We start from the raw sequence: 72,089 nt of genomic DNA on the forward strand, positions 1-72,089 counted from the left end.
GGTACTTGTGATTCATGTTCATGTCTGTAGCTTTATGACTTGAAACAATCGCCATTGACGAGACAAGGCCCAGAAGTGTAATATTTAGCATGTAACCTTATAATGTAATTATTTTCCCAGTTTGTTCAAAGCAAGCCCCTGGGATTAAATTTGGTCGTTATTATAATGTTTATGTAAATAGTGAAAACTTCTAAATTCTTCTCTAAAAAGAAAACGAAAAGACGTGTTTTATTCGCATGTCACATTTTACGGTGGTTCTCTACAGAGTTTGTTCAAATCCAACCTCTGGTGTCGAAATAAGCATTACATGTATGACCCTTTTTACCTTATATTTAAATAGTGAAAGTTAAAAAATCTTTGATATCGCTTGGTGAAGATGATTGATATTTGGTATTTAGCATCATAGTGTGATTCTCTAATAAATTTTGTTTTCATGCAACTGTGGTGCAAACTGACCTGCCCTGGTGATTACTTGTGATACCCCTTCCATAGAGATACAGTACGTAGTAAAAACTTGGAAAATCACCAAAGAAACTGAACGGCAATGCTACTAGGTACTTGTTATCTAATACCAAAACCAAAATTGTTCTTTTTTACTAAGTTTGTTCAACTCATGAACTAAGAGTCACGATTTGAGCCGCTTTACTAGTTTAAATGCTATCTCTTCCGAGTTTGAACAAGTTATCTGTCAGATGAAAAGCATGGGCATCAAGAGTGCAAGTGTTTCCTTATGCGACTTTAAAGAAACTTTTTGAACACAATAGAAGTCGCGTTGTTTGTCTACCTTTATCAAACTTGCTCTTTACATTTTGTCTAACGATATGCCGGCCAAGTTCGAAAATGGTTTCGGAAACACAAATGTTGCTGAGCAGCCTTTCGCCTTTTTGTTGTAATATGTTATCAGCTATTTCGGTTTGCAGTGTCAGATTACATACGATGTGTCCGCAGAGTAACCTTTTTATGGTATTATCGTTAAATTAAAGAACCTGTCGAAAGCTCCCCTAACTTTCCATATAAATATTCATGAAGTAAAGAACGGTCATATATCGTATTGTAAGTCTCTATGAAACGTTGTCAATCATACATAAATATATGACAATTTTTTAACGGGGCTTCTGTGATAAAAACTTACACGGGGATATAAATAAACTAAAAGCCGTACATAGTCTTGTTTATTTTTGTACTGATTGACTTTTGATCGCCAATTTTATGTACAAATAAGAATGTGCCAGATTGTGGATCTGACGTCAATCATGGCTGCTTTTATATTCATCTTGAACTTAAGTTGAACTAACATTGAATATACTTTGCAGCATCAAACACAAATTGCACAAACAAATACGCGTACATGTAATGCAGTTTTAAACGGTCTATGCAATTCGGAAATGCACACCAGACAGTAAACTATTAAAATCAATAGGCACGATATATGCTTGATTACCGTATTGGAACGTCATGGAAGCAGTATTTGTTTCATATATTAAAAAAATAAATTCCTGATAAATTCTTGCTACAATCCGAAAGCTATTTATTAAAGGCAAGTGATCAGTTGCTTATACTATATAGAACAATACATACTACAAACAACATAAGACTTCAAATCAAAGGGTCACCACCTTGGAATGGTTAATGAATTGCCAGTTAAATTTATGGAACTGGACTGTGACATCAAACATCTGTAGGATAAGCGTAACACCATGTTGTGTCATCCGGAACTAACATTGTCGTGTAAAACCTTGACAGCTCTTTGTGAGATATTGTAACACCTGTTTTTTCGAGATAAGTTATATTTAGTAACAGATATTTTGCGATTATTTCCTTATTTCATGATACTTTCCAACAATAAGGTAGTTCGCAGTACGTTACCAACAAGTTACTGATTTAATTATTTTGTATGAATGTACGCGACAAACCTTTGACAGATTAATTAATCTTTCATGAATGTGGTCAAAAGTTCAGCAAACATATTTTGCGTGTGACACATTTTCAATTAACACTATTTTTTATTTTTTGAAAGATGTCAAGTGTAATTTGGTCAATTTTGCCATCATCCAAACGAGTGTTAACTATTTGTTAGTTGCAAAATTTAAATAACATTTAGTTTTTCTAAGTTCGCGTGTGAACTTTATGCTAACAACATTGAACAAATCCTTATTTCTTTAGAATAACTTAACATTATTTTTTGCACTTTCAAAAATAGCACAGCTGTGGTGTTTCTTGTTTTATTATCTAAACTTTTTATTATAGTCGTCTTTATTATCACATATAGGATACTATACCGGATAGTATACAGGGTGCAGGATCACGTGACTTTGTGGGGTTTCCCCTTTCAACTTTGATGGATTTAACACGACGTTTAGTGGTGCTTCATTTCAAATAACTTTTTAAACTATTTCTCTTAAGAATTTCAACTAGTGCATAAAAGACAGGTTTTTATGCTGCGTTTGGCATGTTTTTACATCAGAATTACTTTATTCAATAAGCCTGTGTTTTTGTTCAAAATTCGATTTGTACTACACGGTTATGTTTCACGGAACGTGAAATTTTTTCAACGATATCGGACGTATTCAATGATTTATTCTTATTCCTTAAGACATCGGCATAAACTGCAAGAAAAACTGTCTTTTATGCACTAAAGATTTTTGCAAATGTGTTTCAATAACTTTTTATATGTGCAAAAATAAAGTTATTAACGGTGTAATTACATTCTGTCCAGCCCTTGTGTAAATCCCTGAACCCCCTTATAAGTTTATGTTCAGGTAATGTAATCGTAGCATGTTGTCTTAGAAATATTACAACTTGAAAGTGAAGCTGCAACAGTTAAATGTCCATACAGTAAATTTTGTATCAATATATAACCCACTATCAAAAACAGGTAAGTAATCTCATAGCACTGCAAGAGCGGCGTTGAACAAATCAAACCAATTTTATTATATTTTAACTACCCACTAATTAAACATTCACCATTAGCAACAGAGTTTCTACTTTTCTAGTAACACTAAAATAAATTTCCGGTCAATTGTGTCTTGTTCGCACGATTTATAAAATAACAAGCAAAATGTATTCACACAATATTTAACAAATATTTAGGGAAGGGAGGAACACTATGAGAATAAAACAAACCATCGCACTATCAAGTCTCTTTAAAAATGAAAAATAGGAATACCAGTGCATTACCGCTCCTAGCGAGAACGTTTTCACAGCACCATAATTAATGTTCAAGTGATCATAATAATCAATTAATGTGTGTTGTTTTATGAAAGCCAGTCGTATTACCCTTCAAAACCGCATTTGTTATAAAAGATCTGTAAAAACAAGGAGCACTCGGCCGAATGCTAGGTTTTATTTGATGAGACTCGATGATTGATTAAATCAGGGTCGTACAACGACGTTTAGCAATTAGAATAGCCACAGAAGGAATTAATTTACGATATGTCAATCTGTTAATTGTAAAAAAAATCGCAGGACAAATAAGGGCATGCTGATCTCAATGTTAATAGCAAGAAGACCTGACCTAATTAGCAAAATGCTCGATACAGTTTCAAGTATACTCGTTAAACGTTTTATTGACGTTTGAAACAATTCAACATTGAATGCTGAGAAACTTATGATGATCATCCGTTCAATAAGAATGTAAAACGCTGACTTTTGTTATAGGAATGTCTTCTTGTCACGATTTTAGGCTTAATCTTGAATATGTGTTATGTTATGTATGTGATCCAACTCTGAGGTTAGTGATTGACAATTATTGTTAGTCTTCTATGTATAAACAACCTGCTGCATTACTTCGCATCAGCTCTTTATAACTGTTTTAAAGAGGCATTTTAGTCACTTGTCACCATTTTAGTTCATTTTAAGATATGTTGATGATACGTCCTTTTCATTCCGCGTTACAGTTTGCAGTAATGCAAATGCAACTTGCAAACCGTGTTTCTATATTTTAATATTTAAAGAGTCAACTACACAAATAAGCATTTATACACAGTATAAGCTCAAGTTCTTTAATGTGCTTGTCCTCGACAACATAAGTGTCGATATGAAACTGCCGAGTGATTGCATTTTCAGTTATAATGCCGTTCTCAAACATGTTCATTTTATGAATATTAAAATATTTAATTGAACAACAATTGAATAATAATTCCACTTATAATACATGTCACGTCTTCACGATGTATTTAAATAAAATTGCATTACGATAAGTAATTCTAGTAAACCAGCATTAAAATGTACAGTATAAGGCATACCAACATTGTATTGTTCTTAATTTTTGTTCGTATATGTCCTTTTAAAGTTTCTGTTTTTAACCATTTGAATTCGTTTGTACGCCTATAAATAATTACACCCTGTTATACTGCTGCTTCCTGAATTGCAAACTATGATCTAGATTGCGGACTGCACAGGCCAATCTGGTACGACACTTTACTCACCATTCTCCTAGCAGAGTTGTCGTTCGTGCCTCAACATACATATGGATGTAATGAACCGCAGTGTAAGAGAGTGTAAGAGAGTGTTTACTCACATACCTTGAATCCGGTTTTATCAAGCACTCTTCAAATAATCGAGATCCGATTTACAGAAAATTCCGACCAGCATGAGAAAACCCCAAACAGTGCCATTTTGTTTTGTTAGGATCTGATAAAAGCTGTGTAGCTTGTAGAATGTGAGACCATCAATATAAACTAGCTTCATTTTATGTACCAGAAAATAATGTACCTAATTTCTGAGAGGCTGAATGCATGAGCGGAAAGTTTCGTCACTTTTCGGACGACACTTTTTGTCTTAACTGAATTTAAAACTTAGAACACAAATCTGTTTATAGCGGGAAGTGTTGTTCCCGATTAGCCAGTGCGGATTGATTTTAATTTAAAACAAAAACGTGTTTAAAGTGTCGTCCCTAATTAGCCTGTGCGGATTGCATATACTAATCTGGGATTCTTACAAGCGTATCTAGGACGACACTTTACGCATATGCAATTAACCCAATGTAACAGGAAATCCTGACCCTCATTGCAAGAAGGATCCTCATTTCATGCAGCTATTACAGCTACACCACCGCAGTCACTTCACTGTGGACAAGGCTGTAGTGGACTGGCACTTTAAATACCTCATAGAGGTCACAGAGCAAGGTCAGATTGAGACCATCTGATTTGATGTGCTGTCTTGGGGCCGTGTGAATGGATTTGATGTTACTCACCATATGATCGGGTTGGATGCTGCAAGAGTGTAAATTATTGGACCATGCGATGGATTGATTGCTAAGATATTGTGTTCTTGGATTGGATGCCAAAAGATCCATTTTAGATATAGATCTAAACCAGATTCCAGCTTCTCACAACTCAAATCACACATCAGATTAAAATAATTGAAAAAATAATTATAAGTCACACGCATATGTTCACTGGTATATTTATGTGAAATCGACCTTAAATCTCGTTCCACAATCAATTTATTATTAAATGAAATAGTTCAACAAGTAATTTTTGTATCGAATATCAATCTGAGCATTATCTTCATCCAAGTTTTTAAAGCAATTATTCTATGTTATCAAGTTTAGCTCGACCCAGTTTCATAAGACGACACCAGCAGAACTCTTTTCACAACTTGCTTATAATCGTAGCTATTAGTATGTGAAGTGCGCATAGTCTAATAAGGGATAATATTTTCTGCGTGGACTAGATTTTTTTAAAGATGCGTCCTTTACACGACACATTCTATGAAAGCTGAAAATGCCGCCCATAAGGGTTGTTCTAACTGCAGAAAGCCTTATTTTCCCAGAACGCTGCTCAAAATTTAAATTTCTGAACGAGATTCTATAAATCAGATCAAATCACGGTGGAGAATTTATTTATAATTTTACTGATATATTTTCCTGTTTGTTTCTTATCTGTGTCATTGCTAGTATTGTTTGCTTTTGTTATTGAATGGAAATTTAATTTACTCATGTGTTCTCATATTGTTTGTGATTTTCTTTAAGAACTTATATTAGTGTTTACACATTGTTGGATTGTTTGTGTTTATGTAGACTTGAATCAGAGACACTGTATTGGTATGCATGTGTTCTATTATCAGAGACACTGTATTGGTATGCATGTGTTCTATTATCAGAGACACTGTATTGGTATGCATGTGTTCTATTATCAGAGACACTGTATAGGTATGCATGTGTTCTATTATCAGAGACACTGTATTGGTATGCATGTGTTCTATTATCAGAGACACTGTATTGGCATGCATGTGTTCTATTATCAGAGACACTGTATTGGTATGCATGTGTTCTATTATCAGAGACACTGTATTGGTATGCATGTGTTCTATTATCAGAGACACTGTATTGGTATGCATGTGTTCTATTATCAGAGACACTGTATTGGTATGCATGTGTTCTATTATCAGAGACACTGTATTGGTATGCATGTGCTCTATTATTTAACAAATGCGCAACATGTTTGCTATGCTCAGATAAAGATGTACCGTTTATGCAGAAATATTGAAACTCTTGTATCTCAGTGTCTTACGGGCTTGTTGTTTTGTTAGTTTCTAACACAATTATTGCACAACGGAATTATATGAACAAATACAACCATAATAGTTTTATTGTCTTGGTAATACCTTATGATGTAACATTAACAAGAAGCAATAGAATTACTAATTTATACAAACGATGAAATGAACAAGTAATAGCTAAATCCCGACTTGTTGACAAGACTTGGAAACAAACCAGCAAAACATAATTACACGATATTTTACAGTGTTTGAAGGAAACAAAAAATGATTATCTAACTAGTCATCGAGTCATTTAGCTAGATCAATATATATATATATATATATATATATATATATATATATATATATATATATATATATATATATATATATATATATATATATATATATATATATATATATATATATATATATATATATATATAGATAGATAGATAGATATATATATACAATTGCATTTCCACGTAGTCATATACCGTTTTGAAAGCGCTCTCATACATATAAAAGTGATCACGATTATCAATTAATGTGTGCTATAGTGGTTTTCTTTTTCTAATTTGTAAAAGCCATATTTGTTATAGTGTAATACAACGTTAAAAAGGATTTCTGTAAAAGGAGCGAACGGGGAGAACAATATGTTTTATTAGAGGAGACACCGTGATGGATCAAACCAGAGTCGTTAAACAACAACTTATTTCGCACATGAACAACATTTCATTGTTAAATAGCTCATGGGCCCGATTTTAGACTTAACCGTGAATGCCTGTTATATAACTATTGTTAGCCAACTTTTAGCTTCATGATTGACAATCATAGTCAGTTTTCCAGTATATGATATATACACGTTTTGCAATACTTACTAGCAGCTCGTAACAACAGGTTTAATACGGCATTTTTGTCAATTGTCACCGGTCTATTTCATTTTAAGATATGTTGATAGATGTGTTTTTTTTCGCAGTTACGGTTGCAGCATTCAAAAAGCAACCACACGAATATACCCGGTATAATAATATGTAAAATGCCTCATACAAAAATAAATGTTTGGACAAGTATATGCTCAAATTCGTCATCGTGATTGTTCTCGACAACATAAATGACGCTTTGATTCTGATTACTGAAAGCATTTTGAGTGATAAAACACATCCGTTCGTGTGATGCTGTCAATGACATTCCAAAACATGTTTATCTTATAGATATTTCAATATTAAATTAAATGATTGCATTTACAATAAATGTCATGTCCTCATGATGAATTAAATTCAAATTTTATAACGATGAGCAATACTAATCAACTAAAGATATAAGTGCATCATTTAAGGTAAGATATCTCTGTAGTGTTCTTAATTATTTCTTTGTATGTGCATGAACATTATGGATGTATTGCATAATTTTGATTTGGTATTTTGGTGTTTTTATAAATGCTCATAGAACGTGTGTGTTTTACACCCTTTAATTCTTATTCTTCCTGAAATACATTACGATAATCTAGAATTTGTACTATATGATGTTAAGTTCTGACATTTCTTTAGCAAGAATAGATTTACTGGTCGAGCACTAGCAGCCGACGAAACCCGTCAACCGAAAAATGTATATAATTTAATAAAAACTGTAAAATATTGCAACATGAGAATGTGAGAAATGAGATTACAATTTATCTCAGAAACACATTCCAACGTGATCTGTTAATTTCCAGCTGATTCTAATAAGTATTTATTTAAAAAAAAAAACCGTTTACTCGCTTTTTGTTACATTTGTAATGGCATAATTGGCGGAGGATTACCGCTAAGGAGCGTGCATGCGTACAAATTCAACACGTGAGGGGCATTTTATGAGATCCGCGTTTCTTTGTAATTAAATGAAGCATAGAACACATACGGCTGCTTATAAATATCTTTTTTTTATTGAAATATTCGTGTTCAATCCGCTGTTATAGCACGTGATATTTATACATTGCACTTCTATACAAAATCTTCGCATTGCTTGGCATTTTTGTTTATTGAATAAATAAAATGGTTACGGACGTGCATACGATTAACAAACACTCACTTTACTTATTTGTAGTACATCTGAAACATTAAGAAGGATATATGCATTATTTATATTGGCAAGGCCAAAATAAGTTCTCGTCTTCGGTTATCTGTCGTCCATCTTTAAATACAACAAGAAATATCTTTAAAAAAAGATATACGGCGTTGATAGTTCAATGAATGAGATTAAGGATAGCGAATGTCTTTTTTTCTGTGCAGTTCTTAGCTGCATCACATGCAGTACGGGATGTTACGCGGAGTTTACGCGGCTTATTTTACATTATTACATATTGCTGGTCATAAACCTATAGATACAAAACAGAAAACCAAAAGAAGAATGGAAGTAAAATTAAAACATACGAGTCAACCGGCCACACGAGAAGTATCCGTATTTATAGGCGCGTTCTTCGAACAAACCTGATGCGGCGTCTCACCAGGGTCTGCGCTGTTAGCTTAAAGGATTTTCTGTAATAAATAATATAAATATAGAAATAAATATAACAGACATCCCTAATTTTGGAAATAAATCGATCCTGTTAGAAGGATGTTAAGTATAAGACTAAGTGATTCTGTGTAAGAATTTAGATGTACAACGTTACAAACAAGCTACTGGTCCTGATTTTATGATGCAACATTAAAACAGCAAAACAGGCTACTGGTTATATACCTTAAGGTACGTTAAGATACATTTGGATATCATACTGTGCAAAAGTACAATATTCGTTCACAAACCATGGTTTTCATAAGGCGTTTCTGGTCTGCCAAAAAGCTACGTGAACTTGATTCAACACAATCTGGATCCTAGACAGGGTGATACGATAGCCACAGAGACACGATCTTTTGCAAAACGACCAGAGTTCCTTAAACCATTCTTATTGCCCATACTGATTCTACCATATTAATGTTGTTCTTGATAATTTTACTTGAAACAGTATTTTATATATTACTTTAAACGAACAATAATATGATAGTGGAAAGATAAAATAAATTAACATTAACATCCACAATAATTCAAATGTTTCAATGAAAAATACACGCAACGACACGGTTTTATTTAAAGCGCATGGCCTATACAGACAACATTCAGTATGCACTGCAAAATACGCTTTAATCTACAACGTGTGTTTATGTCCATAATTTTCCGTAATGTACATAATTACTATTTTCATTTCATTCTCATTAAAAATAATGACAAGGATACAGTTTTTCACATAATCATTTAAATTTTAACCCATTGACCTCAAAATTGCCATTAGGTATATACATATTGACCGCAAAAAAACGTATTGTTGTCATGTCGACTTTTTTTATTGTGGAAAGCAGCTACGCTTTTCATAGATGTAATAATAATCTGTCAATGTCTTACGGGCTAGTTATTTTTGTCAGTCCATGTACTGCTTTTACGTAGAAGAACGTAAGGTAATTTACGGCATTAGATCATAACCACATGTGACCATTTTTGTTTATACTTTATATGCCATTATTCAATTATGGCGACAATTTATCAAATGAAACATTCCTTTTTTATCAAGATGGGTTGTTGTTTTGTTTTTGGTATAAACAATTTATTGAATTCAACCACGAAAGTCAATTAAAATATATGTATATTGAAATCTTAATGAACTACTTAAAAATGTATATAAAGTTATAAAACGTGTTTGTTATCAGACGTGAACAACGTCAAACTCCAGGTGCACGAGCAGAAGATTATTGTTATCATAACTATAAAGTCCTATATTTGAGACGAGTGAAAAATTTCCATACATTAATTTAAAGGACAACAACACATGAAAAAGATAACAAAACATAGTAAAGCCGTAAACATAGTAAATCGTCTTACAAACGTCAATGCAAACATAGCATTGGGGACTTAAACTATGTATTACGGCTCCAACGCCTCATTCCTGGCCCTTTTTATGTATAAAAAGGCGTTAATATTTGTAAATAAATGTTCGCACCAAAACATCACGATTCAAATCTAATTACCATTTAAACACGACGAAATGACACATTAAAAGCTATCAACTTCTTTTCATTCCATTTTATAAGCTTAAGAGATAAAGTTAAACATTTTTGCCATAGTTATGCAATACCATGATAATCTGTATTTCTGGTTGCAAAAAAGCATAAAAGTAACTATGTTGATGTGTATCCATTAAATGTAATAAAACGTTATTTTGCTAAGCTTCGAAAGCACTCCCAGTAGACAGTGTGAACGACCATTGGCCTCTCGAAGGAGACGAAGACGGTGTCTTGTACATACCTATCATTAAACTTTGGCATAAGGCTGAGCTAGTGAATTTCAAACAACAGCACACACATTAATTCTTGCTAACGTGAAATTCCCGGTAGATTTTAATATGGACGAAATACAAATAAAAACAAAGATCTATGAATACACATGACCATGCATTCCAGGTACTTGTGATTCATGTTCACGTCTATAGTTTTATGACTTGAAACAATCGTCATTGACAAGACAAGGTCAAGAAGTGTAATATTTAGCATGTAACCTCATAATGTAATTATTTTCCCAGTTTGTTCAAAGCATGCCCCTAGGATTAAATTTGGTCGTCATTTCAATGTTTATGTAAATAGGGAAAACTTCAAAATTCTTCTCTAAAAAGAAAACAAAAAGACGTATTGTATTCGCATGTCACATTTTACGGTGGTCCTCTAACAATTTTGTGCAAAGCATACCCCTGGTGTCGAAATTGGCCTTACATGTATGAACCTTTTTACCTTTTATGTAAATAGTGAAAGTTAAAGAAATATTTGGCACAGCTCGGTCAAGATGATTGATATTTGGTATTTAACATCACAGTGTGGTTCTCTAATAAGTTGTTTGCATGCAACTGTGGTATAAACTGGCCCGTCCTGGAGGTTACTTGTGATACGTATGCCACAGAGATACAGTATGTACCGCAAACTTGGAAAATCACCTCAGAAACTGAAAGGCACTGATATTAGGTACTTGCAATCTTATACCAAAACCAAAAGCGTTCTCCTTACCAAGTTTGTTCAACTCATCAACTAAGAGTCACGATTTGTGCCGCATTACTAGTTTGCATGAGTTTAAATGCTATCTCTTCGGAGTGTGAAAAAGTTTGCTGTCAGTTGAAAAGCATTGACATCAAGAGTGCAAGTATTTCCCTGTACGGCTTTAGATAAACTTTTTTGACTTTTTGTCTAACCTTTATGAAACTTGCTCAATACATTTTTTCTAACGATATGCAGACCAGTTCGAAAATGGTTTCGGAAACACATACGTTGCTGAGCAGCCTTTCGCCTTTTTGTTGTAATATGTTATCAGCGTTTTCGGTTTGCAGTGTCAGATGACATACGATATGTCCGCAGAGTAACATATTTATGGTATAATCGTTAAATTAAAGAACCTGTCGAAAACTCCCCTAACTTTCCATAGAAATATTAATGAAGTAAATAACGGTCCTATATCGTATTGTAGGTCTCTGTGAAACGTTGCCAATCATATATAAATATATGACAATTTTTAACGAGGTTCCTGTGATAAAAAATAAATGAAGACATAAATAAACTAAGCACCGTACAGTCTTGTTTATTTTTGTACTGATTGACTTTAGATAGTCATTTTATGTACACATTAGAATGTGCCAGATTGTGGATCTGACGTTAATCATGGCTGCTTTTATATTCATTTTGAACTTAAGTTGAACTAACATTGAATAATCTTCGCAACATCAAATACAAATTGCACGAACACATACGCGTACATGTATTGCAGTTTTAAACGGTCCATGCTATTCAGAAATGCACACCTGACAGTAAACTATCAAAATCAATAGGCACGATATATGCTTGATTACCGAATTGGAACGTCATCCCAGCCAGCAAACCTATATCCGGCCGATATCGTAAACGATGTTGGGCCGCAATCGGCTTGCCCATCGGCAAAATTATTTATCGGCCCGTCGTCGGCCCGATATCGGCAAAATGGCTTATCGGCCTGCCGTCGGCCCGTCGTCGGTTATATGTAACTCCCTCAATAATACCCCAAATACAGCACTTTGCCATGTATATAACAAACAACACTGATTTATCTTATAAACATTTACTTTGAAAAGGCATTATGTCATAATAATATTAAAACAACTATTTTATTTATTCACATACATGATTATTTTTTTTTAAATGAAGTTTTTCTTTACCATATAAGGTTTATGGTTTCTTACAAATTCTACCAAGAAGACCAATAACCCAAGTGGACAAAGTTTTACATCAGTGTTTACAAATAAAAAACATATGAACACACATATATCATACATTTGCGCTTACAATTTAAATATTGCAACTAAAATCTTAACCAAATAAAATCTAAATTATCCTCAGAATGTACAATGGACAAACAATTGAAAGTGGAGTATTACAATTAGATAATTTTAATGACAGTGTAGGATATCAATTGTATTTCATATTTAACATACATTTCAATGCAATCACAGATAAATAGTTTTCTTAAATTATATTTTATTTCAAAGAGTCTTAATAGAAATACATAGATGAAGAAATGTTACTTATTCTGTACCATAATACTTAAGGGGTAAAACATTATACAGAACATGTATCATATTATACTTTATAGCAATTACATGTTTATAAACTGATGTTAACGCCTTATTTTAGACTACCTATTCTATACAATTGACAGTGGTAAAGAAAAAATATGATAATATCCAATAAATAAAATAATCGCAACCATGTAAATGTAGTCTATTAACTCCACGTTTAGACTGTCCTTAAAGGGATCTTTTCACGCTTTGGTAAATTGACAAAATTGAAAAAAGTTGTTTCAGATTCGCAAATTTTCGTTTTAGTTATGATATTTGTGAGGAAACAGTAATACTGAACATTTACCATGGTCTAATATAGCCATTATATGCATCTTTTGACGATTTTAAAACCTAAAAATTATAAAGCGTTGCAACGCGAAACGATTGAATAATTTGGAGAGTTCTGTTTTTGTCGTTAAATTTTGTGAAACTACGAAGATTGCTTATATAAGGTATAAAATACGTCATGAATATGTACTCGGCGGAATAGCTCAGTAGGCTAAAGCGTTTTTACTTCAGGGCTCTGACAGGACTCCAGGGGTCACTGGTTCGAAACCTGATCCGGGCAATGTTCTTTTCCTTTTTTTTATTTTATTCTTGATTTTTTACTGGAGCTTTTACGATCCAATGTTTACATTTATCGATATAAAGCATTTAATGAATAAGTTAAAAAATGCCAAAATCTGTGAAAAGGCCCCTTTAACAAAACAATCAACAGTCTTGAAGCTTACTACACTGCAATTCAGAAGATAAGATTAGAACATAGATTATATAACATCCTTCTTGATACAGGTGTTTAAGAATAATTGACAGAAAGTATGTTTTTACAGTTTTAAAATCGCAATTAATCCATAAAGTCCACATTGGGTCCCACTTTATAATGTGTAAGTAACAACATTATGTATGCTGTACCTAACAAATACAATTACAGTAACAAGAAGATATATGCGGTAAAAAACACATCAGAATACATTAAGTTGATGGTACAAAGGAATAATGTGATTGAACCTGAAGAGTGATAAATATAACAGCCCATGTTTTTTTATTAAAGTAACATTACTACTCAAAATCAACGACAATTTCGTACAATATTTCTTAAAATAAACTTAACCAATTAAAAATTAGTGTTCCTTATGGCAATTGCCGAAATTTCAACGCCAGATGTGATCAAATCAAATAGATATTTGTAGATACACAATGCTCGTTGTTTTTCTATTTTAATTTCCCGCAATGATATCTAGTCATACGACACATGAACACTAACATGGTGTTCGTGTGTCGTATGAATAGATATATTCGCAGGAAATTCAAATAGAATTAATTGTGGTCACAAATAAATAAAAACGATCATTTTGTATCTACAAAAATCTATGTAATCATACCACATCTTGCGTTGAAATTGTGGCTATACCTATATGAAACACTGAATGTTTAGGTGTTACTTTTATTTGACGAAATACTTTACGAAATTTTCGTTGATTTTGAGTGTTATAGAGACTTTTATAGCCCATTAATTGATGTAATTAGCTCGATAAATGTGTACATATTTGGTCTTTGTCTGTAATACAATTGAATATATTTAAAAAAAAATTGATATCAGTTCCATATATACCGGTTATTTACATTCAAGAATAAAATTAAACTCATTTTCGAGTTTACAACAAATAAATACATTTTCTTTGATCTAATGGAATAGACACAGGTCTAGCCATCTACCTGTCTCAATATTTAATCTATATGATAAAATGATGGGTGATAAGTTGGTTCCTTTTTCCTAGTTCCTTATTCCTTTTTCGAATAAGGAATAAGGAACTGTTCCTTATTCCTTATTCACGCGTAACATATTTGTTATAGGGTTTTAAAGAACAATAATGCAAACATTTCTGAAATAAATCAACACAAAATAACTCGAATACATTTACTTTATGTATTACGTTACATATCCATGTTTCTTTTCGCGCTTGCATAGGATTTCTTTAAACCGAACCGATATTTTCTAATTCGAATACTAATTTCACATCAACAAAACCGAAAGCATATACTATTATTTTACATGTATGAGATAAAAAAAATCAATCTTTCATAATTCATAATCCAGTTCCTTATTCGAGGCTGAATACGGAAAAAGGAACCAGTTCCTTATTCCTTATTCAAGCCGAATAAGGAACTGACATTTTCTTACTTAAACATCAATGAAATTGATCCAAAACTTACCACATATAAATGAACATATTATTTATATATTGATTGTATATGTAAAATTCTAATTGCAATACATTTCTACTAAGTTTTAAATTATGATTATCCAGTTCCTTATTCAGTGTGAATAAGGAATAAGGAACTAGTTCCTTATTCCTTATTCAAATCGAATAAGGAACTGGAATTTTCTTTTCATAAATTATAAGTCAACATCAACCAACGAGACGAATAACTCAACGAAAATTATTGTAAATGTATGTCGGGTGTAACACATATTTATCGCAGTACATTTCTGCTTTGTTTTATTTAATAATATCATAGTTCCTTATTCGGTTTGAATAAGGAATAAGGAACTGGTTCCTTATTCCTTATTCAAATCGAATAAGGAACGGATATTTTCTTACTGAACAAATAAAATAAATGAATTAAGAGACGCATAAATCAAGGACAATCACTGTATATGTAGGTTGGGAAAACAAAATATGTAATTATTACAGTACATTTCTTTTGAGTATTCTTGTGTAATGATAACCTAGTGCTGTTTTCGCGGCTGAATAAGGAAAGCGTAACCAGTTGCAATATCTAAAAATATCACTTATAACCACCGAGAACAGTACCATTTTGTCGGTTCTCACGACTTTTAGTCGTGCGCCAATTTTTAAGGTGGCCGGATGTAACGTAGGCATCATAGAGCGAGGAAACGCGCTTTCGGAGATAGAGAATCTTTTGAAATAAAACTACCAAATTACAGCTATGTAAGTGTTGGTGTTTAATTGAAAAAAGCAACAACGAAATACAGAGGAATTTCTATGAAACTTTCCAGTCTAATAGAGGCACCGTGGCCGCTGCTTCCGGTTCAGTCTCGCTTTATTGTGACATCAGTGACGTCGCATTGATGACAACTCTGTCCGGAACATTGGCATTCGTCTTGTGCCGAGGTTGAAAGTCGCCGAATGTACCGTCGGTCTGCATGAGCGAAAAAACGCGTATTCGCACTAAAAATATATCAGAAGAAAACACACTTTTACAGCTAGGATGCACGCTTTTTCGTTTCAATTATAAATAAAATAAAATATTGAGGCATTTCGATGAAACTTTTCAGTCTTATAGAGGCACATGGACCGCTGCTTCCGGTGCAGTCTTTCTTTTATGGAGACGTGTTGAAATCATTTTGTATTTTTAATCATATCCCTTCGTAACAGTTTTCGTATGAAAACGGAACAATGCATCTAAAACATGTTTAGTTTTCAGCTATTATATAGTCTTGACCAAAGTTCAGGGTCAGATAAGACTTCAAGAACTGTACCAGAGATATAAGTAACAAATCTTACACAAACAATCGCCAATAATAACGAATATAAAGCTGTGCTATTCTAAAATGATTCGAATTAAAGTATCCGGAAGTATGGCCTCTGAATAAGGAATTGGGCGTAAAGTTAGTTCCTTATTCGGAAGCCTGTATTTCGGACGATAACTTTCGGATATGTTATATTTTAGATGGTGTGTGGGTTATTAAAGCTTGAATATGTTATATGGACGTATTCTGTCAGATTTCTTTTCATATTCCATGTGACGATACACGCTGAAAACAAGTATTATGAAGACGATAACATGGAAATAGTATTGCCTTACTCAAACATAAATTGAAATTAACCATATAATATTAAATGTCGATGAAAATCATGGTTAATGTAGGTTTGAAGTTAAAAAATTTAATGCAATATGTTTCTGTCTAGTATTATTTAATAATAACACAGTTCCTTATTCAATGCGAAAAAGGAATAAGGAACTGGTTCCTTATTCCTTATTCAAATCGAATAAGGAACTGGCATTTTCATACTTACTAAACTATTAAAATGAACCAAAGAGACCAGCAAATCAATGGAAATCATTGTTAATGTAGGTTGGGTATAAACAAACATTAATTGCAGTACATCTCTTATGAGTTTCATTTAATGATAACCTAGTTCCTTATTCTGATTGAAAAAGGAATAAGCAACTGGTTCCTTATTCCTTATTCAAATCGAATAAAGAACTGCCATTTCCTTACACACACATACAAATAAAATGAACCAAAGAGACCAATATATCAATGAAAATCATTTTAAATGTAGGTTGGGTACTAAAATATGTATTGTAGTACATTTCTAAATAGTTTTTTTGCGTCATGATAACCATTTTTTTTGTGGTAAAAAGTAATCAGGTGCACTGTCTTCGGAACAAAAAGGACTGGTTACCACCAAGACCAGTGCTATTTTGTCGTTTATCACGACCTTTAATCTGGTGGCAATTTTGAAGATCGCCGGATGTACCGTTGGCATCCAAGATGAAGATGACGCGTTTTCGGAGATAGAAAATATATTTCAATATAAGCACTCAAGTAAAGCTGGTATACGCATTTGTTTATTTAATTAAAAAACAAAATACGGAGGAATTTCTATGAAACTTTCCAGAGGCCTGTGAGTCGCTGCTTCCGGTGCAGCCTCGCCTTTATGGTGACGTCAGTGACGTCGCACTGACAAGAACGCTGTCCGAAATATTCCACCAGCATTCGGTACGAATAAAGTCGGAACTGTTACGATAAGATCGGCGAGGGACTGTTTACCAAAGATGCCGTCACCATTTTGTTGACCCCACAGTCAAATGTCGTGTTCTGAGGTTTAAGGTCGCCGGATATACCGTTGGTCTGAATGAGTGAGAAAACGCGTTTTCGCACTTAAACAAATCTATGAAGAAAAAAACTTGTACAGCTAGTATGCGCGCATGCGTTTGAATTATAAAATAAAATATTGAGGCATCTCGATTAAACTTTAAAATCTACTTGAGGAACCTAGACCGCTGCTTCCGTTGCAGTATTGCTTTCATGTTGACGCATTGAAATCGCTTGCATTTTTAATTATATTCCTTTGTGACTGTTTATGTATAAGAACGGAATGGGATAGCTAAAACATGACTAGTATTCAGCTATCGGATAGTCTTCTAAAGAAGTTAGGGTCAGAAAAAACTTCAAGAACTGTATCAGAGATATAAATTAAAAAATCTTACATTAAAAATAGCCAATAATAACAAATATATAGCTGCGCTTTTCTAGAATGATCCGAATTTAAATATCTGAAATTATGGCCTCTGAATAAGGAATTGGCGTAAAGTTAGTTCCTTATTCAGAAGCCTGGATTTCGGACAATCACTTTCAGATATGTTCTATTTACTACGTAGTGTGGGTTATTTAAGCTTGATTAGGTTCTATGGAAATGTTCTTTTCTACTGTATATTATATTTTGCGATAAGCGCTGAAAATAAGTATTATAAAGACGATAGTAAGAGACTGGCCTTTTCATAATCAAACATAAATACAGTAACCCAACATTAATAAACGTCAATGTTAATCATGGTATATGTAAGTTAATTAAAAAAAAATACTTATTGCCGTACAAATCTACTTTGTTTATTAAAATGATAACCCAGTTCCCGTTTTTTGCTACTAAATAATGCACAAGTAACCAGTTGCTATAACTTAGGAAAAATACCGCTAGGCCTGATAATCAAAAAGAAAAGCGCGATTTCTTCGCTTCCTGTGACCTTTTATCGCGCGCCAATGTTGTAAGTTGCCGGATATACCGTTTGCATCCAAGACACAGGCGCTCGATGGCAATGTTTGTATTTTTTTTAGTTACCCGTTGTTTATTATAATGCATACACATACTAAATCAATAAAAATCTTCCAACAAAACGTCTTCTTAGACAAAAGATAGTTCGACTATGTATATAGTTATGTCAATATCAATATACATAGTCGAACTATCTTTTTTAAGACGACGTTTTGTCGTAAATGTTTCATTGATTTAGAATGTGCATGCATCAAAATAAACAACGGGTAACTAAAACAAACAAAAAACTAAACATGAACAAAAAAACAATAACAAAAACATTCCCATCAAGCGCCCGTGATCCAAGATCGAGAAAACGCTATTCCAGTGAAAGAACATCTGTTGAAATGCAAACACCAAATTACGGATTGTTTACGCATTTTTAATGAAACTTTCCAGTCTAAAAGAGGCACCCGGGTCGCTGCTTACGGTGCAGTCTCGCCTTGATGGTGACGCCAATCATGTCTTACTGACGGCAACGTTGTCCTAAATATATCTGATGGTCCCCTAATATATCGTTGGTCTGCACGAGCGAGAGATATTAATTAACATTCAAAGGGTTAATACAGTCAATTACACATTTTTTCGAAAGCCAGTACCTAATTCTACTGTAGCATAGATGTGAAAATCAATCATCCTTGTTTATTTGATTTTTAAATTGCACACCTCTTTTTTCTATCTTGTCCCATGATATGCTTAGTCGAGGGAAGTCGACGCACTGCAATTAATAATTTTATACCCGTCCAACATATTCAATAATTTTCGTTGAGTTATTGGTCTCGTTGGTTCATTTTGATGTATAATTTATAGATAGAACATTCCAGTTCCTTATTCGATTTGAATAAGGAATAAGGAACCAGTTTCGATTTGAATAAGGAATAAGGAACCAGTTCCTTATTCCTTATTCAAATCGAATAAGGAACTGGATAATCATCACTTAAAACTTAGTAGAAATGTATTGCAATTAGAATTTTACATATACAACCAATATATAAATAATATGTTTATTTATATGCGGTTAATATTGGATAAATTTCATTGATGTTTAAGTAAGAAAATGCCAGTTCCTTATTCGATTTGAATAAGGAATAAGGAACCAGTTCCTTATTCCTTTTTCAATCCGAATATGGAACAAGGTTATCATTAAATGAAACATAGTAGTGATGTACTGATAGTAGTGATGTACTGCAATTAATGTTTTTGATACCCAACCTAAATTTACAAGTTACATTTATGAAAAAGTCAGTTCCTTATTCGATTTGAATAAGGAATAAGGAACCAGTTCCTTATTCCTTATTCGCACCGAATAAGGAACTGTGGTATTATTAAATAATACAAGGCAGAAATATATAGCAATAAATATTTTTAACTTCGAACCTACATAAACTATGATTTTCATCGACATTTTATATTATTTGGTTAATTTTAATTTATGTTTGAGAAAGGCAATACCATTTCCTAATTATCCTCTTCATAATACTTGTTTTCAGCGTGTATAGTGACATAAAATATAAAAAGAAATGTGACAGAATACGTCCATATAACATAATCGTGCTTAAATAACTCACAATACATCTTATATATTACATATCCGAAAGTGATTTTCCCAAATACAGGCTTCCAAATAAGGAACTAGCTTTACTCCAATTCCTTATTCAGAGGCCATAATTTCGGATATTTAAATTCGGATCATTCTAGAATTGCACAGCTATAAAATCGTTATTATTGGCTATTTTAATGTAAGATTTTTTATCAATTTATATGTCTGATACAGTTCTTGAAGTTTTTCCTGATCCTAACGTCTAGAGAAGACTTTCCGATAGCTGAATACCAGTCATGGTTTAGCTATCCCATTCCGTTCTTATACCTAAACAGTTACAAGGGGATATGATTAAGGATGCAAAGCGATTTCAATGCGTCAACCAGTTCCTTATTCCTTTTTCCATACAAATAAGGAATTATGTTATCATTAAATTAAACTTATTAGAGATGTTCTGCAAATACTGTTTTTTTTTTACTCAACCTACATTAAAAATGATTTGTATTGATTTATTGGTCTCTTTGGTTCATTTTAATAATTTGTTCAGTAGGAAAATGCCAGTTCCTTATTCGATTTGAATACGGAATAAGGAACCAGTTCCTTATTCCTGTTTCAATCCGAATAAGGAACTATGCTATCATTAAATGAAACTTAATAGAGATGTGCTGCTATGAATGTTTTTTGATACCCAACCTCCATTTACAATGATTTTCATTGATTTATTGGTCCCTTTGGTTCATTTTAATATTTTGGTTAGTATGAAAATTCCAGTTCCTTATTCGATTTGAATAAGGAATAAGGAACCAGTTCCTTATTCCTTATTCAAACCGAATAAGGAACTATGTTATTATTAAATATAACAAAGTAGAAATGTACTGCAAATAATATTTGTTGCACCCTACATACATTTACAATAATTTTCGTCGAGTTATTCGTCTCGTTGGTTCATTTTGACTTATAATTTATAGAAAGAAAATTCCAGTTCCTTATTCGATTTGAATAAGGAATAAGGAACCAGTTCCTTATTCCTCATTCACACTGAATATGGAATGAGTGATGTATTGGACGTCATCATTGATGACGTTCAATCGAACGAATGATAAAGGGGGCTAAGTTTCGTTAAGCTCCAGGGTATAGCCGCGATTTGTGGGCCATGAAAACTGGCCCAACACTGTGCCTGAAATTTGACCTGTATATGGACCAGAACGCGATCTAGACGATGGCGTATTCGTCATGTCTGGGAAAAGTCCAGTTTTTGATAAAATGACGAAAAAGTGGTGTTTTTTATTGCGCAATCGCTATAAAATGAGTTCTCGCCGGAAGCGTTAATAGCAACCCAAACACAATTCACCCCCAGGAGACAATTCACGCGCTAGGCAATTCAAATTTGATTTTAAATAATACATAATGCGATTTTATTCCAAAATTAATTAATAATTTCATCTTGCGTTTAACATACGTTTAAGAAAATATTAACATAACAAACAAAAACAAACAACCGTTAAATTTTATTGTTGTAAATATGGTAACCTGATTACATATCCACTAGCGTCTATGCATATTTACACATAAAAAATAGTTCGTAAGTAAGCAACAAACAATCACATTTAAACTCAAATTATTGAACAAAATATATAAATTTAAGCTAGAAATCGAAACTTAAATACAATGTCTGCACTAAAAACACAATACCAATAGTTTTTACAATAACACATTCGACATGTACATGTACTTCCAACAACACGCCAACCGCTATTTTCAAAGCGAATGTGTAGAGTAGCATTTCAACAATAAAGACAAAATGGAACTGGATTTTAACGTAGTGCGCAAATTGGAAGTGATAACAGTAATTTATTTTTCAACTTGTCAATCTCCGTAGTATACGTTTAGTTGTGAGATGTTAACGGTTTCCAAAAAAAAACATGCCTTCGCTGCGAAGTCAAAGTTGGTGGGGAACGAGACTGCTTGTGGATTTCGAGTTGCTGGAAGTTTGTAACGAAGCTGCTTTTGTGCAATATTCAGCGATTTTGCAAGCTGTGTGTTTGAAGTCGGAGATATATATTGCTGACATTAATGATGTGTACGTTCTTGTGACCACTGATCTGCATATGATGCCAGTGGGAGAGCATCCCGAATCCCACATAGTCTGCAACAGATGTTTCCTGGTCGAGTGGTTGGTAAGTTTCATCGTTATACATGCATATTACACATTTTACATTATTTGTGCTATTTTTGACACCCATTTTTCATGCTGATGAACCAACGGTCAGTGCCAGTAGTCCTACTGTCATTGGTCTGTGTGTAGCAATAACCACTGATTTTGAAAATTGACATAAACCCAGTAAAATTATACATTTTCTGATAGATATTAGTAAACCATTTCCAAATATGTATGGTTTGTCTATCTTACATTGTCTAAAGTAATGTTAGTGAATGCGGAAACATTGAAAAATCCCATGTGTAAAAATTGTCATTTTTCATTTTTTCAAAATAGTCAACCTGGGTGTATAATTTGTTTAAAATAATGATTTAAGAACACATTTTTTATCCAAACTTTTAATAATTCATTACAGATACATTTCAGCTATGTTAGATGTCCTTGCAATTGGATGGTCCGGCAGGATTCTGGTCTGAAACACGTTACCCCCCACCAACCCAGGACCCAAAAATTCCTGAAATAGACAATACAAAGTTGATTTTTTTAAATTGCAAATGTGCATGTGATTCAATATCACAGTTGAAATAATGTACAACAAAACAAGAATAAATGTTCAAAAAACAAAAACTTATTTGGTTAGTATTTAAAAAAAAAACATTATCCAAAACATGTACAACTGCCCCACCCACCCAATACAAATGTGATACAACCTGGTATTTAAGAACATTTTCTAAGTAATATTATTTCTCTTAAACAAAGTTTTATTTATGAATTAGCAGTTAAATTGAACAGGAAAAACACTTACGGTTGAATATGCAGCCAGTAATCTGAATTCTTATCCAAAATTCTGATATGTCGGTTGATTAGGAATGGCAGCACCAGGAATTCTAAAAGATCGACAATGCATTGCTAAATTAAATCTTATATACTTTTGTAAGATGAAACAGAAACACTATTTGTTAGAATAGTTTAACACACACCTATTCAAAAAAAGATAAACATATAATAAAATAATTAAAAAAATATTATAATAATTACTGTAAGAAGTTTCGAACTCATAATAGGCGAATGTATGTAACAGCTCAATATCTTTAAACAACTTCTTGGATTTAGTAAATCATTGTCGATACATTAATTAAGAGCTTGTTTTCTTCATGAAAGGAACTCCAAAGATGCTGAAATATAATAGTGCACTGCATGCAAATATTAATTAAGTGATACTGACAAACTGAAAGAACAGAACATTTAACCGCAAATGTTTTCTACAAGCTTTTACTGATTCAATGTTTCTTTTTTCAAAGTTTGCTAAAAAATCATGCTGAGATCAAAATTAGCCAATTGTAAGGGCATTTAATATTTCATCCATTTAAGTCATCTTTTTAATGTAGCGCCATATGATGAAATAACTGGAATTCCTTTGCCAACTGAAGTAATTTCCAATTTAATTTTAATAGTAATATTAAAATTAATAATAAGATGCAGCCACACATACTGTTTGTCAAAAAGGCTGTTGAACAACTGATCTTTCACTGGAATATTCCTGTCAACCAAAAGGTGAAGGTGGTTGTGTCTCGTCAGAGTCCGATATCTATGCAAATGAACAGACACATTCATATTTTTGTCATCATACTTACAAAGTACATTTCCAACAATAATATTATTTCTTACAGTAGAGGCATGTGTATATTCTGTATTATTAAATAATTAAGTTTTAATTCAGGATATAATTGTTAACCATCAAATTCAATGTCTTCAACATGCAACTGCTTAAAATGTTACTTACCACAATGTAACTGTGCTCATGTATTTGTGAAATCCCATCATAATCACTGTCCAATAGATCTTTGTCAGTCATGTTCTCTATAAAATAACAAGTAAATAAAATAGAATTTCAATACCGGTATGCACAAAACCTGCGACACATAATAACCGAGTCTTAGCATTGCATCCTCAATTTTGCAAAGGTTAATTCTAGAACCTAACCTTTATATATAATAATATCCATTTATTTTTTGTATATTAATATTGTAAATGAAATAAGAACTGAAATTAATTATAGCAGTTTTAACACGTTAACAAAACTAATAATGAGATGGTGTGCGAATTATAATGCTCCCTAAATGTATAATCAACTTAAAACTAATAACGTACCTTAGCTTTTAAGTTTATGATTATGATCAATCACAGAAGTTACATTTTACATTTGTTACAAATGAAGACAAGTCCGGTACGACATGGCGCGGGTACGATCTGGAACAGATTTTCTTTGACATAATTAACACAATAATTTAGGTGATTTAAGTGAATTCATACCTGCATCGATACCAAATGAGACGATTTCTCTTCCTGCCAAACAAATACTGTGTTTATCGTACCGATATCCGTAAAACTGCTCAAAAGATCGCTCCCGAATTCACCGTAACAACAATGTAATAATTCCGCGTAAAGGGGAGTAACTCTACTGCACAGGAATAGTGGTGTTGGAAATAAATAAATATATATTATTTCACGCGCATATACCTGATTCAAATGGTTAGAATTTATTAAAAAACACAATAATTGATTTATTAAAAGCTAAATTTCAAGTGAATCTGCCTTCTTTCTGCAAAATATTGGCCTTCGAATTTTTTACTTTCACTTTTGAGCAATGATTTTTTATTTTCCGGTCATGGCAAGGTCAGATACTGCTTATTTGGACATATCTCCTCCCACATATGCAAATTTTTCATTTGGATTACTTCTTTCACGCTCGTAGTGAAGCGTTAAAAACACCCTACATTTTTCGGTCAACTTTTTGCCTGAACACCGATTGCGCAATAATTTGCATAGCAGGTGCGTGGTTATTGCTACTGTGTGCTTGTTGAAAGTACATGTAGAAAGGGTTGTTTAGCTTCAATAAGCCATGTTGCTATTTTTTGGATAAAATTTATTGCAGTGGGCTTTTTATCTTTGTGCAGCAACCTCTGCCGCCTCATTTTTTGAAAACATTAGTCGCACACTGTTCATATTGTGGAAAAATGAGTCGCGCACTGTTCACAGTGAGAAAAATGGGTGGTGACTATTCAGTGATTTTTTTTGCTTTAAAGGGGCCTTTTCACAGATTTTGGCATTTTTTAACTTATTCATTAAATGCTTTATATCGATAAATGTAAACATAGGATCGTAAAAGCTCCAGTAAAAAATCAAGAATAAAATTAAAAAAAGGAAAAGAACATTGCCCGGAACAGGTTTCGAACCAGTGACCCCTGGAGTCCTGCCATAGTCCTGAAGTAAAAACGCTCTAGCCTACTGAGCTATTCCGCCGAGTACATACGCTGGAAGTATTTTATACCTTATATAAGCAATCTTCGTAGTTTCACAAAATTTAACGACAAAAACAGAACTCTCCAAATTATTCAATCGTTTCGCGTTGCAACGCTTTATAATTTTTAGGTTTTAAAATCGTCAAAAGATGCATATAATGGCTATATTAGAGCATGGTTAATGTTCAGTATTACTGTTTCCTCACAAATATCATAACTAAAACGAAAATTTGCGAATCTGAAACAACTTTTTTCAATTTTGTCAATTTACCAAAGCGTGAAAAGATCCCTTTAATTTGTTACAGCCTGTGCCTTTTGAATTGGGAAAATAAGCGCGATAAACCGTGAAATTGGGAAAAATAGCGCGATAAACCATGAACTTGGGAAAAATTAACATTATAAATAGGATTATAAGTAACAGAAGTGATATTGTGATATTGTTTTTAAGTGCATGTTCAGGGAGTTTTCTAGAAAAGGAGTCTGGTCAAATTGTTGTTTTTTTAATCAATAAAAGTGGCAAGTTTGGGAATGATTTATGGACAAAAATGACTAAATTCAAGTTATATATTTTGTAAGTTTTATGAGACTTCTTTCTAAAAAAAAAAAAAAAAAAATGTTTTTTTTTTTTGGAAGTTGGGCTTTTTGGGGGAAATTTTGGTCAGAATTTTGGGAAAAAACGTGTATTTTTGCGATTGGGAAGCAGCCGAAATTCGGCTGTAAATTTGAGCAAAAAAAATCACTGACTATTCAACAATGTGAAAAAATGAGTCGCGCATTGTTTAAAATTCTTAAAATATCAGTCCAGGGGACAAAAATATTTATAAATGGCACTCGTCCTGCAGGACAAGTGCATTAAAATTTTCACTCGTCCTGCAAACACATGCACTTGTCCTTCAAATATGTGTGAAAGAAAGATTGCAAAGGACTGATATGACTAACAATGTTTCCTAAATCACTGCTAAAATGCTGCTTACTTAGTTATTCATGCCAGCTGATCACAGAAGAAATGTTAACTTACTTTATTTATGAGGAACACAAAATAAATAAATGAAGACAAATTTGTTTTTTCCTTTTTCTAATGCTTGCGTTTTGGATGGTTAAACATCGCTCCTGCCCCCTTTAAAGAACGCTCGTATGTCAGACATTTTTCAGATGAAATTCAGACTGGTTTAAAACCGTACTTCGCAGTAAAATAATTCTTTAAAAAAATCAATACTTACAGTGAATGAAGTCAGATGGTTCCCTGTCAACATGGACGCGCAAAGTTTACACCAAAAAGCCAATATTTACTCGGGACACAGTCTCGCATAACAACGCGCACCTGCTGTATGAAATTTACAATTACGATTTCCGGTTCATTCGCGTTCTACTTTCGGAATAGATATGCTTTAAGAAATGATTTTATTTAATGAAAAAGAGTCTTACTGGTCAGAAAATACATATTTTAACATAAGTTTTTTTTCACTCGTCCTGTAGGACGAGAGCTTTAGGGAAATTCACTCGTCCTTTCAAGATTTCACTCGTCAATACGAGCGGACAAGTGGAATTTTTGTCCCCTGCAGTCGCAAACATTAGAAAATTGTAAAAAAAAGTGTCTCACAATGTTGGAAATTGTGAAATATGAGTCCACCAATGTTGAAGGTTGTAAAAAATGAGCCTCGCGATCTAGACAATTATGGAAAAATAAGTCAGGGGACAAAAATTCCACTCGTCCACTCATATTGACGAGTGAAAACTTTATAAGGACAAGTGAATTTCCCTAAAGCGCTCGTCCTACAGGACAAGAGGAAAAGCAGATGTTAAAATATGTATTTTAGGACCCGTAAATAATTAAATAAAATCATTTTCTTAAAGCATATCTATTCCGAAAGTAGAACGAGAATGAACTGGAAATAGTAATTGTAAATTTCATACAACAGGTGCGCATTGTTATGCGAGACTAAGTCCCGAGTACATGTAAATGTTGGTGTCAATGTTGACAGGGAACCATCCAACTGCATTCACTGTAAGTGTTGATTTTTAAAGAATTATTTAACTGCAGAGTACAGTTTATAACTAGTCTGAATTTCGTCCGAAAAATATCTGACATTTGAGCGTTCTTTAAAGGGATGGGGGGGGGTTGATGTTCAAACGTCCGAAACAGAAATCACGCAAGCATTAGAAAAAGTAAAACAGCAGTCTTCATTAATTTATTTTGTGTTCCTCATAAAGAACTTATTTCACTGCTTAACATTTCTTTTTTGATCAGCTGGCATGAATAACTGAGTAAGCAGCATTTTAGCAGTGATATAGGCAATTTTATTAGTCATATGAGCCCTTTGAAAAATTTATTTCACACATATTCAAGGACGAGTGCATGTGTTTGCAGGACGAGTGCAAATTTAAATGCACTCGTCCTGCAGGACGAGTGCAGTTTAGAAATATTTTTGTCCCCTATAAGTTGCACACTGTTCAAAATTGTGAACAAATTTGACTTGTGACTGTTGGAAATTGTGAAAATAATTTATTGAGCATTGTTCAAATTTGTGAAAATATGAGTCTCAAACTGTTCAAATTTGTGAGAAAAAAAAAAGTCGCTAACTGTTCAAAAATGTGAAAAAATGAGTTGCACACTTTTTTAAATACTGACCATTTGCATTGCAAATTCCTCTAATTAAAATACTGACCATTTGCATTGCAAATTCCTCTAATTTGTGACAAAACTACTATCGCTAGTAATGATTGAGGAAAAAAACAAGTCTATTATAAAAAAGGTTTCAGTTTAAAGATATTCGTAATTATTTTTTATTTAAAGTTGATTACGGCCATATCATATGCCTATATTATCTAGGGCTGTAACCAATACACTAGGTGACGAATACGATACGTATCAGGAATACAGGGTAGCGAATATGAATATTTATTCGTGAATATGAATTTCAATGAACAAAAGTAATACTGACAACTTGACATGACATTATATAGTATGAAACTATGTGTATTTGTCAATTTGATTAATTGAGTATCATTGCATACTGAAAATATGACATATAACACTTTGAAATAACAAAACACTGCAAATTGTCATCGTCTCATCGTCTTTTTTGGGGAGACCAAAGTAGCGCCAGACAAACAACGTGTATTTGGCAGGCATGTCAACGATACCAATAGCATTCTTGTGCAAGGCTCCATGTTTGTTGATAAGTTGCACAATCATTGTCGTAAAGATAAACAAAAAAGAAATTGCATCTGCTTATCCTTTGTGTGTATGTTTAAGCATCAAATCATTCGTATTAACCTAAATAAACATTAAACATCTACGAAAGATTTTTCAATTCATTTCAATGTCGTAAATATTTAACCGGTTCCCGCCATTTTTGTTGATAATCTCACTGTGTAACATAGTGGGTGGGGTAAACATGATGAAAAACACCGGAATTAGGAGAAGAACATTTAAATATAGGGGTTAATTGTATGAACATTCATTTGTAAGGTAAGATGATTAAACTTTCAAACTCGAACCACGTTGTTTGTATTCGTCAAATATTCGGTTCGGGAGGTGACGAATAACGAATACGAATCATCCACAGCCGTATTCGAGTAATTCGAATGTATTTTTACAGTCCTAATATATAATATAAGGACAACTCTTGTGTTTTAACTGTTTAACAAATTAACAGTATATGTAAAGACTCACACTGGACAAATTAATCATTAAATCTAAATTGAATGAATGAATGGGAAGAAAACATTTGTCCCTCTATTTACCTTTTTTTTTTCATTATTGAGTTTTTTTTCTCTGACTCATGATATCAAATGGAAAAGATGAAACTGATCAAACAGCGAAGCTCTCGTATGGTATGAAATTACTGAGGAGGTATATCCCATACACCATCACTCACTTACTATGGCTTGATTGGTTATTTTCGGCTCGGGTTCTACTTACATGTACCCCAAGTACTCTAAAGTATACTTACATGTACTCCGGGTATGGTAAATATACTTAAACGTACCCGGTGATGTTAGACTGTACCCTAGTTGTATATCCGCCCAAAATCCGATGTCGTAAAACACGCTACTGATTACCGTAAAATGATATTGTTTACCTTAAACAAACTTCTTTTTCAAAATATCTGCATCATGTTGCTTTTTGAGTATGCGTTTAGATACTATAAAGGCTGTTTAGCAGAAAATTGACATAAATGTGAACATAATTAATTTTTACAAATTTGCCAACAACAACCGATTTAGCGTTAAAATTCACCAGTACGTTGTAGTATATTTATTGAACCCAGGGTACATGTCAGTGTACTTAAGAGTACCTGAGGTGCATGTAAGTACATGTAGTACCCGAGGCGAAAATGACCAATGGAGCCTTACTAACTGTATAATGATTATATCTCACAAACTACCTTTACCTTGTTGTGTTTATCAACCATAAATTTATGTAAATTCTGGCTTTTTTACTTTAATTTTCCATTCCATTGATAGCGCAATTTTTGTCTTATCTCGTATGATATTATTTTACTCTTTGGATTTCAATGAAGACAAGCTAAAAGTGTCATTTTATTTTACAAACAAATCTAAGATGTATTTTAATATTTAGTGTTTGTCATGCATAATTCAGTGTTTTCCAAAAAAAATTGTGTAGCCAGTTATATGGCCAGCAACTATGCAGTAAAACTAAAGCATTTGTGACATTTTACTTGATATACTTTGGGAAAATAGTTGGCGTCTAGAGTAAATGTAACCGGCGAAATGGCCCGCTGCCGGTCTTACAGAGAACACTGATAATGGTAAACTAAATAAAAAAACTCGCTGCGACTGGATTATGGGTTTGTAAAATTGTTTTTTGGGTCATAATATGGTCAGCATTCAATACAAATGTTATTATAAAGTATTGTGGTTTAAAATTCATTTTGAGAATGGGATGGAAGAACAGAAAATGAAAGGGTATACAGGGATGAAAATTAGTGGTTTCCCGTGAGCCCAGGGCAAGTAGCTTTGGCCTGGGCAACTCAATTTCCAAAGTTGATAGTCCGGCCGGGCAACTTTTTTTTTTTAAAGCTTAAAACAATTCAGTGCAATAAAAATTGAATAACAATTGACCACCATGGATCAATACTAGTTAAATAACATTCATTATTTAGGAATAGGAAATGATCAAATTCAGGCTCATAATAAAACATCAAACATTGAGTAGTGCAATGTCAGCAAATTTATTTAATTATCTATTATTTTATTAAAAGAAAGTATAATATACACATGTACATATTTCTGGGCTCGTTATTTTTTATCTGGGCAACCAAAATACTAAAGATGGTTGCCAGTGCGGGCAACCAATAGTAATAAGTTAGTTTTAATCAATGAAATATCATTGTAACTTTATTGTTATAAGCATTGCATTAAAGTTGTGATTGAGGTAAGCTTGTTTTTATTAATATAGTATATTTACTTTTTAGCTCGACTATTAAATATGAAATATATAAAGTGGAGCTATCCTACTGACCCCGGCATTGGCGTTAGCGTGCAAATGTTATAGTTTGCGTACCACCCCAAATATTTCCTATGTCCCTTGACGTATTGCTTCCATATTTTGCATATTTCTTAACCAACATGTCCCCAACCTAAATACAAGAGCAGACAACTGTTTCACTTGCATTTCGTAAGAATTATGACACTTTTTCCATGTAGAATATGCATATTATTGATAACTCTACAGTGTTTGAAATTCGCACTAGCCCGGGGCTAGTTGATCTTGTTTCGGGCTACTGAATTTCCATGGGTACTAGCCCGATTGGGCTATTTATTTTTCGAACCATACCTTAGAGGGTTTATTTAGCTTCGTATCGCGTTTCCTCACCCTTCCTATTATGTTGACATGACAGAGTTTGAATGACATTTTTTTTTGATACCGTGCGAATAAAATGCGGATCTACCCAGCTTGTTCAATTTGCTGTACTTTTAGAAAACCATACAAGTCTACAAATGTTTTAAATGTCCGCCATCTTGGATTTGTAATGATCTATTGACGAATTAACACATTGCAATATCATATTTTAATAGAATATGTCAACCAAATTATATATTGATAGCGTAGTTGCTTGGTTACTTTTTACTGATTTTCAGTTTTGGCAGTCAAACGATATGCATATTTTATTTCACGTGCAAAGACTGACATTGATATGTTTTTGGACAGTTGTTTCCAGATACGGTATTATCTGTCGATTTTAATTTATTTTCGACATTCTTGATAAAAAAATATCTAGAATGATGAATACACATGCGATGTTACGGATGGTCTGGTTGATAATTTTTCACATTGTACTCACCAGAATTGGACCTAATTAGACTATAAAAAAGAACAGTAAGCTAGGGGGAGGAGACACTGCCCTCTATTCGCTTTATCATACGGCCTCAGACTTTCGGCTAAATGTTTCGGATTTCAAATTTTGGACAATTGACATCTAAAATTATTTACAGACTGGATATATACCTTTGCATCTTGACTGCATGTAAGGTATTGATTGACGAATAGCCTCATACATAAATATTATAATCGTATTGTGTCATTGAAATATTATAATAACATTTCCAGTTAATTGGGATCAACTGTTAGTTGCAATCCCTATCAATTACACCCTACCTGCAATAAAATCTATCCAGAACCGCAAAAATATCAACTTATTTTAAAAACTTGTGATAAACAGTTCGGGCTAGTAAACTTTGGTTCGGGCTAGTGAAAAATTCCATCTGGTAGCCCGAACGGGCTAGTGGTTTCAAAAGTGAAATTTGCACACTGACTCTATGTTAAAGTGTGCGTACCACCCCAAATATTTCCTATATCCCTTGATATATTGCTTTCATATCTTGAATAATGTTAACGTGCATATTTTGTATTAACGTCTTGTTATTGTAGTGTAAATATTTTTCGGATTTCGGACAGCCCATTCATCGAGTATTATTGTTGTGGTTTTGTGAGTACTCTTCATGTAAAATACTGCTGTTTAGATGTTCATTTTTAGTCGTATATATATCAGGATTCAATACCTATACCTTAGTGAAAATGGCATCGGAAGAACATTTGTTCATTGTACTAGATAGAATTAAACATTAAGATAGAATTAAACATTATATCTATCCATCTTATTGTTTATTGCAGTTTCAGTAATATTCTGTCTAAAAATGATTTCAACATGATATAATTTTAAATCATGGCTAGGAAATGTGTTTATATGAAGCAAAAATAAAAAATAGACGGTTCATTTTTTCCCCATTTACATGTATGTATATTTATCTATGTATACATCTTTTGTTGTAAACAGTTATGCGACATGTCCGAAAACGCCCAGGACAAATATATCGACGTAATGATTTTTTCACTTATGTGGGCGTATGTTGGCTCCACTTCACACGATACAGTCATTGTAGTTTAATTGAAAAATGCATCTTACAATGTGAGATGAGTTCTGGGTTCAAGCCCCAGCAGTGGCCTATCAAGTGTGAAATACGGAGCCATTATGATTAAATATACACAGTTATCTTTTTAAACAATACAATTAAATATAAGGAATAATGTTAAAGGGGAATTGCTGCTTAGCTATTTTTGACATTGAATAACAGGGTTTATATACACCCCAAGGATAAATGCTTCTAAATTTGTAAAAAAAACAAACAAGTCGAAGTGTGCAGATTATGAAACATTTGAACTTTCTGATGTCTTAAAGTCATTAAATGCCACTTAAAGTTTACTTTTTTTTTTACAAAATGACCCATTTTGTGCTGTCCGTTATCGGTTAATGTTTTACGCTGTCAGGTCCAGAAGCGCTCATTCTGTAGCTTGTTTGGACCATAATCTATAATGCGACCAAGTTTCAGCAGATTCGGCCCAGTGGTTCTGATTTTATACGCTGTGCCTAGCTTTTATTGAGTATAAGTACTATTACTCACTGATTTATGCATATGAGCTCGGCTGTTTTCGGACAAAATGTTTTGTCATAGCAAGCTCATTGTGTCATGAAGTGTCTTTTCGCCACCGGCGTCTGCCATGCTAAAACCTTAACATGAACCCATTGTACCCAGAATTTTTTTTCGTACCCATTTTTTTCGTACCCAAATATTTTTCTTAATCAAATGTTTTTCGTACCCAAATGTTTTTGTACCCATTTTTTTCCTTCTAAATTTTTTGTGTACCCAAATTTTTGTTTCGTACCCATTTTTTTCGTACCCAAATTTTTTCGTACCCAATTTTTTTTTTTCGGACCCATTTATTTCGTACCCAATTTTTTTTCGTACCCAATTTTTTTTCGTACCCACATGTTTTCGTACCCAATTTTTTTTTCGTACCCATTTTTTCGTACCCAAACTTTTTTTGTACCCAAACTTTTTCGTACACACTCTTTTTTTTTACCCAAAATTTTTCGTACCCAATTTTTTTTCGTACCCAAATTTTTTCGTTCCTATTTTTTTTCTACCCAAATTTTTCGTACCCAAATTTTTTCGTACTCAAATTATTTTTTCGTTCCCATTTTTTTCGTACCCAATTTTTTTTCGTATCCAAACGTTTTCGTACCCACATTAATTATTCTTACCCATTTATTTTTTTCGTACCCAATTTTTTGGTAGAAATAATCGGTTTACAATTTGATTTGATCTCCCCACTCATTCCATCCTGCGAAACCCTTAAGGTGTCGCAACTCTGGTAAGGAACTGGATAATCATCACTTAAATTTTAGTAGAAATGTATTGCAATTAGAATTTTCCATATACAACCAATATATACATAATATGTTCATTTATATGTGGTTAATTTTGGATTGGTGTTTAAGTAAGAAAATGCCAGTTCCTTATTCGGCTTGAATAAGGAATAAGGAACTGGTTCCTTTTTCCGTATTCAGCCTCGAATAAGGAATTGGATTATAAATAAAAACAAGCATGTTTAAATGTACAATATTGATTTTTTTTATCTCATACATGTAAAATAATAGTATGTGCTTTAGGTTTTGTTGATTTGAAATAAGTATTCGAATTAAAAAATATCGGTTCGGTTTAAACAAGAAATCCTATGCAAGCGCGAAGAAGAAACATGAATATGTAACGTAATACATAAAGTAAATGTATTCGAGTTATTTTGTTTTGATTTACTTCAGAAATGTTTGTATTATTGTTCTATTAAACTCTATAGCAAAGATGTTACGCGTAAATAAGGAATAAGGAACAGTTCCTTATTCCTTATTCGAATAAAGAATAAGGAACTAGGAAAAAGGAACCAACTTATCACCCATGATAAAATGCATACTTTTGATAAACTTAATCGAAACTTTTTGACATGACAAATATTCAGGTATGGTTGAAATTGAAAAACAGCAATATGTTGACACAATGTGCCTTCTTTAGGCAACAACAGGATTAAATACAAAAAGGAACAAAAACAATCCTGCTGATATAATAAAAATATGAATTTTTAGACGTTTAAAAGTAACCTATTAAACGTATTGATGTATAAAATGTTTAAATAGGCGACTGTATGTAACTAAGTATAACACACAGCGTGCATGAAACAGAAATTAAGGACAAATTATTTTAACAAAATGTACATAATTAGTATAAAAATGCACTTTTCACCCACAATCTAATCTCAACTACCTATTTGGAACAATATACAGCCAAAAAGGGCAGGGCTAACTCTGCCATTCACCAAATTTAGCCAACGACTGCAAGTTGAAACATTTTGTTTAAGAAATTTATATTTGGCTGCATCATTTTCTTCATTAAAATATACTTATCATAAAATAGCAAAAGTTACAAGATTGTATAATATATATTGATACAAATTTGGCTAAAGAAAGGAAAGCCTTGAAGGGCATTGTTCACAGATTGTCAAAATGACACTATATGGCGTTGACTGATGATGGAAATAAAGTTTAGTTTATGAATAGTGATCATTTGAAATTGATAAATTATAAACTGTTACACACTCGAAACTAGTGTTACACACTCGAAACGATTGAATATGTTGGAATAGCTTGTTTCTGTTAATTCCGTTAAAATTTGTAGAGTAGCTAGTTTCTGATAATTCCTTTAAATTGTGTAACAACAGTACACGTACATCACTTACATAAATAAAGTATCAAAAGCAGACTTTGTATAGCAGTCCGGATTGCCGAGTGGTAACAGCAATAACTGTTTAATCAATATAATGACATACAATGGTTTGAGTCTCGATAACGGCAAACGTTGTTCTTAATACTTAACTATTTTAAATTCTATTCATGTTATTATATTAACTTAACGCCTTAATATTTAAGAATATATATATATATATATATATATATATATATATATATATATATATATATATATATATAGAAACAAAGGCAGTCTTATTTTGAGGATGGCACAATAAAAGCCATAATTTAAAGTGTATAAGGTAAGGTTAAAATTGTAAACCTTATTAGTTGCAACTATTAACACAATTACCAGTCACATAGCAAGTTAACTAATCATCATAATGTTCTTTGGCCATGGCTGATGTCATCGTCGAAGACTTGGTGCACCCTCCCTCATGGCAGCCACTGGCATTCGAAGCAATGCTTTTATGAAAAACTCCATGTTTGTGTTCAGAAAGACTTGCTTGACAGCTTCTGAAAAAGTACAAGTTTAGGTTTATTATTATATGATCATTTTAATACATGTGCTTAAATATCCCAAGATTTTTTATTTATAAAAACATGATATTCGCTTACTTTTTCATGGACAAGTATTATTGATAACTTTTCAAATATACAGTGCTATTTAATATTCATGATCTGTTTCTAAACCCTCAAATATTTATATGACAGTTTAATTCATATAGTCACCAGAATAACACATTTTTTAAATTATCTGCATAAAGTGTTGCACTACTGCTGACTAGTACTTTATGCTGTTATAAAAGTGTACTTTTTATGTAAAACAAATAGCATGTTAACAACCAAAGAAAAAACTTCAGGAATAGGATGTAACCTGGAACTATCGTGTGTGGTCTGTCAGAAGACAACCTTGCCGATTCCCCGCGGCACTAGAAATGTGGGTTGGCTGTTGAGGGCTGGGTCTTGTCAACAATAGTGTTGAATCTTTCAATGAAACAACGAAACACAAATATTCTTAATTCGTACAAATAAATTTAAACTGTATACACATCCAATTTAAGTGAGTGTACACGTTACAAAAACAGCAAACTATGAACGCGCGGTAAAAACTACCTCGCGAATATATATTACGAATCGATAATTCAAATTCTTCATGTACCATCACGGTATTTACGAACAAATCTACATGTGCGTAAAAAATTAAAGTTAATTATATATTATAATCAACAAATACTAACTTGAACTTTAATGAAGATCTCCGAAACAAAACGCAAGACGCAATGTTTGTGTTCGAACGCCTCATTTAACTTGGCCGCCAGAAAATGTATCCCCAGAATATTTCCTTAACCGAACGAAATTATCGTTTTTGAACGAAAACATTTACAACCACACAATGAGACACAGCTCTCTCATACAAGCCAAAATATGCATATGGATAATAGAATGTGTTTTATATTTTTATTTTTGAAATACTAAACTAATACAGATCTACCTTATAATATGAAGAAAACAGATCTATCAAACAGTTTAGCGAATAATGTTTCATATATTATGAAAACCTTTTTCACTGTCTTAACATGTTTTATTATTCTTCAACTTTTAAATATCAATCTAATTGAACGCTAATTCAACTCTCCTGTCTCCAGTCGAATCCCACATTTGAAGAATTTGTTTTCGATCAACTGGAATGTGTTTATGCACAAACATTAAAGCGATGCCATTGGCATGCTACTATATAATAACATTATAATTATTTACTTTAGATATTATTCGGAATGAGTTTTTTTTTTGAGTTTACATCAAATCAGCTTCCGCAAACTTGCTGTTGTAGTTCAGGCAAGTTCACCGTGAAACAATTCATGGACGATTTTTTTTTCAATTAAGAGCTTGAAATCACCATAGGGATTATAAAAATGTTTAAATACATTAAATCAAAATAGTTTTTCAATCATAAGCACATATAAAAGGATCATTGATTACAAAGTTATTTGGAAAAAAACGGACCTACTGGGGTTCGAACCAACGCAGAGACAATATAATAGTGGTCAATGGATCCAGAGTCTGACGCGTTACCGATTGCGTCACAGGGTTATCATTAGGAGTACAAATATTTAACTTAAATCAGTTAAGTTTCTTCTGGCCATTTTTTTTTCAATTGTCTTGTGTAAAATTTTGTTTCAGCACTGCGTCATCATTTTCTGTCTGGTCTATCATCAACTACATTGACTATTAAAATGTAAAGACTTGAACTTCTTTATATCCAAAAAGTTTAATACGCGGGATATCATAATTTAAAAATTCTAATGTAAACAAAGATTCTTACCACCTGAAACGGTCCCAGATCTAACTCGACGCCGACCATAAAGAGGGGAATACCAATAAAGCCAAAAACGCCAACCACCCGAAGTGTGTCTAGATCCAAAATAGACCCAGACCTGGCCGTAAAACACCGATTCTAGCTCGGTACGTTCCGATGTCCACCATAATTATACCATCGAAGTGTACAGTGCGACGCTTTGTTTAATATACGGATTTTCCTAATCATTTTGCTGAGCCATTTGGAATCAATTGAAGTTATTATATTGAAATAATTATCTGCCTCAACTTGAACCAATTGAATTCAATGATAATATTTGTTTGTGAATATCACAGTGTCTAAAATTCATTAAATTGCCTCAATTTCATTATACATTTTATTCTTTGACATTAATTTTCCTTTTTTTCCTTGTTATCTCAACATTGCTCTGCAAATGTTAGCCGAGGCAACTGCCTCGGTGTGCCTCAACGTGGCTACGACGCTGGTTATTAACGGTGTGATTACATTCTGTCCAGTCCATGTGTAAACCCCTAAAAACCCCGATGATTCTGCACCCTGGTATACATATTTTATAAGTTTATGTACAGGTAATGTAATCGTAGCATGGTGTCCTAGAAATATTACAACTTGAAAGTGAAGCTGCAACATTTAAATTTCCATACAGTGAAATATGCATCAATATATAACGCAATATCAAAAACAGATAAGTAATCTCATAGCACAGCAAAAGCGGCGTTGAACAAATCAAACCAATTGTATTATATTTTAGCTACCCACTAATTTAACATTCGCCAATAGCAACAGAGTTTCTACTTTTCTAGTAACACTATAATACATTTCAGGTAAATCTTGTCTTGTTCGCAAGATTTATAAAATAAGCAAAATGTATTCACACAATATTTAACAAATATTTAGGGAAGGAAACTATGATAATAAAACAAACTATCGCGTCAGCAAGCCACTTAAAAAATGAAAAATTGAAATACCAGTGCATTACCACTTCTAGCGAGAACGTTTTGACAGCACCATAATTAATGTTCACGTGATAATAATCATCAATGTTGTTTAATGAAAGCCAGTCGTATTACCCTTCAAAACCGCATTTGTTATAAAAGATCTGTAAAAACAAGGAGAGCGCGGCCGAATGCTAGGTTTTATTTGATGAGACTCGATGATTGATTAAATCATGGTCGTACAACGACGTTTAACAATTAACATATGCCACAGGAAGACTTAATTTACGATATGTCAATCTGTTTATTGTAAAAAAAAATTGCAGGACAAATAAGGACATACTGATCTCAATGTTAATAGCAAAAATAGACCTGACCACCTAGTTAGCAAAATGCTCGATACAGTTTCAAGTATATTCGTTAACCGTTTTATTGACGTTTGGAACTATTCCACATAGAATGCTGAGAAACTTATGATGATCATCCGTTCAATAAAAATGTTAAACACAGACTTTTGTTATAGGAATGTCTTCTGGTCGCGATTTAGGGCTTAACCTTGAAAACATGTTTTATAATTTTTGTAATCCAACTCTTAGGGTAGTGATTGACAATTAGTTTTAGTATGTAGCTATGTATGATCTTTGCATAAAAACAACCTGCTGCATTACTACACATCAGCTCTTTACAACTATTTTAAAAAGGTTTTAGTCAATTGTCACCATTTTATTTCATTTTAAGATATGTTGATGATACGTCCTTTTCTTTCCGCGTTACAGTTTGCAGCAATAAAAATACAACCATATCGTATTGAAAATCGTGTTTCTATATTTTAATATTTAAAGTGTATACTACACAAATAAGCTTTTATACACAGTATAAGCTCAAGTTCATCAATGTGATTGTCGTTGACAACATAAGCGTCGCTCTTAAACGGTCGAGTGAGAGCATTTTGAGTGATAATGCCGTTCACAAACATATTCATTTTATGAATATTACAGTATTTAATTGAATAATAATAATTGGATAATAATTCCACTTATAATACATGTCACGTCATCACGATGTATTTAAGCAAAATTGCATTACGATGGGTAATCCTTATCAAAGAGCATTTAAATGTACAGAATAAGGCATAACAACCGTGTATTGTTCTTAATTATATTTCGTATGTGTCCTCATAAAATATGTTTGTAATATGGACGACGCTTTACTCACATACCTTGTACCCGGTTGTATCAAGCACACTTCACACTTCAAATACATTAGATCCAATTTACATAAAATCCCGACCAGCATGAAATAGCCCCAAAAAGTGCCATTTCGTTTGGTTAGGATCTGATAAAACTGTTTAGCTTGTAGAATGCGAGACCATCAATATAAACTAGCTTCATGTTCCAGAAAATCCTGTACCTAATTGCTGAGAGGCTGAATATATGAGCATCAAGTTTCGTCCCAGATTAGCCTGTGCAGTCTGATGTGGCCAATCAGGGACGACACTTTTCGCCTAAACTGAATTTTAATTTAGAACAAAAATGTGTTTAAAGCGGGAAATGTAGTTCCTGATTAACCTGCGTGGATTGATTTTAATTTAAAACAAAAATGTATTTAAAGCTGAACGGGTCGTCCCTGATTAACCTGTACGGATTGCATATGCTAATCTGGGATCTCTACAGGCTAATCTGGGACGACACTTTACGCATACGCAGTTTACCCCATGTTACAGGGAAAAGGGACCCCTCATTGCTATAGGGGCCTCAGTTCACGCAGCTATTACAGCTATACCACCGCAGTCACTTCACTGTGGACACGGCTGTCGTGGACTGGCACTTGAAACGCATCAGAGAAGTAACAGAGTAAGGTCTTAATAGACCGTCTGATTGGATGGGCTGTCTTGGGACCGTGAGAATTGATTAGATGTTACACAACATATGATCGGATATGTTATTGGACCTTGTGATGGATTGATTGACTAGTTATTGTGTTCTTGGATTGGTTGTCAAAAGATCCATTTTATATACACATCCACACCAGCTTCTCACAACTTAAAATCAGATTCAACTAATTGAAAAGAATATATAAGTCACAATCATTTTTTCAGTGGAATATATATTTGGGATTGGCCTTAAATCTTGTTCCACAAGCAGTTTTTGTATGGGACATCAATGTGAAAATAACCTTTATCCAAGTTTGTAGGCAATTATTCTGTCAAATATCACTTTTATCTTGACCCAGTTCCATAAGCAATTCATTTTTGCAATTAAAATGAGAATTTGACCATGTACATAGAAACGTAAAGAGGTCACTAAAAATCAGACTGAAATTCAACTGTTCAATATATATGGCTAACCCTCTCTACAATATCTGATTGTTTTTTTGACGACACCAGCATCAATCTTTCACAACTTGCAATATTCAACTATTTTTAACGCTTAAAATCGTACCTATACTATATTGTGAAGTTCGCATAAGCTAATCAGGGATACTATTTTCTACGTGGACTAGATTTTTGTTCAGATGCTTCCTTTACACGACAAATTCTATGAAAGCTGAAATTATCGCCAATGAGGCTTATTCTAACTGCAGAAAGCCTTATTTTACCAGAACGCGGCTCAAAATTTGAATTTCTGAACGAGATCCTATAAATCAGATCAAATCAAATGTTGCATAATCAAAACATCGTAAATCACTCAAAAACGTTTACAGTACAATAACTCTTACAAGGTAAATACTTTATGATGTAACATTAATAAGTAGCAATAGAGTTACTAATTTATAATAAGAATGAAACAAACCAAGTAATAGCAAAATCCCGGCTTGTTGAAAAAAGATTTGAAAACAAACCATAAAAACATATTTACTTATATAAACATATATATTGCATTTTCAGTGTTTCGTGGAAGAAAAGTATGGTATACATAAATAACCATCCTGCCATTAAGCTACAATTAAAACATAACAATATAAATATCAATACAATTCCAGATATACAAAAACGTTTTGAAAGCGCTCTCATAAACATACAAGTGATCATGATTATCAATAAATGTGTGCTATAGTGGTTTTCTTATTCTTATTTGTGAAAGCCATACTTATTATATTTTAATACCACATTAGTTAAAACAATGATTTTTGTAAAAAAATGAGAGAACGGGGCGAACAATAGGTTTTATGAGAGGAGACACCGTGATTAATCAAATCAGAGTCGTTAAGCGACGTTTTACAATTAACATACAACAACAACTTATTTCCCACACGAACACCACTTCATTATTAAATAGCTAATGGGCCCGATTTTAGACTTAACCTTGAATGCCTGTTATATAACTATTGTTAGCCAACTTTTAGCTTCATGATTGACAATCATAGTCAGTTTTCCAGTATATGATATATACACGTTTTGCAATACTTACTAGCAGCTCGTAACAACAAGTTTAATACGGCATTTTTGTCAATTGTCACCGGTCTATTTCATTTTAAGATATGTTGATAGATGTTTTTTCTTTCGCAGTTACGGTTGCAGCATTCAAAGAGCTACCACATCGTATATATAATAATATGTAAAATGCCTCATACAAAAATAAGCTATAAGACAAGCTTATGCAATTAATGTGTTCTATAGTGGTTTTCTCTTTCTAATATGTGAAAGCCATACCTATTTCCTTTAAAACCACATTAATTAAAAAAAGAGAAGATTTCTGTAAAAAAAAGGAGCAAACCGGGCGAACAATACATTGAATGGAAGGAAGCATCGCGATTTATTAAACCAGAGTCGTTAAACGACGTTTTACAATTCACATACAACAATATCTAATTTCCGAAATGAACACCCTTTTATTGTTGAATAGCTAATGGGCCCGATTTTGGGCTTCACCTTTAATACCTGTTATATAAATATTGTTAGCCAACTGTTAGCTTAATGATTTGCAATTATAGTCAGTTTTCCAATTCATGATGCATGCATTAAAACGTTTTGCAGTATTTCCTAACAGCTTATAACAACTGGTTGTATACGGCATTTTGTCAATTGTCACCAGTTCATTTCATTTGAAGATATGTTGATTAATGTGTTTTTTCCAGTTACGTTTGAAACACTCAAATAGCATCTACGTCGTTTATAATAATATGTTAAATGTCTCATACAACAATTAATTTTAAGACAGGTATATGCTCAAACTCGTTAACGTGATTGTCCTCGACAACACAAATGTCGCTTTGATACTGCTTACTGCGAGCATTTGGAGCGATAAAACACATGCGCGCATGTGATGCTGTTAATGTCATTCCCAAACATGTTTATTTTATGAATATTTCCATATTAACTTAAATAATAACTCCACTAATAATAAATGACACCCCCTCACGATGTTTTGCATTATGATGAGTAATACTAATAAACTTAATTTTTAAGTGAATCATATCATGTAAGACACCCCTGTACTGTTTATAATTATTTCTTCGTATGTGCGTACATGAAATCGGTGTTTTGTATCATTTGAATTATTGTTTAACTGTTTTAATTATTGCATGGGGAACGTGCGTATTTCACACCCTGTAATGATGCAATACGATGATTAAAAAATTGTATGATGTTAAGTTCTGACAACTTTTTAACAAGTCAATGAGCAGAAGCAGAAAAAAAACGTTCATTTAAATATTTTTTTACTACCTTGCCAAACAAGAATACAATTCACTGCAGAAAAATATTCAAGTGAGTTATGTTAATTTCCAACTGCTTCTCAGTATTTATACAAATACAGCGTTGACTAATTTTCGATTTTTCTAATCGGCATATCTCGATGATTAGCATTGATAACATTATCCAGCAGAGTTGTCGTTCGTGCCTCAACATACAACAATGGCCGCGCCCATGAGAGACTGTTCACATTCGCGTCAATACTTTCTTACAACATACATCGGCCTGTGTGGCTATTTAGAAACTGTCATTGAGGATATATGAGTTATTTATTAACTAAATCTCCGCTAATGTCAACAATGGATTGAATTCGAAGGAAATATTCGATGTGAATGCAGGACTTTCTGGATCTTGACAGCTTGACACGGCAAAACTGGTATTTTTAGTTATCAATTTAAGTCACATTTTGCTTTGTAAATTGTATTCGAGCATTTTGCGACTTATTGAATGACTATGAGACCCGATATCAACATATCACATGGGATTTGCAGATCACCAAGCTGTCCTGAAAACATTGATTACAAAGTCTTTACTCAAATTACTGGTTTGTATTATTTCTTCCAGAGACGTAGATAAAATCTACGTCTCTGTTTCTTCTTTCTATTTTAGTATTTGATATCATATTAAAGTCAGTGAACTGTGTCACAGTAAAAAAAGACATTAAGGCGATTGTGGCCAGTTTGGATCCAGATCAGCCTGCAGTCGCTTGAAAGCTGTTTGCTTAAAAGCGGCTTTCTGACAAAAACAAATAGTTTAATTGGATACTGATTAGACTGCCCTTTCCCTGTGACCTTGCTCAAATAATAGTATTGTCATTAATCAAATGATTTTATTTCGAACATTAATCAAGTGTTTTTTTCTGGTCACTCGGGATCAATGACTCAAGCACTTTCGTGTTTAGAATTGAATACTGCTTAAGGCGATGCTAGGGGGCGTGAGAGATGTTGCATCTTTCATTATCTCCCATGAACTGACTCAATAATACCGAGTCGGCAATATTTGACTTGATTTTTGGTTTGGTTGCTCTGACGAGGGATCGAAAAATTTCAGAATCTTCCTAAAAGCCTAGTGGTAGAGTGTCGTCTTTGATTGCAGAAGGTTGTGATGCAGGTTTGAACCCCAGAAGCGACATTGAAAACTAGCCAACTTTGTTATCTAAAAGGCTGCTCAACATGATATAATAAGATAATGTGAATTTTCTCTCACATGATGGTCATCAGTTATATTATATAAAAACTCACAGCAGTAGTAAACAATGGGACAATAATTAATGAACGCATCATTCATTTGACTTTGACACTTCGAGTTTGACATGATTAGATTGAAATATGTGACTTGAGTTTACCAGCACTCTTGTGACAGAGCTTAAGTGTAAATGTACCATTGAAGATCACCTAAATCCAGATTTTCTATTATAGAAGTGTAGAAAGTTTTAAGGTTTTAACAAGTAAGCAAATATGGGTAATTACCGAGAGGCCACAACTGATCTATGTTCCTTCAGATTTATTCATAATAAATGTTTAAAATCTCTTTTTTTTTAATTGAGGACAAAATAAATAAAAATATCAAAATTGAAAAAAAAAACATTTAAAAAAAAAGTTTCGAGTATTTAATGCATTGAAATAGATTATATACCCATTTGAACAGTTACCAAACGATTACGGGATTAAAAATGTATAATAACCAGCCTGGTTTGGTTGTATTTTGTGTTAACCATTATTTGCATAAGACAGAGGTTAATTCCGCCACGCCAGACCAATAAGTACGCACAATTTCTATGAGTTAGCGGTCGATAGTCGCATAATTTGGTATAAATAATATTAATAATGTTCAATAAATACGCTCAATATCTATTAGTAAGCGGTCGATAGTTGCATAATTTGGTATACATATTAATAATAATAATGTTCAATGTCAAATATCTCTTAAAGCAACAGATGTAAGGCGTCTTCTGATTGGCTAACACTTAAGGGTCAGTAAAGACTGAACGTCGAATTACATTTTTTTTTCCGTACCATAAATTTTTCGTACCCAATTTTTTTTCGTACACAATTTTTTTTCGTTCCCAAATCTTTTTTGTACCCAAATTTTTTTCGTACCCAATTTTGTTTTTCGTACCCAATTTTTGTTCGTAGAGTACGAATTTTTTTCGTAACAAAATTTTTTTTGGCATAATTTTTTCGTTCCCAAAATTATCGTACCAAATTTTTTTTTCGTACCCACATACACAATAGTGATGATGTAGATCAACTTAAATTGATGCTTTTTATATCCATCCACTTCAAAAGCATCGTCACACCAGTACTGTGTTTTGTCATAACTGGATGGGGATTTCAGTTTACGAGTACGAATGCGAAGAAATTCAACATGCCTGCTATGCGTTAGGCATTTCATTGTAATCAACAAACCCGTTGTCACAAAATTGCTGCTCATAATAATCACTTTTATTTTATTTTAATCCGTTGTAATAATACGTGATAATTATTAATTGAAATTTTATGAAGACTCATCGCATCGCTAGGAATTTGTTTTGTTTATTTAATTAAACATGATTACGTATTTTAATTTTTAAAATTAAATTAATCTGAAACATTAGAAAAGATAAATGCATAATTTATATAAGCGATTTCGGAAGAAAAATGTCGTCGTCGATTATTAGTTCACCGTTTAGCTCTCACATCGACTCAAGAACCCCATGAGGTCTTCGTGAGAATGCATGCAGATGGCGTCCAATCGTCAAGAACGCCGCACGATCGCCATATGTACGCTAAAAAAGCAGAAGTGATTTGGGTGCCCCTTTAACCACTTCACTATGATTTCTTCGTCCTGTTTGGTCAGGTCGATATGTTGGATATGAATTGTCGTTCTTATGTCTTGTACTGTCAGTAGACAGTGCGCCAGACCCTGAGCATCTCCTAGATGACGGAGGTGTCAAACGAGTCCTCGATTCTTTAACTCGGGCATAATGCTGGGATAATGAATGACATTTAAAACAACATGAAGCGTTGACATTTATAAATGTATTAAAATATCTGAAAGAAGAACAACAAATTATGAGTAAATTTCTTGAAATATGTTCCATAAAACGTTATTTTTTACGATAACCATTATATATTTCGGGTATTTCCTTGTCCAAAATTGTTAATCAATATATTAAATAATGACGCAAGGTCATAACATTTGCGTCATTAAAACCCCTGTCCCACTGGCGAGGCCGTTCGCTTGCAGAACGCCGAAGTGCACGCTGTGCAATCTCATGGAACGCCATATCACGGCGATCATTTTGAACTTATTCAAAAATATCGCCGCGGCGGCGCGCTATAATTAATGCTATGGAAACGCCGTAGAAACGCCGTTTGCACACTCTTTCCTCAAAGATCTTTCAATAAACATTACCATGCATCCTGGGGACATATTATGTATGTATACTTTTATAGCAATATGACTTAAAACAATCGTCTCTGACCCGACAAGTCCCAAATGTTTAAGATTTCGTATGTAACTTCATCATGTGGTCCTTTACCATGTTTCTTAAAAACATGCTTTACGTGCTTTAAATTGGTCCTGTTCTAGGACAATCTTGTTTCCCTTTGATGTTTATAGTGAAACATTGAAATATCTTCTCTAAACAGAAAATGCCCACATGTGTTTGATGTCCATGTAATAGCATATGGTGGTCCTCTACCAAGTGTTTTCAATCATACCATTGGAGTTAAAATTGGCCTAATATAAGGTTATTGATAACTTCAAACATATTTGATAACACTCGGTTCAGGTGTTTGGTATTTGGCATTTAGCATCGTAATGTGGTTCTCTAATAAAAAAATCATATAAAGCAACTGGGGGTCAAAACTGTCACGCCCTGAAGGGTACTTGCGATATGTATACACTGAACACTTAAACAAATCTCTTCTGAACCTGTAAGCCACAGAGGTTAGGCTAGGTTCTTGGAAATAAATATCGAATAGTGGTCCTATTTTTTCATGTCATGAGCTATGGGTCAAAATGTGCGCCGCTTTCGGGTTAACTTGTTTTATTGTACCTCCTACTAATTTAAAAAGCTTTCTGTCAGTTGAAAAACAAGACAATTATGAAGTGCAATTTTCCCTAAATGGCTATAGAGAAAAAATGTGATCAATCTAGAAGTCGCATTGTTTGCCCAATCTGTATGCTACTTGCTCAGTACATGTATTATCCCGGTCAAATTCGAAAATGGTTTCGGAAACATTACAAAAGTTTCCCAGAACAGTTCAGTTCCCCAAAGTCTCGGGTGAGCAGCATATTGCGTTCTTTATGTAATGTGTTATTAGTGATTTCGTTTTACAAAAAAGATGACAAAATGTATTTCCGTATAAAAAAAACTTTTAATGTCATTTTCTTTAAATTTAATAACCTGTGGAAAGCTCTTGTGCACTTTCAATAGAAACATGCATTAAGAAAAAAAGGTTCAACATTTTGTACCATACTATTGTTTCTTGAAGCATAAAGAAGAACATGCAAGTCGCTGTGAAACGTACTAAATCATACATAAATATATGGCACTTTGTATTGTTTGTAGTTAGTCTACGAATTAAATTGGCTGATGTGAAAAAATGCCATTGAGTAGCAAATTTACTAACCACTGTACATAGCATTGTTTACGTTTCAGTCTCATGTACAAATTTGCATTTACCAGATTGTGAATTAGACGTTAAGGATTGCTGCTTATAACTTTAATATTAACTTAAAACGAACTGATTTATGCAACCGCGCGTTTGTAAAATGAAGTCCCCACACTGATCCGACATTTTTCTAACTGTTCAAACGCGGTTGCACTTTACTGAAAAAATACTTATTTGTTTAAAAAGATCATGATACCTATAGAAAACTCTTACGAGGGCGGGCTCTCCACTTAATCCTATTTAAAATGGTGAAATATTTAAAAAGAGATCCTTAAAAATGTTAACTGGATCGCGCTTTATTCTCCCAACACAGATCCGACAAAGTCACGTGGTATAGGCACCGTGAATACACAAAACGGTAATAAAACACTAAAACGAGGGACACAATTGTCTCAAAACTAGGTTTTCAGTTGAAAAAAGTCTGATAAAGGGAGACAATTCAAAATGTGTATTGTCAACCCCCTTGCGTAAAATTGACCTTGATTTCAATTAGAAAACAAGGGCTGTTTGTAAAACATGCATGCCCCCGCCCATATGGGCTGTCAGTTGTAGTGGAATCCATTGTGTGAATACGTTTTTTGTCACTGTGACCATGACCTTTGACCTAGTGACCTGAAAATCAATAGGGGTCATCTGCCAGTCATGATCAATGTACCTATGAAGTTTCGTGATCCTAGGCCTAATGTTTCTTTTGTTATCATCCGGAAACCATTTTACTGTTTCGAGTCACTGTGACCTTGACCTTTTACCTAGTGACCTAAAAATTGATACGAATCATCTGCCAGTCATGATCAATGTACCTATGAAGTTTCATGATCCTAGGCGTAAGCATTCTTGAGTTATCATCCGGAAACCATTTTTCTGTTTCGAGTCAATGTGACCTTGACCTTTGACCTAGTGACCTGAAAATCAAAAGTGGTCATCTGCCAGTCATGATCAAAGTTCCTATGAAGTTTCATGATCCTAGACATAGGCATTCTTGAGTTATCATCCGGAAACCATTTTACTGTTTCGAGTCACTGTGACCTTGACCTTTGACCTAGTGACCTGAAAATCAATAGGGGTCATCTGCCAGTCATGATCAATGTTCCTATGAAGTTTCATGATCATAGGTGTAAGCATTCTTGAGTTATCATCCGGAAACCATTTTACTGTTTCGAGTCACTGTGACCTTGACCTTTGACCTAGTGACCTGAAAATCAATAGGGGTCATCTGCCAGTCAAGATCAATGTACCTATGAAGTTTCATGATCCTAGGCGTAAGCATTCTTGAGTAATCATCCGGAAACCAATTTACTATTTCAAGTCACTGTGACCTTGACCTTTGACCTAGTGACCTGAAAATCAATAGGGGTCATCTGCCAGTCATGATCAATGTACCTATGAAGTTTCAAGATCCTAGGCCTAAGCGTTCTTGAGTTATTATCCGGAAACCATCTGGTGGACGGACCGACCGACGGACCGACCGACGGACCGACCGACATGTGCAAAACAATATACCCCCTCTTCCTCGAAGGGGGGCATAAAAAAAGTCTGATAGAGAGAGACAACTCAAAATCGAAATGTGCATTGTTACTGATTTTTCATAGTTACATATTTGTTTCAAAATCAATCTATTTTTAGTTGTGGCGACCTTGACCTTGGAGATATTGACGTAATTCTTTCGTGCGACACACCGTCAAATAATGGTGAAAAAATGTGCCAAATAATTTTAAAATGTCACAATGAATGACATAGAAATGGCCCAGACAAGCTCATTTATTGCCATTTTTGACCTTCAAACTCAAATTTTGACATTGACCTTGGAGATATCGACTTGATTCTTTCGCGCGACACACCGTCTAATGATGGTAAACAAATGTGCCAAATAATTATAAAATCTCACAATGAATCACAAAGTAATGGCCCAGACAAGCTCATTTTTGGCCATTTTTTACCTTTAAACTCAAATTGTGACCTTGACCCTGAATATATCGACGTAATTCTTTCGCGCGACACACCGTCTAATGATGGTGAACAAATGTGCCAAATGATTTTAAAATCTGACAATGAACGACAAAGTTATGACCCAGACAAGCTCATTTATGGCCATTTTTGACCTTCAAACTCAAATTGAGACCTTGACCTTGGAGATATCGACGTAATTCTTTCGCGCGACACACCGTCTAATGATGGTGAACAAATGTGCCTAATGATTTTAAAATCTGAGAATGAACGACAGAGTTATGGCCCGGACAAGCTTGTTACGCCCGCCAGCCCGCCCGCCCGCCGACATTCGCCAGCCTAATAATCAGTTTTTTTTCTTCGAAAAACCTGGTTAATGAGCTACCGACTAGGAATCACCCTTAGCTTTATGCATTCTTGATGACATGTGTCGTTATCTTCAACGTAATTGTCAATCATTTGTAATAACGGGATATAAAAGAGCTATAATTTACAGCGTTATTTTCTCGTAAAATCAATTTAAAAGCGTTAACATGGTCCAACCAGTAACTTGGAAAATATATATTGACAGTCATAGGTTCATACTGAGACAGGTTCAATCACAGACAAAACAATTAAATATTCCATTTAGAATGAATATATCTGAACCAAGATTATAATTAGAGTAGTGGATTTATAATCTTTTTCTATAATCTTTTTCGGAAAGAGATAATTAAAAAATAAGATCCTGACTTGACATCCGGTGTATCTATATTGGGTTGAGATGCTATTTCCATTAATGTCTAAATCGGAGGTAGATGGAATGGCCGTAGTGCTAACAATCGTTTTAATAATTTAACTATCTTGAAAGTCTTGTAGTCAACCACTTAGTTTAAACCTATTTATTTTAGCTCGATTGCATTGAAAGATTCAGGCTTATTGAAACGCTCTCGAGTCCGTTTCCTGTGCCTAGAACCAGTTCTTGGTGTAAGAGGTATATCTACAGAAAGCTCCCACAACTTTCTTTCAGCACAGAGCAAATTTCCATGTCAAAATTTGCTCAGACAAGACTTGTAATGTCTCTTATATTTGTAAATTGCTGGAAATATTATTAGTTTAATATTGTTGCTTGTAAAATTCTGTTGTTGTCATGTTATAGAAATATATCGATGTCAGCAACTTCTACTGCCGGTTGTCGCAACTGTTTGGGTTTACACGAAACGTGCTCTTCCCAGTCTTTGAAATGATGCTCTTAGTTAGCCAACATAATTCCGAGCGGTAACAAACGGGATCGATCAGTGGGTGAAAAAACTACATTAATGGCATGTCACATATCAGGCAAACATACAGAAGCCAAGGCTTATTTGAGAACAGTTTACAGTTATTGAACTGCAAACTGGTATGTATACAAAATGATTTTGTTAAATTTGATTTTGTTAAATTTTAAGGTTTTCTTCATACAGTTAAAGAACAAAACATAGTTTTGGATTTTAACATTGAGATCTTAGCTTTGTTGTATATGTTTGTTTTTAGATTGTATATGTTTATATGAAACCGAAGTAAGCATCACTTGCATTCATATATTTTTCAAGAGGAATACTGTTCACAACATCAAACAAAATTTGAAAAAACAAAAAGCTTACATGTATTTTAGTTTTTAAACGATTTGCGTTATTCAGATATGCACACCAGACAGTTAAAGGGGAAATGCCATACTTTTTAAAACACTAGAAAACCCTTTATCTATCGAATTTACTGCATATAAAAACGTGCTCGCACCTCGCTTCGATTCAATGACGATGTTAATAACGAGAACGAATATGACAAAGTCGCGAACTTTCACACATTCCGATCTACTCGCCATTGTCATTCAAACAGCTAGTGAAGCAATATGGACCCGTGTTTATCCGCCCGCTATAACGAACCGGCATTATAGGGCTTTGGATGTGATATTTCTTGCAATGTTTGTAAGAAAAATAAATGAATATGGAAAATGATAGTTATTATGGAGAATTTTCTGTTGAAACGTACATTTTACTATTGTATGAGAATTTAGCGATATTATATTATATATTATCCAAATATAATATCAAACCATCTGTTTATAGATACTTGAATTTGTTAAAAACGGTGGATACAATGGAATTTGTTAATCTGTCACTGTTGGTCAAAAAAGCGCTTTTCGTTCGGTACATTCGTCATTATGTGTAGTAGTTTTATCATTATGCGCTGTGCAAACGTCTTTACGTTCGGTACATTCGTGACGAACGTAAAGAAGTTTGCACAGCACGTAATGTTGTTACTACTGCACATAATGATGTAACTGCTGCACGTAATGACGAATTACCGAACGTAAAGACGTTTGCACAGCGCATAATGATAAAACTACTACACATACTGACGAATGTACAGAACGGAAAAACGTTTGCACAGCGCATAATGATAAAACTACTACACATAATAGGTCATGACGAATGTACCGAACGGAAAGAAGTTTGCACAGCACGTTATGTTGTTACTACTGCACATAATGATGTAACTGCTGCACTTAATGACGAATGTACCGAACGTAAAGACGTTTGCACAGCGCATAATGATAAAACTACCACACATAATGTTGAATGTACAGAACGTCAAGAAGTTTGGACAGAACATAATGTTGTTACTACTTCGCGTAATGCTTTAACTACTGCATACAATGACGAATGTACCAAACGTAAAGAAAGTAGCACAAAGCATAATGTATATTCCTATGAAAATAATGATTAATGTACTGCAAAAAAAGACAACAGTCATATGAAGTAATTAATTGCGTTCCATAGTACTGGACTTTGGACTTCAAACATCTCTACGCTTCATGGGATAAGCGAAATACCATATAGTGTCTCTCGGGACTCACATCGAAGTCTTAAACTTGCCAACTCTTTGTGAGAACTTAGGTATATCTTCTTTCATATAAATTATGGCCGTCATGCTAGTCAAAAATTAGGAAATTCGCATAACGCGACAAAAATTTGACAGATTAATCAATTTACAGGAATGTACGGGGCCCACCTTTGATATGTTTATTACTTTTTTCATCAATGTAGTGAATTTGTTGGGATTATTTAGTATTTAAATTAATTGTATTCAACATCTGTTTAAGTCGATCAAAGCTCTTATATTATAAATGCATATTTTATATTTTATGATTGACAACCATATTATGATAGAATTTATGATAAACTTAACGCCATACATATGATATCACGGTGCCTAAACCACGTGACTTTTTCGGATCTGTGTTGGAAGAATAATGCGCGACCGAGTTAACATTTTTAATGATGTATTTTTGAATATTTCAAAAAATTTAATGGGATATAGTGGAGAACCCGCTCATTCGTGAGAGTTTTCTATAGTTATCATGATATTTTTAACAAAAAAGTATTTTTTCAGTAAAGTGCAACCGCGCGTTTGTAATATGAAGTCCCCACACTGATCCGAAATTTTTCTAACCGTTCAAACTTGCGGTTGCATTTTACTGAATAAATACTTATTTGTTTTTAAAGATCATGATACCTATAGAAAATTCTTCCGAATGAGCAGGCTCTCCACTTTATACCATTAAAAATAATGAAATATTCAAAAATAGATCCTTAAAAATATTAACTAGGTCGCGCTTTATTCTCCCAACACAGATCCGAAAAAGTCACGTGGTATAGGCACCGTGGATATTGAGCTACACGAAACGTATTCACGTTGACACTATGCGATGTAGATATATGTTGAAGTATTTGAAAATTACAAAATAAACCTTACAATTTATGTAAATAAAACATTCTATTTTATTACAATGTCAGCATGTTATGTTATTGTAAAGACAAATTGATTTTTACATACAAAATGTAATAAAATATTTAACTTTATTTACAATTCCTTTGATGATGACATGCGATAAAGACATGTGGATTGTAATGCATAACCAAAAAAAAAACGTAAATCGCTCGAAAACATTTAACATGCAAAGTAACCTTTTTTGTTTGTTGTAAGATTTAATGCGTATGTAGTATTTCTCAGTTAACGTTTTAACTCTATGCTAACTTGTTCAAATAATAAATCGTTGTTGCTTTGGAATAACTTAACATTTAATTAGTTATTGCTGCGTATGCACTTGATATTTTTGCTTCGATGTTTATTGTTATATTACTTAAACTTTTAAAATAATGCGTCTCTTTGATAAGAAAAAATATATAACATACTGACGCTATAACGGATCATACGACTATTTAGGTATTTTATGCACATGTAACCTTTCTCATAGGATAGCGTCAGAGTAAGGATCAGCATTCGGCACCGCACAAGGACTTTGTAACCCGTACATCCTACCTGTCCTTTCTCACGATAACTTAGTCTATAAGATGCCAGTGCTTAGGACGAGGCAGCTCAAAAAGGAGAACCAGGAACATTACACTAATCTGTTCACCACCTACGTCAACATGACCAAGGCTTTTTACACTGTCAACAGACAGGGTATGTGGAAGATAAAGGCTAAGTACGGATGCCCAAGGAAATTCATCACCCTGGTACGTTATAATAACGAGGAAATACAGGCAAGAGTTCAGGACAGCGGAGGATCATCTGACCTATTCCCAGTTACAAACGGGGTCAGAAAAGCTGCGCCCTTGCCTCGACACTGTTTAGCCGCATGCTTTACGCCATGCACACAGACGCCTTCTGAGACCAGGATGTCGGTTTTAATCTGCGATGCCGCATAGATAGCAAACTGTAAAACTTCGAAGGCATCAGAAAAAAAACAAGGTTAATACAGTTATTAGAAAAATCATCTGTTTGCTGATTACCTCGCCCATAACGCTTTCTCAGAAGTCGATAATCAACGCCTGCATGCCTAAGTTTTCCAACGCCTCCATAAACTTTGGTCTTACGATCAGTCCTCAATCACCCAGCGCCTGGAAAGCCTTACGTTACATCTATACGCAAATGTTTGGAATAGAAGATGCAGCACCACCCAGACCAAGCTGAAAGTATGCAGTGCAGCGGTGCTCTCTACGCTGCTCTGTGCATCTGAAACATGGACAGTGTATCAATACCATGTTAGGTAACCGTAGCCAGGGTTTTGAAAAGGGGGGGTGCGAATTTTCCCATCACAATTGTTATTGAGCAACGAAGTGGCGAAGGGGGTCGGTGCGGGAGGGAGTGTCCACATCCTGCAATCGAATGAGGGGGGGGGGGGGCGGGGTGGAGATTAATTAGTATAATATTTTTATAGAACTATTTTCGAAACATTTATATTTGACCAACTCTATAATAACTGACAATGAATCAACATAATAACTCTTTACAGAAGAAATAAATCTTACTAGCAATCATATTTAATGAACAATTTTAGATTTAGACCTCGTGTTTCCAAGACTTTGTTCCATTCAATATACTGTAGTTCTGTAGTTTTACAATACCTATACAAATATACCAAACAAGCAGAAAAAATATTACATTTTATTTTATTAAAAAAAAATAGTTAATTCAAAAGAGAATAAAAGGAAAGAAAAACGTCCGCTAACTAGTACCCACGTCCGCTAACTAGTACCCATCCGAGTACTACTCAAGTCTTGACAAAACATAATTAGCACTCCTTTCTTTGAATATTAAATTCAAAGAAGGTTTCAGATAAGAGTTTCAACTTTTTTCATTATTTGAACTGCCTTGGGGAAATTTCTGTGATGAATACTGTATGGCTTTGCAGATGATTTGTTCTTGAAATGATCTTTGAGAACATATCTTAGTATTTCAAACATATAAACATAACATGTAATCTTTTAACAAACAATAAATGAATATGTTAAATACTTACCAAACTCAGATGTATATGGTGGTAAAATTATCTATGACAAAATCGATTGGCATTGGTGTCTGCATTCTTTGTTTATATGGCAAATTTATATCAAGGGAGAGTAACTCAGCAAATGTATAGCACCCACAATCAAGTAATTTTTATTTACAAGTATAGCTTTCAGGCAGTTTGAAGTTGACTCAGTGGATAAACAGTATAATGTTTTCTAATTAAATGACAAAGAAACCTATTGAAACTTGTAAAACATTTTCATAAAACTAGAAACCACTAACATACATTACTGATATGAAAATCATCATTTAACTTTTCATCTATGTATTAATACAACATTAATTCTTAGTTAACTATGTAAGCTAACCTACCTTCGTTAGGATCGGTCGATTGAGATCTTCTCACATTTTGATGTCAAAACATCTGTTGATTTCAACAATTCTACAGTCAAAAAATTGTTTAGAAATCACGCGCTATCTTGGAAATGACTTAATCGAGAAATTAATTATATGGTGACCTGTCGGTAGCCTATTGAATTCAACATTTATTAATATTGTTACACTTAAACGTGAAGACTCACTGGGTCCCGGGAAAAGAAAAATAACGTTTTTGCGTCGAATAAAGTTGGGTGCAACTTATAGTAAAACATATTTTTTATTTGTAAAAAAATGTTGGGTGCGAACAATCCAAACGCACCCCTCCCCCTTGCTACGGGTATGAACCATGTTCACACGTAATAACTCATGAAGAGACTCGGCATCGAGTTGCAATACAATACCCCAGTCACATAAATATTGGCTAAGGCAGGCTTTTCCAGCATCTTCGCCTCTTGATACATGCCCAACTTCACTGTTGAGCTGAAGCAAGGCCAGTGACCCCACGCTAGGCAAAAGAAACACTTTACAGACACACTCAAAGCCTCATTTAAAGCGTTTACAATGTATCGCAACACATAGCGTTCTTCCATCAATAAGGTGCAAAGACGTATGGGGAGAAAAGAAAAACTCCCACAGAGAAAAAAGAGGCAAGCCCGAAAGTCACGTGCTACCAACCCTCATAGAAACGTACCGCTTATTTCATGTCCGTTTTGTTCAAGAAAATTTGGTGCCAGGATCGGCATCAGAGGCCATCTGCGCACACACAGACAAAACAAGTCCCAGACCCAAGGTTAAGATGAAAAGAGAGAACCTCGTCGAATCGAAAGACGAACAACACAACTTTAATCTTAGCATGGTGTCCCAGCAATACTGAAATTTGCAAGTGAATCTTCAACCATTAAATAAGTGTATGATTATAATATATCAGTGCTTATAGCAAGAAACGACCAAGGTTTTCGGAAGTCTGATGCTTGAATTAGCATTATGCGCGTTAATGATTCAAGTACCTTCATTAATCGTTTTTTACGGACATTCGTAACGGTTGAAGCAGTTTTTTTAACAGAGAAGATTGTTTTAGATAAACAAAATCGTTTTACCGTAATCGGTAGCGCGTTTTACGACATCGGATTTTAGGCGGGAATACAACTCAGGTACAGTCTAATATCGACCGGGTACGTTTTAGTATATTTACCGTACCCGGGGTACTTGTAAGTAGTACCCGAGCCGACAATGACCAATCGAGCTGAATTGGGACTATAGGCAAAAAATATTATTATAAATGTTTAGATTGCCTACCGGACGTATATTTTTTTACCTGTATGAATCAATTGCTTTACATTTACAATGATTTTCAAACAATAACAAAAGATACAAATTAGCTGGAAATTAGCTTAGCTTCAGAGCGGATATCATTATAAAACCTCAAAGTTCAACGAAAATGATCTACGATGCGTCAGAGTGGGCATAAATCAGCTGTAATAGTGAGCTTTTAAGTTTATCAATGAACTTCACACATGTCATATCTCGACATCATTGTACAGCACCATGTCATATCATTTTTTCATCAACACGTTGTATGTCAAGTCGAATTTTTCCACCAATACGAACTTTTTTAAGAAACCCTGGCGGATATGTTACTCGTGGACATTGATTAATATAATTGTCGGTGAAAAAAACTTTTTCAGTGGCATACCTTTAAAGAAATTTGTAAATAAAGTGCTAAATATGGGACAAATCCCTGCATCGTCGACTTTAAATAGCCATATTTCAATAAATCCTGAATATAAATAACCAGGATTTTTCTAACATACATGGTAATACCTCCTTTGCATGCACCAAAATATATTTTATTTCAAAAATGCCTTTAAACAATTATAGAACTGGATTTACTTACCCTACCGAAATTCTTTGAAATATATCGGCTGCATCTCTTAGCATGTCCAACTTCTCACAGCATGTCGGGTTTCCGGGGATGATATATGTTTCGTCTGAGAAATGACGTCACACTAGATACGTCATAAATTGCGTATTATGCTGTCACATGCATTTAAATCAGCCCGATAACCAGGTAACCTAATATCACAAAAGATATTAGGCTAGATGACCACGTGACCTCGAATATCCGTTAGTTACTCTCCGAGCATGCGCATGCCTGTACTATTTTCTATTAATAAAATATATTTGTTTTCAATTACAAATATAAATTACAATTCAAAGTACAAAATACATGTAAGTACAGTTTGTTTAAACATAATTATTTTAAAAGTATAATTTCATCTTTGTGTATTGAATTAATAACGATTGACTGAGTTCTGTGTTGTTTAACACGATAGAAGCTAGCCTAAGCGTTTTGCATGACGTGACGTCACAGTGTGTTTGTTAGCGCGTGTTTTTTCCCATATTAAATATTTAATCACAAAATACTCGAAAACTAGATATTTTAGAAACATTTCAACAAATGTTGTAAATGTGACAGGATAAATAGAATAATAGGTTGGTGACGTGGATGGAGAATGGTTCACCCGATAACTTCCTCTGACTTGCCAGATAACCATTCTCCATCCACGTCACCAACCTATTATTCTCTATATCAAGTAAATGAAAATGATAAAATTAATACGGAAAGCTGGTTCGGTAATATAATTTATAGAAGAAAAAAGGATGATATATAATATAACGATAACATTCATTATGCGTCCCAAAAAAATCAAAGGTCAAATATTAGAACGTGTTAATCGTCAAAGCGTGCGTAGGAATAAACTACTTCCTGTTGACCGGAGATAGGAAAATTTATTCGACTCTGCTTTATTTGGTTAATGTTTGCAAGGGTAGGATAAAAACGTTTATACACCGTATAAACTTAAATTCGTTATTGTGATTGTCTTCGACAGCATAAATGACGCTATGCAACTGCTAAGTGAGAGCATTTTAAGTGATAAAGCACATCCGTGTTTTTGTTAGTGTAAATGTCATTCACAAAAAGGCTAATTTTAAGAATATTTCAATACTTGATAAAATTAGTCCAGTAAATGTCAAGCCTTCACACGACTATGAGATGTACTTAATTCAATTTACAGTATGATGAGTAATACTTAATTACATAAAAACTTAAATACTAAAAACATTAAAATTGCATACGATAGTGTATAACAACCTTGTAGTGTTCTTAATTATTTCTTCGTATGTGCATGATACCATATTTTACTATATTTAAAATTTGTTTGAAGATTGCATAGGTTTTAGGCATTTGCATTATGTTGCATAATCAAAACATCGTGAATCACTCGAAAACGTTTACGGTACATGGTAACCTGTTTGTGTGCTAAAAGATTTAAAGAACAATTTGTTTTCTTCGGGTTTTTTTTAATTTTATGCTAACGTGTTCAATGAATAAATCACAGTTATTGTGGAAAAACTTACATTTAATTTGTCATTTCTGCATTTGCACATCTATCACAGCTGTGGAGTGTATTGCTTTATTATCTAAATTTGTTAAAATGTGCGTGTTTTTGATCCGACAAATACAAGACATGCATCAATTCAACGCACAAAAGTGATTTTAACTCATGTTATCGCATTTGAACGAGCGCTGCAGTAGTATAATGAATAAGTTTAAAGTATAGAATATGCATTAACCATACAACAATGCAAAACGGCATGGACATCAAACCAATGTTATTATTCTTTAAATATCTAATGATAAATTACATCCATCACAACCAACAGAGAGGCTTTATATAACCAATTAAACGAACCAAGTAATAGCTAAATTCCGTCTTGTTGACACGATTTGAAAACAAAACCAGCAAAACATATTCCCACAGTATTTTAAAATGTATGAAGGACTCAAATTATGACTATTCAACGAGCCATCACACCATCGAGTACTTCTTTATAGAACGTGTTGACAGCACCATAATAAATATACATGTTGAAATAAATAAATGCGGGTTGGTTTGGTTTTTGCTTTGAAAGAGATACCTGCTAGATTTCAATACCACATGTGTTACAAACTAAATTTTTAGAAAAAAATAGGCAAATAATAAGTTTTATGAAATACACCATGATCGATTTAAACAGAGTCGTTAAACGACCATTCACAATAATCGTGTGTCGCAACAACAAGTTTCCCACATTAAAACCCTTTTATTGTCAAAATAAATTGAAATTTAGAAGACAAATAATGACATTAGGCCATGCAAATAGCAAGAAAAGGTTTCCGAAGGTCAGAAAGGTCGGTACAGTTTCACGTATATTAATTAACCGTTTTAAGGACGCTTGAAATTTTTAGCACAGACCATACACAAATATATATTGATCATCTGTTCCATAATAAAGTCAAACAATGCCTTTTGATAAATGCGTGTCCTCTGGTCACTTTTTGTAGGCTTTACCTTGGATTTCAGTTACATAATATATGTAAGTCAACTCGTAGTGATCGACACTTATGTTCAGGCTCCCAATATATGATGTATGCATAAACAACTTTTTGCAATACTTAATGGCAGTTCGTTACAACTGCTTTTATATGGCATGTTTGTCAATTGTCATTAGTTTATTTTATACATGTCGATATATGATTTTCTTTTGTGATTACGGTCTACAGCACTTAAATAGCAACCACATTGTAAATAATAATAATTCAAATGTCTAATGTACAATTAAAGTTTTTGAGGCAGTATGTGTTCAAGTTTGTCATTGTGATTGTCCGCGATAACATAAATGACGCTATGAAACTGTCGAGTGAGAGCATTTTGAGTGAAGCAAGATACATGTTTGTTTTTTTTTTCGATACAAAACAATATATTGAATTCATCGAGGAATGTGAATCCAAACAGGTGTTTTTATTGGATCTTGAAGAATGCCACATAAATGTATATTAGGTCATTAAACTTGTTTTTACCAGACGGTAACAAAGTGATACTGAAGCTGAACGAGTGCAAGATCATGCTTTTCGTAGCTGCAAGGTCCGGTATTTGAGACAAGTGACCAAATTCCATTCATTAAGACACATTACAAAACAAAAGACAAAAAATAACATAAATGAATAACTTGGGCCATCGCATCGGTAATCGTTAAATTTCAAAGTGATGTAAGGAAGTGTTACAGACAACTACTGTTGGTGACACGTGTAAGACACAATTAACATGATACTTTGCCAGAAACCTAATCTTAACAGTATCTAGGCCTAGATAGAATCTGGTTCAAGTGAGGTCCAAAACTAGGTCACCAGATCAAATCTTAAAATCAACTTCTTACACTATAGCAGTCTTTATAAATCAATCTTGATTAAACTTAGTCTGTATACAATATGTTGGCACAATTTTTGTCAGGATCAGTATAGGTTAGAAAATAGGTCACATGGTCAAGTCTTCGAAAAAGCTGGGAAATTCTTATATTCCGAGCAGCTAAATGACGCTTGTGAGGTACCTAATAAAACATTTACATGTTTTTATTTAGAGTGAATAGCTCTATTCAGCAATATTTTCATGTAGCGATCGAAAAATACGATACATTGAAATGGTAAAATAGCTTTTTATTTCATCGATTTCGTTTTGAGAAAAAAATATATAAATAAATAGTGACTAATCAGAAAAGGTTTTGAGTCTATAATTTAATTACCAGTTGACCGATTAGAAAAGTTTTTGAGTGAATAATTAAATTATCCTATTATCGCCGTGCAGTGCATGTAGTTATGTAATTCCTGGGAGAAATCGTATCGGTGGGTGTAAGATGCCATATTTTTTTATTGTTGAAGTTTATTTGTATGCTTCATCGAAAGAAAAATATATACTTGACAACTAGAACGATGCACAAGCGTATACATCTTCATATACGTTGAACAAACAATAAACATACGTTTAAAAATCAACGTGTTATTCAGAAATACAAACCAGAGAGTGAATTATTACATAAAATCGCAAGAGAAATGTTCATAGTGACCCAGTTGCACCGCCACTAAGACAGTTCCATGCAACAAGTCTGCTGGGCACAGGGCATATTACTTTAAAACCATTTCTATTCGAAGTATATTAAAGGGGCATTTTCACAGATTTTGGTATGTTTTGAAGTTTATCATTAAATGCTTTATATTGATAAATGTAAACATTGGATATAAAAAGCTCCAGTAAAAAATCAAGAATAAAATTTAAAAAAAGAAGAAAAAAGGTAACCCTCAGCAGGGCTCGAACCACTGACCCCTGGAGCACTGGAGTAAAAAGTCTATCACTTAGACCACTCGGCAATCCTTCCGAATACAGATGTTAGATTATTTTATACTTTATATAAGCAATCCTCGTAGTTCCACACAATATAGCGACAACAACAAAACTCCCCAAATTATAAATTCGTTTCGCGTTGCAACGCTTTATAGATTTCGGGTTTTAAAATCGTCAAAAGATGCATACTGTCTTATGGCTCTTTTAGATCATGGTAAATGTTCAGTATTAATCTTTCCTCACAAATGTCATAACTACAAAGAAAATTTGAGAATCTGAAACTTTTTGCAATTTTGTCAATTTACCCAAACGTGAAAAGGCCACTTTAACGTTCGTTGATTCTGTCGGTTGGTTACCTAACGAATAATTGTATCCAATATTTAATTTGTTTCAGAATTGCCAGAATTGACATATATAGCCAAAATTATACACTTACACATCTTGCTTTTGTTTTGCAACCCGAATAAATCAAGATACTATATATAAAGAAAGTACATGTGCAATGCACTGGGTACTTGGCTGACACTTGACATTTCCTTTTAAACCGTATTTAGACATATGGTATAAACGTCAATTCCTGTAGTATTTTCCTGTACTCAGATAAGTGTGTTAAAACCTGACAACTAGTCATAAGATGTTTGGTACACTTTTAAACAATATAATTTAGATTTAGCAATTTTGCGTAGCTTTCGTCAGGTTTTCATGCCTACTTAACTAAAATTAGGAAGTACTCAAAACGCAATATTTGACGAAAATTTTGTATTTCTGTTTTTGGTTCTATATTTTTATTTCCTATTACGCATTTTGTGAACGAAATTTAGGGAAATATGTTCATCCGGGCATGACCAAAACAAACTTATGTGAAAAGTGCTCTGCAATAGAGAGATAACCAAATGATATGGTGACCAAAAACGGCGAAAACCCGTTGTATTTCTTTAAAAATAGTTTTAACATTGTTATCGTAATTTTATGACGTATTCTGAATATCTTATGCTTAATACATTCACTATGTATAAGTTTATAAAAAATGTAACTGTTTCAACAAGATGTTATTTATTATTTATTTGATGATGACATTACGAAAGGACACTTGACTCACGTTGTATAACAAAACAATCCTAAATCACTCAGAAAAGTTACGGCAGTTGTTAACTCTCCTTTGTTCTGCAAAATTTAATGCACAGTTTTTTTATGTGAAGTTTATTTTTTAAGCCCATGAATAAATCGCTGTTACTTATAGATAACTTATCATTTGATGTTTTATATCTGCATTTGAACACAAAATATAGCTGTAGATCTTCGTGGTTTATCATCTAAACTGAATATATGCTTAATTATTTGTCCTCGCATTAAAACTAAAAAAAGGAATGTAAGCTACGTAAATTAATGTCTAGTGCTGGGGTTAATTATGCGACTAAAATCCATAATGATGTCTTTCAAAATGTTAATGATATTGTTATACATGGTGCAACAAATTGAAAACCCGGAGACGTCGCCAGTAGAAAATCTTTTGACACCTTTTGAAAATTATTCAGTTCAGAAAAATAAAACAAACAGGACAAGACAATACATCACATCCAGGGTCACTGCCTTGGAACGGTCCCTGCAAAGCATCGGGTGTTTTACACCTATATCAACTACACGCCACACTCAGCCAAATATTTATTAAAAAAACACGCAATTGTTAATTAGCAAGAACCTAACAGATTGCTATTAAATTTACCAGAAATAAAAGAGGAAATAAATAATTTAATACAATTAAACCTGTATTGTTTCTCTGCCATGATGGAATAAAGTCCGCCACTTACCTTTAACATGATCCACCGAAAATATTTACTTTGTTTAGTGCCTTCAACCCACCTTAACATTTACTAAAACCAGCACATGTTAACTGTATGGTGTTTTATTTATAGTTCAGTCAATTTATGTTAAATGCTATTCTTGTCACATTTCAATACCACAACGTTTATACAAGTAAAATAACGTTATGTAAATAACTAAATGTGTGACCGGGAGAACAATATGTTCTTATATAGACACAGTGATTGATTTAACCACAGACGGTAAACACTGCACTTTTGCCACATTGTAATTATAATTGAAAGTATAATTTATCGCAGAAAAAGCATGTTCAACTAAATGGTTGATTTATTAAATGAACAGAACAATAAGGATATAAAGACGTCAATGCATATGGCAAGACACGACTTAGGTCATAAAGGTATTATTTAGTGATTTAGTGAATGATATTCGGTCACGATCTTTGTTGACTCTTTTCGAACGCTTGGAATTATCATTTCCGCAAGGAAAATAGCGCCGGTTGCTGGAAATCCGTTACATTTTGAACAAAAAATACTCTGTTCAAGGTAACGTCGTATCGTCATGATTTTTTATTGAAACTGGAATGACTGTGACAGAATTTAAAAAGCCAACTCTCAGTAATTCACATTTTACCAGTTTGTTACAACACATTTGACTACCTTTTAGTAAGTATTTACTCCCCATAACAACTCTGTTATGAAACCTTTTTTGTAAATTGTCTCTTAGTCCTTTCAGTTCCAGTTATTTTGTTGCATGCACTTGTTCACGTCATCAAATTCAAATGCGAACACCTCGTGTTGATGCAGAGGAATGTAAACAAGAATGTAAAATGTTTAAAGAAATAATCTATATAAGAGACATGCGTGCGCAAGTTTGTTATTCAGATTGTCCTCGATAGCATTTTTTTTATCATATTTGCTCTAATTGGATGTTGCGCTTGTCGATATAAGTCATTCAGATTAATGTGTTTATTCTTAAATCAAACTTTGATTTGTAATGCTGATTAAGTATAGAAGCATTCGCAGTTTTAACCAACACGTCGAAGATGTTGTAATACTCAATTTTGACATAATTGCCCACAAAGAGAAAATATCTGGAATCAGACCGACAGAACAAACACACTCTTACAAACATTTTCTTGTATACAATTTTAGGTTTAGCCGCATGCAGCGTTCTTGTGATGTCAGGACACGTTTTTTTTTGTGCATGTTGTGGTTAACAAACCATGAAGGCGTATTTCTTATAGCCTGTCAATCATATGCGACCAGCGTTCATTAATTATGCATACATGCTATAATTTATTCAATTTGGTAGCACATGGCTGCAAATCTCATATTCACTTAGCTCAATTGAATATTTTCAGAAACTATTTCATATATCAAGTTGCCATATGGCAAATAAAAACCATTGTTGTTATCTACTTATTTATCGCAACAGGAAAATGCACTTATGCGCCCACTTCTGCCAAGCACATGTTCACTAACGGTAACATGTTATTAAACGTTATTTTACGATAATCATTAAAATTGAGCCGATAAAAGATACATTAATCATAGCATCGGGAAAAGTACACATTTCGCGGCATTCGTCTGCCAACCACATATCCGATTTTCCACATGATCATTCATTTGTAAACATGCCGTCATATTTAATTATTTTGGTGCTGCTTATTGAATACAACTCACAATTTTTTGGCATATCAATGTACTGTTTGGTAACTAGTGGCGGCATTAAATATTTTAAATTAATAGTGTTAATATCACAATTACTGTCTTTCTAACAAAGTATAATCATGATATCCAGGTACCGTAAGTGAGTGTGAAATTTACAGTAATAATTGAATATAAGACATCTTTGGGTTTATTGCAAATTGCTCCATAACCTACTTAATTTTGCAATCTCAGTACAGTAAAAAAAAGGTAATTACTTTATCGTTTACATGCTATGTTTGATTTTCGTTTTAAAAACGTTTAACATTGCCAAGGCTGAGACCCCACATTTTATTCCTTAATGTTAGTGTATGTGGTGTTTGCGCAATCGACCACCTGCCATTGTAAGGGACCTCGTACTCTTAATAAGATTTCACATATGAACAACTCAGCTTTTACTGATTATACTAGCAGCAATGCTCGATAAACATCTTGCATATTTTATTGCTTACCTCTATTTCTTGTTGATGCTTTGTCCAGTTACTGTTTTGTGTAAAAGGCAACATGTTATCGAAATCCGTTTCATCAGTGTATTTATCTTGCAGATGTTTTAAGTAAACTTTAATTCTTTCAGTGCTGGAACCGAACTTTGAAAGCCTTTACAAACAGTTTGGATCCAGATGATACGCCACAGAACGTGGCTTCTCATCAGGATCCAAACTGTTTGTTATTCTGATTATTTTCTTTGAAAGAAATCGAAGAAAATTCTAATTTTAGAAATTCAGCAGACGACATTTTAGCAGACGACAAATTTCCCAGCATGCAAAGGGTTAAACAGGTCGAGATTAAGCAGCTATATCTACTTTGCCCTTAGACAGTTGATGTAAAGCCAAGACGTCATGACACAGTAAACTCTCTTGTCAAATTAAATCGTGTGGAATTAATTAACGTTAAATTGACTATAATTTCTTACGTTATTCAGCTATCAATATTCATGTTCGTAAGGTGGTAAGTGGCAGATTACGTCAAGTCTGCGTTACTTAAAGGTGTCGTTGTTTCAACACTTCTCCTCGCGTCTCAGTTGACGCATTTGTGGGTTGTATCCCAAACCGCGAGGACTTATTTTATACTGGAAGGTAAGAATCAGACCATGCTTGCGATATACAAGCTGTTGCAAGTAATCGCTTTAAAACAACATCAACAATAGGGAACAATAAATTACCAACTAGGTTGGTTAATGGATTATTTTTTAATACTTTAAGGTCAATTTTTAAAAATGTCAAATAAACTGAGTACAAGCGTCGACGTACGCAAACGAAATTTTAAATAAAATATTCAAACAAAAATCACTATACGTAATATTGCTGGATTTGTTTTATTTTAGTTACCATATTTGGATTATGTTTTAACAGCATTTGTTTTTCAATAATAACAATGAATATTTCTTTGTATTAACTAGTGTTTAAACCCCTTAAATGAAAGAACACGTGTTTTACTTTAATAAAATGCCGCATTTAGTCATGTATTTTTAGTTCAAAATATCTAATATTCTTTTAATAGGATTGTATAAGGTATACATTTAACTAGGTTTTACAAAAAATTGGTGCTTAATGTAAGTAAGATGTTTTTAGTAAGCTATGCATACAGCTTTGCATAATACTTTTACATGATTTTCACATTCTTAATATGTAATCTTTAATCACAACACAATTACTGTACATCTTGTTAACAATAGCGAGTTTGTTGTGGCAAGTCGACATTATGAGTTATGTTGGGACGTGAGCAGACAAAGGCGTGTCATAAAACTGCTGTGCAAATACGCAAACATATAAAGCATGATAAACATGAAAACAGTTAAACAAATACAGGTTAATCAAGAAGGAGATATTCCGCCTAGACTGGGTTTTTGTAAAGACGGGACTTTTTTCAACGAAAAAGTGTTAAAAAATGGAAACTTTCGTCCCTGATTAGACCTACGGACTGCACCAACTACTAGTCTGGTACGATACGTTCTGCACATGCATTCGCCCGATCTTCCCTTAGCGAGGCTCATATTTTCTGATAGCTATTTTGTTTTGTGAAACCTACAGATGACTGGTCGATTACTATACTAGTATAGTCTAAGTTGGGCTTTTGATTTAATCGGTATTGTGAGTCAAAGCAACTTCAGAAGATATAATTTAAAGTTATGTCATCATGGGTATTAACTTTTGTATGTATCTTTTGTTTGCCATGCCATCGTTAAATGAGTACTTTGCTGTTAAATTCACTTCCTCCCTTATGAGTTTAACCTGTCCAAAAAACAAATTTGAACATTAATGTTTGTATTGATGTTTTATTATAAGTTACGATAGTGTCAGTGAAAAGCCAAAAAGAAATCTCGTAACCTGTGTGCGCCAATTATATTTTTCGAAAATTGAAACATCTGATATGTGCGACAACTGTTGTTTATTGATATTGGATTCTATTTTTATTATATCGCTTTAGAACATGTTATTAGTTTTTTGGTAACAAAGATCTTCAATACTTCTTTTTCATTCCTTTGTCAGCCGTTTATGTGATAATGTAAATTGTTATGATTTTAAATGAATTCATTTGAAGTATAACGAATAGAGTTTATTTTCCAAAATATCCAACGCATTAGATAAATAACATATCGTGTGAAAAATATAATTATAGAAAAATAATAATAATTGTAATATTAGGCTTTTTTATATACGAATTGAATGAGCACATCTCCAAAAAAATGAAAATATAGTTAAATGTACTAACAGTGACACAATGTTTGTATAAAACTTCAACAAACGATTGAAAATTAAAAAAAAACTATTTAGATAAATCAGGAATACCTCACAGAATTGGAATCTATTGCCGAAAATTGATTGTTGACACATACACATCTATTTTTTATTTAAAAAATAAGGCATTCATTTGACTATTGAGAAGTTAATGCATGTTTTATGTCTAATCGGTATTCGATATGAATACTTCCGATATAAGGTAAGTTTCTATTTACACTAAAATGTGAATCACTCTGTGCAATGTGTGAGTATTTGAGCCTATTATAAACCGGTTAAAACCCCAAATATTTTCTCGAGTCCGCTGCCTGGTTAGGGCAAGTACTTGGTGTCTTAAATTGACATTTAAGGAACGCTCTCACGGCGGGGATCGAAGGCGTGCCCTCCCTGTCGCTAGACGGACACAACATCCACCACGCTACGGCGATTAAAATAAGTGTACAGTATTGGTTTGTGTGCATTTGTTTAATGCTATTTCTGGTGCCTTCTTATTGCGTCAGTCTGGTCAGCTATTGCGATAAATAAAAGACCGCGATCTAATCATTCTTGGATATGGTGTCCGTCTAGAAAGCGGGAGATCACGATTTTGATCCATAATGTGGGAGCATTCTTTATATCTTCCCCAAACATACATGTAGCACGTACTGGGTCCACCCAGGAAAATGGACTTGAGAGCGTTGCAATAAGAATTTTAATTCCGATGCAATCGAACTTAGATAAATAGGTTTCGACTAAAACTGTTTCTATTACAGCGACTGCACAGCAGTATTGCAGAGATGATGGTCTGTCTTCTGGCATTTGCGCTCAGCAGTCTCTTCGGAGTGACCAGTGCCTTCTTTCCCCCTCACCCTCATTTCGGCCATCCAGCTCACCATGTAGGACCTCCATTCCTGCCACCTCATACGCCGCCAATGGGTCACCCGTTTGCTCATCATATCAGAAAGGGAATGTTCCCTCCTGGCCCTCACCCTGGTCAACTGCCAGGCCCACATCCCGGCATGTTTTTGAAGCCGCACCCTTTAATGCCGCAGGTGGGTCACAGCGGTTACCTTCCACTTACACACCCAGCAATGTCGAAGGCTGCGTTGCATCACCAATTGCAGAAGTCTCAATTGGCGCCATCGATTTCCGGTCAAATGCTCTCAACTCTTAACCACGCGGAGAAAAAAAGGCGGAAAGTACTGGTTATACGACGGATGATGTCAGGTGGTTTATCAGGAACTCCGGTATCTACCGGGGAGTTTTTGTCGCGTCCAGCTATTGGAGGCCCAGGCGCCGGAAGTGGCCCTAGTGTCGGTGGACCTGGTGGACAAGTTATGTCGGGTGCTCATTTATTTGGCAACCAAGGTCGCGGGGATTTCGTTGGTGGGCAAAGTATAGTAATTGAAGGACCGCTTGCTGATCAGATACGCGGTGGGCAATTTCCGGACAGGCCTATAGATTTTGGCCGCGGTCAAGGACCCGTTGGGCCGGGCTCTGGTGGTGGCGGATCGCGCGGACGCCGCCCTGATGCCGTGGGACCAAGTGTTGGCAGTGCCGGAAATTTTGGACCTGGTCCAAGCGCTGGTATACCAACCGATTTTGGACCTGGTTCAAGTGGTAGTGGTGCAGGACATTTTGGACCTGGTTCAAGCGCTGGTGGACCAACCGATTTCGGACCTGGTTCAAGTGGTGGTGGAGCCGGACATTTCGGAGGGGTTCAGAGCGTTGGTGGACCAACCGATTTTGGACCTGGTTCAAGTGGTGTTGGAGCCGGAAATTTCGGAGGTGGTCAAAGCATTGGTGGACTAACCGATTTTGGACCTGGTTCAAGTGGTGGTGGAGCCAGACATTTCGGAGGTGGTCAAAGCGTTGGTGGACCAATTAACCCTGGACCTGGTTCAAGTGGAAATGGTGCCGGAAACTTCGGACAAGGTCAAGGGTGGTTTATTGACGTCGCAAGTGGAAGTGGAGGGGGACATATGGACTCCGGGCAAGGACAAATTGGTGGTGGTGGCGGAGGTGGATTCCCAAGAGACTTTGGGCACAACAACAACAACAACAACAACAACAATAATAATAATGGAGGAGGTCATAGAGGGATTGGACGAGGTGGTGATGCATTCGGTGCTCCACGTTTGAGGGAGGTTGTCGACTCAAATAATCGAGTTCCAATTCCAGGAAATACTGGGGAAACTAATATTGGTAGAGGTGGAAATCCTGCTTCCAATAACAACAACAACGACAACAACAATAGTAATAGAAACAACAATAACAGAAACTCAAACAATAACAACAACCGTGGTCAAAGGAAGAATTTATCTGGTCAAACCCTTGACTTTTCTAATCCAACAGCTGCGTCGCAGGCTTCTTCTTCCGGTTCGCTCTTAAGACCGGACTGGATCGAACCGTCGGCAATACCCAGCACGATAGATTTATCGGGCGTCGGTACTCAGGGTGTGAGCAACGAACCTGCACATGCAGGACTCCCGCGGAGAAACCCTGATGCCATTCTGGATCCTGTAGGGGCGCCCAACAGAATTGGCGCTGCAGCCGGGGCGTCGAAAATTGTACATTCGAACGCTAATAATAAAAACAATAACAAAAATAATAATAACAATAATAATAATAATAATAATAATAACTTAAAAGAACCAACTGGATTAGTGGGAGCGGGTGCTGGGAGCTGGGCAGGGCATGCTAGTGCAAGTACTCAGCAAAACGGAGAAGCAGCGACAGCAAAATTAATCGGGCCCGGTCTTGACGCACACGCGGCTAGTCTACCG

The 72,089-nt window shown here is 34.0% G+C and overlaps 1 protein-coding gene and 3 long non-coding RNA genes across 4 annotated transcripts in view; 1 reads left to right on the forward strand and 3 right to left on the reverse strand.

Moving 5' to 3' along the window:
• Positions 1-8,591: 8,591 nt before the first annotated feature.
• Positions 8,592-56,548, reverse strand: LOC127842660 (uncharacterized). Its single transcript, XR_008031813.1, has 3 exons — positions 56,471-56,548; positions 55,461-55,683; positions 8,592-8,996 (listed from the first exon to the last, which is right to left on the reverse strand). It is a non-coding gene; the product is annotated as an uncharacterized LOC127842660 (long non-coding RNA).
• LOC127842659 (uncharacterized) lies at positions 22,003-25,411 on the reverse strand. Its single transcript, XR_008031812.1, has 5 exons — positions 24,978-25,411; positions 24,448-24,524; positions 24,157-24,252; positions 23,470-23,551; positions 22,003-23,178 (listed from the first exon to the last, which is right to left on the reverse strand). It is a non-coding gene; the product is annotated as an uncharacterized LOC127842659 (long non-coding RNA).
• Positions 36,328-37,757, reverse strand: LOC127842661 (uncharacterized). The gene is made up of 3 exons (XR_008031814.1): positions 37,314-37,757; positions 36,950-37,059; positions 36,328-36,588 (listed from the first exon to the last, which is right to left on the reverse strand). It is a non-coding gene; the product is annotated as an uncharacterized LOC127842661 (long non-coding RNA).
• A 13,555-nt stretch (positions 56,549-70,103) lies between the features above and the next one.
• Positions 70,104-72,089, forward strand: part of LOC127840734 (translation initiation factor IF-2-like) — a 5,258-nt gene continuing 3,272 nt past the window's right edge. The window contains exons 1-2 of the mRNA XM_052369150.1: positions 70,104-71,508; positions 71,956-72,089. The exon at positions 71,956-72,089 is cut by the window's right edge and continues 799 nt beyond it. Of these exons, the coding sequence (XP_052225110.1) occupies positions 70,104-71,508; positions 71,956-72,089 (1,539 nt within the window). The remainder of the gene's footprint in view (positions 71,509-71,955) is intronic.

Source organism: Dreissena polymorpha, chromosome 8 (assembly GCF_020536995.1).
Source record: "Dreissena polymorpha isolate Duluth1 chromosome 8, UMN_Dpol_1.0, whole genome shotgun sequence".
Lineage (NCBI taxonomy): Eukaryota > Metazoa > Mollusca > Bivalvia > Myida > Dreissenidae > Dreissena > Dreissena polymorpha.